Below are 62,110 nucleotides of genomic sequence, written 5' to 3'. Positions count from 1 at the left end.
ACCTCTGACACACCCACCAAACAAGAGAAAGCATACCTCAAAGCTGTTTGAGGTAAACATGCCGTTCAACCCAGAAACCGTAGCAAAACTGTGCACAACGTTTTCAGATTGAATGTGCCCCTGTTGTCAAGCTGTGCGCCGGAACCAAGAAGGAGCAATAACCACAATGGTAGACTGCATGTTTTCTCAATATCACCTGACATCATAGTTTTTAATTTACTCCGCCCTACTCTTAAAACTCCGGCAAAACCAGTATGTCAGCACGACGAAGTTTCAGTGTTAACTTAAAATGACATTAGAATCAGGATATGTTGGTCTCTAATGATTGGTTAGGGAAAATCGACACAACCTCCACCACGCAAATCGGTTGTTAGGATCGTGTCTAGATGATGGTCCTGCGCTACACTACTGCGCATATTCAGTGGGCCGCATAGGCTACCCCGGAAGTAAACCTGGAAGCTAAAAAACCTTTTGAGTATGCGCCAGGCGAGCAATTCTCAATAGAATGAATAGGCGCCATTTTGGGGTCCGGTATCCAGTTCTAATAATAGCCTACATCCATGATCTAGATGGTAACCCTGGAATTGCGGAAACTTTTGCGAGATTTAGGTTTAGGCAACAAAACTACTTTAGGTTAGGAACGTCAGGGTTACCATCTGGACATGACCCAATCAGGCAAATGGGAAACAGCTAGCTTGGGTCTGTCCAAAGTGAAAAAAACGGCTACTAATACCTCTGAAGCTGATTAACATGCTGTACCTCATTTTTGTAACTCATACAGAAACAGAAATGTTAAACAACAATTTGCAAGTTAAGAGGAGTCACTAATTGATCCTATTGCTTGACAAACAACAACGTATCTGTCTGCACACTCCAGGTCAGGATGTGTTTAGCCTAGCTTTACATTAGGATTGGAAACAGGGGGAAACAGCTAGCCTGGCTCCGTCCAAAGGTAACAAATATTCCTACCAACAACCAGCCGTTTTTTATATGGATTAAACAAAACAGGCTTAATGTGTTCATTAGAACTGAGGTGAACTGAGGCGTCCATGCAAGTTGAAAACATTTCAACTTGAGTGAAAAATCTGTGCTCAGTGCATCTACTTCATAAACGTACAGAGACTACAGGGAAAAGGAGAGAGACTGCAGGGAGATAAAGAACTGGAGTTTCTGGTGAGTTCTGAGTTCAGTCTGAGGCTGAGCTGAACACAAAAACAAAGGCACACTTACAGACATTGATGGTCCATATGTTGCTAGCTAGCTAACAGCTAACATCTGTACAGTTAGTATATTGGCTGTTTGAGGCGAATGCATATGGTCCAGAAGTCAAATTTACAGGAAGAGTGAAAATAGCTTCCCTTTTGTCTGAACACACCCTTTTTTTTGTTGCTGTTTGCTGATGTTCACCTTTGGACAGAGCCAGGCTAACTGTCCCCCCCGTTTCCAGTCTTTGTGCTAAGCGTACTGTCTCCCGCTTGAGCTTCACATTTAATGAACAGATAGGAGTGTGGTCTCAATATTTTCACCTGACTCTCGGTGAGAAAGCGAATGAGCTTATTTCCCAAATTGTCAAAATTTTCCTTATAATCATATACAGATTTCATATTCACATTTTGTTTTTCTTCCACTCTACCTTAGACTCTGCAAGATGAGAAATAATACTGCTGGGATGTGTTTTGGGGGTTATGTGATCTCTGCATATTAAAAAGGAAATGCATTCAGGTTTATAGCAAAGATAGTTTTATTCACTTGTTTCTACAGGTCAGATGAAAAAAAAACGTTCAGAAAGGGCCTGCATTTCACCACTGTGGTGTTGGTAAGAAATTTGATACACTTTGTGTCAATAGAAATATACAAACACAAAAAGGAAAACCACCTAGTTTAAAATGGGACTGTGAAACAGTGTGCTGTAAATATACCTAATGTTTTGCTGCTTTTATCCATCCTGAATCACTTGACCTTGATGCCCAGAACTCTGAGTCTTTATCCCTTATTGCCTTTTGCCTGGCTGTATCTCACTGTGCATGCTTTCATCAAACTTACATACAGTGAGACAGAGAGTTGGAGCTCCTTTTGAGGAAAGACTGTTAAATAATGCAGGTGGTTAAGTAAGCTTGTCGGAACGAATTGTAAAAAAGCCCCTGCTTCACTGAGCCAGAGCCTATTAGACAGAGGAAGGGGGGGTGTAACTGCATGACTTTCAGCCCTCCAGAGTCCTGTTCACACACACAGGTCCAATACAGAACGTGGCAAGGAACATGTGTGTTGGGCTGTGATGAGGAAGCCAGACAGGCTGTGCTCTTCCCCTGCCATCATGTCCTCTCGCTGGTGGTTTATAGGTCCGTCTGGCACAAAGCATCCATTGGTTTTTCCTCCTTATGACCTACTCTCTCAGCGCTAATAAAGTTGCATTTATTGACCTATACTGTCACTTCAAATTTAGGACAACGGAGCAGGAATAGGACAGGCTTTTTAGACAGAATTAGACATGTTATAACATCATCGTCTGGCAATGGCGAGTACAAATGACTGTCTTGGTCCAGAGCTGAAGATGTGACCAGAATCATATACTGCTAGACTCAAATAACAGTCATCTCAACCATACTGTGTGGCCTTCACTTGATTGGATAGTACAGGGCTGCCCCCTGCTGCTGGTAAAAACAAACTGCACCTTTGCCTCTTAAGGACTACATTGTCAGTCTATGGTATGAATACAGTGTGTCATTTCATACCCAAGGAGACCCAACGGTGAGGAATCACATGGAAAGGACCAAATATACAAATACAGCCATTTGTTAGTTGGCACGAGCCTATTCAGACACCACAGAAGTGGAAAACGAGCAAACTGATTACTAAACACAGTAACCATATAACTGTGACCACATGGTGGAGACAATAGAGACACTCACTGGGAAACTGACACAGACATCCAGTCATGTGCATCAAACAGCAGGTGGTCTGTCTTCATGAAACATCTGGGAAGATCCTTATAGGAAAAATAATAATTATTATTTTAAATGACAGTGAGGCCCACTATTTCTTTTTGATGCACTTCGACTCCTGTAACAATTCCAACAATAGTCAAGGAACACTCACCACACCTTGACATTGGCTTCCTCTATTTTTGAATGACAGTTTGGTTTTGTTAAAGTTTTGGGCATGCTCTACCAGGTGAGTTAACAAGGCTCTGAATGGTTTAGCACCTCCATACTCAAAGCTGCTGCCTTAGGTCATCAAAACCTACAGCCTTAAATATAAAGAAAAAGAAGAAGTATGAAGAAGCAGCCTTTTCTTATTATGAACCTCAACTGTGGGACAGCCTGCCCATACACATTCAATAAGCAGCTTCTGTAAATTCCTTGCCCATATTCTACGGACATTTTTCTATGTTTTATTCTATTTTAAATTGTTTAAGACATTTTAATCTGTTTTTATCTTTTTAATGTAATCTTTATGTAAAGCACTTTGAGGTGCATCTTACATATGAAAGGTGCTATACAAATTGTTTATTACTATCTTCATTTCCGGTTAGTTTGCCAGTTGTCATGAAATTGTAGATTTTTTAAGCACTAAGGACTTCTCTTCCATGTTGGCCTAAAAGCTGAGGTTCAAAGTTCATTCTTGACTTCAGAAATGATTAAAAGCTCCACAACAGCTACTAAATTGACCTTGTGGTAGCACTGTCAAGAATGAACTTTGAACATCAATTACAACAATACGTTCTCTTCTGCATAGAGCCAGTATGTAAATGTAGTCATTGTATTGTTAATAAATTACATTAATATACCAAAAGAGTTGATTTCTTATTCATGCATAGATTTTAATTCTGTATAATGCTGGTAGATTACAGTGTATATGAAATGGCCATAATGGAATCTGATAACCTTTAACACATCTGGGCTTCTGTCAAGAGAACACTGTTAATCTGCAGTGACAACATGTCTTGAATAAGCCACCGCTACAAAAAACAAGTTCATATAAATACAACTAGACTGATTTTCAGATTTTAGACAAAACAATCAGCACCCAAGGTGGTGGAAGGCCAAATCCTCTCATTAGCTAAATCCACTGAAACTTGAGCAATCATTAATTTTGTTAAACTTAAAGATACAGTGTGACTGATTGTCCTGCTGCTGTTAATAAGGCCTGTTGATACAGTCTATACATCGGTCCCCTCCTACTCTTGTCTTCATCCATGAAAAAAATAATTATACAAACTATAAATTATAACTAAACAAATATACAGAACACTGATTATTGCCAAAATTACTGAAACAAAAAAAAATGTAAGCAAACAGAGCTACAGATGCTGACATAAGATGACTTGGTGTAAGGATATTTGCAGTGTAATAACAGAACTCATGTAGTAAATTTTGAAAGATGATATTATTGCTTTGGTGTGTTTCCACATAGAAGGGAAGAATTGTCCATGTGAAGAGTGCAACAACAAGGTGAAGAGGCCAAACGTTATCTCACAGTTCCACGCTTATTCCCTTACGGACTTACTGTAGCCTCATCCTAAATACACAGTGATGCCTTGTTAATTCATAGGAACACCTCAAAACACCCCTCCTCCCCTCAGTTGTGTCTCTCTCGCTGCTGTGTTGTGGTGGTCAGAAGCTGAAGATATTGTCCCCGAACAGGCTGAGACCGTTAGGAGTGTTTCCATTGGCGCTGTCCCAGTCGGGTTCAGTGAGCCAGTCTTGGGGTGTCACCCCAATGTCCAAGACCTGGGGGTTAGTACGCGACACTGCCAGGCTGAAGAGAAAAAGATGAATGGATGAATAGAAAAAACAAACAAAAAAAACCCTCAAAAAAAAAAAAAAAAGAGCTCTGTTCCAGTCTAAACAATGTGAAACCATTAAAAAGTATGAGGCTGGCATTAATCTAATTCTTTCTATTTGTCACCAAATCCAATTGATAGACCAAAACCAACAAGGGTTAGTCCATCCCCCAATAATTTACAACCTCAAAACCCTGTCTGTTGCACCCAGGTTTATATGTCGCATACACATATGTGCATTGAAATGCAATGTGGCGTGCCTCTAAGGTAGTGCTAAAAAACTAGTATGAAAAATAAGGGTCCTGAAAAAAAAAAAACCCAAAACAAACAAAAAAAACCAACAAGATAAAAAATTATAAATTTACGTAAAAAAGAAAAATTTACACGTCACAAGTGCAAATTTGCAATGTGCAGGGCAGTGCAAGGGATCCGCTGAACACAACGTGCTAGGCAAGGATATACATTTAGTAAGAGGTTGTTGGCTTTGAACCATAGTGGCTGGTAGGTAGGCCTACCTTTACAGCACCAGGACGATATGTGTGGGATTAACTCCAAATTAACTACTGTGCCCACGTTCACGGTAATGAAAGAAGATAACACGTAGTGCATCCGTGCAGCTAACTGAACAACGATGGACAACAATAGAGCTCTATAGCACAGAGGAACAAGATCAGGTTTTGGATACACAGACAATACTTGTTAGTAGAATCAATTTATTGTAGTATTTTTCTGGACTTTGTTGAAAATAAGAAAAATATAGAATATCAGCAGCCTTATCCGTTAAGATAATCAAGACTTAAAACTAGCCTAAATGGTGTAAGATGAAAATGTGCTACACTGAGCAATATCAAAATCTTTCCCCTCTTCTTTTTCACTGGACTTGAGGCCTAATGTCACTGCGCCAGAATAGCTGTTTCTCCTTAGCTCCTCCCTTTAAAGTTTGGATTAAACAGCGATTTTAATGCTGCCTCCACAGCAGCTCAGCCTCCCAGACATGTTTGTATAACTAAAGCCTCAATCTCTTCTAATCAAGATCCCTCAGTTTGGCTGCAAACTGCCTTTTGTCTGTGGGATAATAATATATACAAAGTCCGGGTGGAGGTCAACAGGATTACAGCAAGACATTCAGCTGCTTCACTTTTACACCAGCGGCCATAAACGTAAGTGCACAACAAAGCCCTGTGTGTGTACTGGAGGCACATTATTTCCACTGATTCAGTCCATTCATTTAAAGACAAACACATACTATAAAAAATAAAAAAAAACAATTTTTGGTGAAGATGAGATGGGTAGAGACAATGACATCTTTTACTTTGACTGAAACTCAATACTTTGAGTTAGCTTTATTTTCTGAACCCAGTCGACAAATTTCATCTGGGGAGGAAATAAAAAGGACACAGGAAGCTATTCCACACTATTGATTAATAGTACTGACCTGTGAACAGTGGTATTGGATTTGGCGGTGATTGAATGGAATGGATTAAGGTTAGGTTAGTAATTACGACTACTACACTAAAGTAAGGCTTGTAACAGCTGACAGTGGTACTCAACTTTACCTGGAAATGAACCATAGCTATCCAGAGCACAGCTGGAGACACAAACACACAATAGATTGAGGACAGTTTAGCTATCAAATTATTTCTCATTGATTGTATCTCTTGAGATCATCCCTTCATTTCCTCGCTTTCTATATAATCAGAGACTTGAGGATTTGTATTTTGCAGTACACAGAAATCATCAGTAAGTGGCGCTGTAAAGCCAAGTAGTATGAGAATGAACTACAGTATACTGAAGGATTTGACAAGGCAGAGTTTGGTGAGGGGGTATTTTATTTTAACAAGCAGCAGAGTGAATCAACTAGGATTAATTTCACTTAATAATAAAACTATTAAGACAAATCTCTCACCTGGAGAAGGCTTCATCCAAACCATCTTCTATTTCCTGGAAGAACAGGAATCTTGGTTTAATTCACACAGTGAATATTAAACAAACAAACTAACATGTGTGGTGATGGTGTTTGAATATAACTACATGTAATACCTATTTAAGACTCAAAGAAATGTTATTTTCAAAATGTATTTAAAAAGGTTTTGAGATATTCTTAAGATATTTCAGGATAATTTTCCAGGATCTGCAGACATAAATCAATTTGAAACACAGAGACACACGGGATCCAAATCTCAAATAGAAAATGGATATCAAGACAAGTTTAAAGACAATTTAAGAGAGTAACAAATGCCTCACTTGTCCATAGGTACAACACAGAGCCAGAGGAGGAGCTTACCCAGGCAGGGTTGTTATTGGTCTCAGAGGGCCTGTGGTTATCCAGCTGATCCTCCTCTACATTCCCATTGGTCTCCACTACCACATTCACACTGTCCTCAAAGTTCAATAGGTTGTCTGTGGCAACATCTACTTGGAGGAGAGGGAAGGACAACCCATTAGTGCTGGAGTATACAAAGGTAATCTGTGTTTACTGTAAAATGTCATATTAAAGAGACAAGTCTACAGCCATGCTAGCTGGCCGTCCTGTAAGGCTATAATGCTCACTACATAACCAGAAGAAACACCTAAATCAAAAGGGTAAATTTTAGAGTAGAGGGGGGATAAGATAATAGTTTGCAATGTCATTTTATATTTTTATTTATCTATTATTTTATTCTCTCTTTTCTGCAGTCATGGGGATATAGGTATGGGTGGCGGGTGGTGATTGGCTTTGGGTCTGTATTTGTGATTATAAGTGGCTGAAATTTAAGGGTTTTTTATTTCCATATTGTAAAGAACTAAGACAGATGTTGGACATTTTGTCTGCGTTTTTGATGGCTGTGTGTGACTGATTTCATTCACTGCTGCATTCAGTGCTTTTAAGTCTTCTTTTAAATTATGTCCCTTATGTTCCTGTGCCCCCACCACACGAGATCAGAAAATGAAACAACCCCCCCCCCCCAAAAAAATAGTCACAACAAAAATAAAATACATAAAAATATTATCTACAGCGTCTGTTTCAGGACATATCGGACTCAACTTGTCAGGCTCAGTTTCAAATTGTAGGAGCTCAACTTTCACTGCTGAGCTGCACTTTGATTCAGCTTTATGTGAATGCTAACAATAGCATGGCACTGTAGCATGCGGGCATGCAAAAAAGTTAAATAAATGAAAAAATAAAAACATTAAAAAAAAAGTGTTTTTACCCGTCCCTTTCAGGCTCCCCAAGCTGTTAGATCTCTCTGAGTGGGTTCTACTGCTGGCCTCTCCAGCTGAACCAGACTTGGCTCTTTTCCCTTTCTCTAGAATAAAGAGGAGATGTAAAACGACAACAAAGCAGGTCAAAACTTGTTTACTGCAACATTACAGCAGATAAATGTCCTTGGAGCACCATGGCTGATTCAGTACAAATAGAAGAAGTCTCAGACGCCGATAAAACAACTCCTCCATAGAAAGTGCTTGTGTGTGTGTGGGGCGTTGGAGATGGTGTGTGTCATTTCCAGAAATTGAAGGAAGAGTGTGGTGTCTACCTTCTTTGGCCACTTGCCAGAGTTCAAAAGCTACTGTGAAGGCCTGGGCTACTGTCAAACCCACTGCTTGAGCCTGGAGAACAGGAGAAACAGACACTTTGTTACAGACCACGGCTGAGCAGAGGAGAGACAGAGGTCATTACCACTATCTCCATAACCATAATAAGAGAGAAGCAAGTATTAAGGAAGTAGGGTATTATCATGCTATCCTGGGAGAGAAGCAGATGAATGTGGAAGTTTTTCAACACACAGGAAGATGACAGACGGCTTGAGGAGCGAGACTTCTACGGTTTCCTCTTAAGAATGCAGGATGAGTTGAAAGGAGCACTACAGTATCAGAAAGGCACCGAAGAAGAGCAGGATAAATGATGTCTATTCCAAAAAGTGCTTCTCACCTTAGATCAAAAAGCAATTGGATGAATAAAAAGCACTCGGCAACAAACATATCATTTGCTTTTTAATGGACCAAGAGGTCACAAACTCAGGTTAAGTGTAACTAAAGCTAGATTAGATAATCCACCAAACCATAAAGAGAGCTTTACACACCCTGACACCACAGAGGAAAAAAAAAAAAGAAAAAAAGAAAAAAGTACACTTAACTCTTGGAGGAATTCATAACAAGCTGATGCCGACCAAGTTAAAAATCACTGCACTGGATTTAAATTTATCTTCATCTTAAATTAAACATTAAAACACGGATACTGTAGTCAAACAACTCACCACTTTCCTCTTGGAGCAGAGGTAGGCGTGGCACTCCAGGGTCCCATTGAGGGTGTTTTGAGCGATATAAGCAAACACTTTATCGTGCAGTTTGTCCACTGTGCAGTAGGATATTCTGCAGGCCAGAGGTGACAGGTTAGGGAAACTGCGTACGAAGAAGGGAAGGAGAGTTCACAGGGTAAGCCACATGCCAGCTCAACGACATGGCAGTGGTCTTATAAGGTTGTGAACTTGCATTTAGCAGCTTCAGAAGGGCAACAACACTGTTAATTGGACGTTCATCTGTAAAACCTGCGCTGCTCTGTACATACCTGTATATGGAGACATTTTCCAGGAGTTTATTGGTCAAGCTGTCATGCAGGGCGATTCCCTGAGGGGAAACCTTGAGAGCAACCTTCTGAGGCTTCTTCCCACTGGCTTTAGCCTGTTAAAAACAATTATCAAAAGAAGCTTGTTTAATAGAATGTGAGTGTGTTGATCTATGGGGTCAGGTGCAGTACATACAGTGGCTTTAAAACAATTTTGATTCACAGTTTACAAAATGTACTCCAAGTGGAGTGGACATTTATGAAATGTATCTGATCTTATCTGAAAATTCTTCTTTAATAAACTGTCTACATGAGATGTATAGTGCTTTTCCATACACCTGTTTTAATGCACATGATCAATTTGCACATTAAAAAGGAAAGAAAAAAAAAGTTTTGATTTGATAAAAACTGGCAAAAATATAAATATGGCTGAGGTGGAAAAGTTGCTGTATCAATAAAAGCAAAATGCGACAAAGTGCCCTAGAAACAGGCTCAGCGAATAAATCATGACGGACATGAAGCATGTCACTTAAATTTTCTGCTCCGCTGGAGAGACGAGAAATTGCGGCAGACAAAAACATCAGACAAATATTTATCTCAATGTGCCCAACTCTTAATATTCACATGACAGGAGCGGATGGAAAAGTGCATTCATTCGCATTCTCTTTTGCTAATGTTCTGGAAATTCTGTTAAAATCTGGTTGGAAACTTGACTAACGTAACAATGTCAGTAGAAAACTATATAACCTCAATTTTGAGGTTTTACTTTAACTAAAAAAAATATATAATGATCCTTCATGAGATGGGAAATTCTACAAACCTTAGGCTTATTTAACATCTGAAAACCCACTGGATGAGCTTTCGGATGTGGCAGACAAGCTGTTGCGGAAACATTCTGACTTTGTAGAGACAGTGTTCAACAATGGCAATGTTTTGTGCAAGAAATCAGAGCATGTATAGTATATTTTTAGAGTTATTAAGGAAGCAGTAATCCTGTTGACTGTATGACACAGACATCCTGAATGACACTCCCGCTCTCACCGTGGCCACAATCCTCTTTACTGCAGCAGCTGACAGGCCCTCTCCCTTGGGCTGGTCTACTAGTGTCATGCCGAGGTGACGAAGGTTAAAGGTCATGCCCTCTAAGATGGTCTCCCGTGTGTCAGTCCAGTTCTCCGGAAGCTCTACAGAGGAAAAACACATTTTCAGGGAAAAGTGGGTCAGTAAATTGATCAACAGGAAACTGTTTGGTAATCACGTTCTTGTTGAACCCATTCATCAAGTTTAAAAACATCAAATATTTGTTGGTTCCAGCTTCACAGACGCTATGACTTGCCCGCTTTTCCTCTCCATTTCGTGTTCCAAAATAAATAACATTAGTCGTGAGAACATTCAAAGAGCTTGAGGAAAACACAAATCGGAGGAAATGTAAACAGCCTATGTTGAACTTAAAGTTGAGCCATTTCATCTGCACTCTCCCTGATGTGGAAAGGCAAAACAGGGTATCTAGGTCAGAGGTACTGTCAATGTAAAGTAAATATTTCAACTCCAAAAACAACTTATAGGACTTGACAATATAAAGGCAAAGAGTTGGGAGCATGTATACATGGACTCTGACATACTGTGATAAGAGGAAAGTAACATAACAGATCGCTCCCAAACTAGGCCATAGATGTCTTCTAAAAAGTGCATTACTGTCTTGACTTTTGTGTTAACTTTCAAAGAATTAAAAAGTTAGCACACTGATCTGTTCACTGAAAAAGTGTGAAAAAGAAAAGAGTGTAAAAACTGTGACTGCTGAAGGAACAGCTGCTATCTCCATGTGGTTTCTTATCAGTTTTTGTGTGGTGCTGGCTGGCCCTGAACCTCCGGCTGTGTTTCCACAGATTTCCTCTGAGAAAGAAAGGAGGGGAGAGGGGTTAGGGACGGCAAGAGCAGGAAAAACATCACCATTACGTAGAAATTCTTCCTCCTAGTATTTACCTCCTCTGGGATGTAGTGCATACCACATACTCATGCAGACACATGTTCACGTGTACACACACACACACACAAAAAAAAAAAAAAAAAAAGGGCCAGAATTCGTTATACTGAAATATGACAATTTTCATGCCAACAACAGTCAACAATTCCAACAAAAAAAAAACAAAAACAAAAAACAACCCAGCAATTACACCGCTATGTGAAAACCCTCCATTAAAATATCTAAACTGTGTAGTGAATAATTTTAGGCTGCCACTGATTCATATTCTACATGATGACTAAATTCCAGCTTAACACATACAAGACGTCGTTATGCATGTTGTGAAAGCCTTGAGGGACAGGTACATGCTTAGACAATGGTAACACGCTGATGTTTAGCAGGTATTATGTTTACCTTCTTTGCCATCTTAGACTAGTGTGTTAGCATGCAAACATTTGCTAATTATCACTAAAACACAAAGTACAGCTGAGGCAGATGGGAATATCAGTAGTTTTGCAGGTATTTGGTCATGATCTTAAACATTTTGACCTGATGATGGCACTAGATGAAAGTTCAGGGGATCATCAAAATTGTTACAATTTTACAAATACATCCTGAAGGGAACATGAACATCTGTACCAAATTTCATGACAATCCCAATAGCTCTTAAGACATTTCACTTAAAATCCCAAATGTGAACCTCATGATGGCGCTAGAGGAAAAGTCAGGAGATCACTAAAGTCATTGCGCTTCATCCTCCGGGGACCATGAATATCAGTACAACATTTCATGACAATCCTTACAATAGTTGAGATAGAGATATTTCAGTTTGGACCGAAGTGGTGAACCAACCAATCGACCGGCATTGCCATCTATAGCACCACGCCACTAGCATGCATAAAATGATCAAAAGTTTACAACTGTCATGTGAATAAGCTTGCCATAAGTTTATATTCTTCATGAGAAATGAATTCAAGCTTAACACATACAACATGTTCTTCTGCACTCCAAAGCCCTGATGGACAGACCCGATCGTCATAGCTAGAACCATGGTGTCTTAGGAAAAGGTTTTTCCACAGGTGAACACCCCAAAAAATTTAACACTTTACAATGCTAACCCTCATGCCACTTTGAAAAATTTAAAGTTACAAATTTATGGTGAGTAGTGGAAGCAGGGAATGTTTGAGACAAACTGTGGTGATGTTTTTGGCTCTGTACTGTAATGTCTGCCTACTGGCTTTCATTATGGCTGTAAGTGGTGATTTGGCAAAGCACTTATTACTGTGAAAAATAATTACTCGTACCCATTGTTGAGTTGACATTTCCTGCCAACAACACAAACAAAGACACAAAACAAGATTTCAAATAATACAGAACATTTTTTGACCCCAAAACTGATAATTGCTGATGTTTTGTTTTTAGGCTGAACCACCATCCATAACGCAATTCCAAAAATGACAAGTACTCAATGTCAGTTCCTCTGAAACAGCACTGAACATCATTGACCATCAAAACTTTCCATTTAAACCCAAAAGAACTTCGTTCTTTTAGCATTCATTCTGAAGCCGGTTTCATTGCAGGTTTTACAGACCGTTCAGTAAAATCACACTATTCTGGACTAACTGTGGTCAGGTCAAAACCATCATAATTGAAGGACAGCACTAAATGGTCAATGACATGATGTCAGTATCAGTTTTTAAAATTTTGTCCATCCTGAGAAAAACAGCAACAGCGCAAGTACCAGGCACCGCTCAGCTAGAGAATGTGGAGGGCTTTGTGATCAGAGGTCAGCAACAGTGACGCCTGAAAGGAAACAGCTGTGTGCACGTGTAAACTGAGACCAAGTAAAACAAGCTAACCCTGCTGTAAATACAAGTCGACCTCACCATCTGTTAGTGTTAAGAGTTTATTTATTTATTATTTGGATGTATGTATGTATAATATTTTGATATTTGTATTTTGTTTTTTGTGTTTATTCCTATGAAATGTGCTATTGTGTCTGTATGTGTGTGTATACGCCTGCGTGGGTATCAATAGGTTCTTGGTCAGTAGTGGAGATGATAGGTTTCGCTCTATGTTTGTTTGTTTCCTTTCACCTGCCCAGGGACTTACAGATGGAAATTAGCTAGTTGCTAAATCTGGTACAAAGCATCTCTTTTCTTTTTGAGATTAATGTATTTTGTACATGGTCCCTGATATAAATACATTTAATAAAACTAAATTTACTGGGTGTGAAGAAAAAAAAAAGTTTTCTGATGGCAGGGGAAGTGGAAGTGTCTTAGATGACAGAGGGAGAGAATGACAGAAAGAACTTGGGAATTAGAAAGAAACATAAGACAAGACCCCAGTCCTCAGTTCCTTAGTCATCTATCAAATCCAACACTAATGGATGAGTATCCATTTCATGAATCAAAGTGCAAAAAAAGCCTCTGTAGCACCGTGACAACAAACGTGCAGATCCAAAAAGGGTCCAACTGACTGCAATTCATGTCCTGGCTGATTTGTGTGTCTACACCAAACACTGAATCACTGTGGAAACCACCAACTGCGGCCCTACAACTTTGGACTACTCCAGGACTCAGAGCCAAATAACCTTTTTTTATTTTATTTTTTTTTTTTAAACAAACAACAACAAAAAAATCCAACTTCTGTCACCATTTACTTTCTTTCAACTCCACTGATCTATAGCCACACAGGTCCAGAACCAGGTTTCAAGGAATCCAGATTAATCCGAGTTGATGTCAGGGTTTCTGCATCAGTAGAAACCTTGACATCAACTCAGATGAATTTGGCTAAAAATATGGAGACAAAGTGTTGGTCTGGAAGACTCTGCAGATGCAAAGTTAAACAAACATTTCAGAGGCATTTGGCCTCAAGCTCACTTATCAGGCTGTAGAGTTGGTGGGCCAAATAAACAGAGCAGAATTGAAAGAAGACTATTTTCCATAACTGTTAGAATGCAAAACAGACCCATCTTATCTTAAGTCACCTGACTTAGGAGAAACTAGCAGGTCCTTAAAAACAGGGGAAAATCTGTCAATCAGGTGAGAGAGTCGTCCCCCCCCCCCTTCTCCACAGTTACTTGGTTCAACTGCATTCACATTGCTACTAGAAAAGTGATGCATTTAGTGTTTATTTTATTTTACAAAAATAAAATAAACCAAGGACTTATTCCTCCAAAAAGGCAGAGTTTTTAACTGTAACTTTTCTTTGCTTTGAAAAAGGGAACATAAACATCATCTGCCCTGTCACTTCTGCCAGTCAAACCACAAAACCACAAACTGTTCTCAGTATCTCTCATATTGTGGCAGCTGCAGAGCCAGTGTGTTTGCTCCCGTATCTGTACTCACAGTGTAAAGCCAGCCTTGCTGTCTCTGAGTCTGATTGGTGGCCTTCTAATGAAAAAACCTACCAAAAAAAGGTTTCCATCCTCTGACACGGTGAGTTTGAATCTAGCCTATCATGTCACATGCCACCTGCTGCATCTGCGATTGGAGAAAAGTACATTGATACCATATGCTTCTTATTGATTCTGGGCAGACGTGATGCAGGCAAAGTTAAAGTCAACAGGTTCTCGCAGCCATAAAAAAAATACCATCTTGCCTGCGCAGTATGTGACTGATAGTAGTGGGTGACTGCAGCATGCCAGGAGTTGACTGAACACTGTTCTCATCATCACAAGGCAGCGAGGACGGGACAGTCTGACAGTAATGGCAGAGACTAACAATGGAAACCAAAGGGGAAAAAGCCTCATCCGTAAGCAGACTCCTCACACAAGTAGAAGAGCTAACTGGAGAGCAAGTTCCACGCTTTGGTGAAATAACTACTACATAATGGGGTAGAAATATTCCCATCTTGGTGGTGATTTGCCATACTGAGCATCACTGTGTGTTGGCATAATCACATGCTTTCATTTGAGGAGGCCCCTAGAAAAAAGGCTCTTTGCTGCAGACAAGCACCCTCTGGCTGGTCCTTGACACTGGCAGTGTGCCGGTGTGGGTCGTCTAGGGTGACCAAGCCAGGGCAACAAGAGCAGAGAAGTGGATAAGGACCGGGGAGGCCTTTGCCATTTAAAATCGGGGCTGTCTCCATGCCGTTGAATTGGTTTCTCCTCAATGCAAACTCACCCACATTGTGCAGATATATGAAGATAAGCGGCTAAACCTATAGAGCCCCACTAATGGCAATATCTGTTCAAGTGTAGGTAAGTCCCTGAAAAGATAAAAACGTAGGCCGATCCTGGCTTGGTCCCATAGGCCAGAGCCAGACTTGAAAGTCTGGCGTGGGCGATATGGGTCAGCGCTGGTGAGGAATGTGTGCCCTGCAGCCTAGAGAAGACCTGGTAATCTATACAACAATACACTACTTCTGTAACAAGTGGGTCACAAGCTGCATTTACAGGAAGCTTTTAATTCCTCTAATAAAAATCAGCCCAACTAAAGTAAAAATGCCTTATGCAAAACACCTGAGTCAGAATAAACTAGATCACTATGAAATAAAATTGTAAATTTAAGAAACGGACAGGTTGAGAACTTTTACAAAACTAGGGGGGGGGGGTTAGATTTTCAGACGCCTTGCCATCTGTTTTAAATACAGCAGTAGTATATTCTGATAAATATTGCTTCATAATAAAAGTGATGGTACAAACTGCTCAACACAGGTTGTGCATGTCGGAAATGTACTTACACTACAGGACACGTTATACAACTTTATGAATTTTATTTACTGTTCGTGTACTGTAAATTATATTCCAAGGAATTGTCAGTTAGATTGATTACATTTAGAAAGAAAAAAAAAAAAAAAAAAGGTTGGCCCATGTAACCACAGGCACCGATAGCTGTGCAGAAGTAACTACTTTAACATTTGACCCTCATCATTTAACACAAATGTGCTGGCAAGATATGTGTCTGCATGTAAGAGTGGATCTCAAATTCCTGAGGCATTGCTATTTTTCCAGGTGAGCTACTACGGTTACATATAATAATGGGGGATATTTATGTAATCCACCCTGTATTTTTTAAAAGATCTTATATGCTTTTTAATGACCTTTCTGATAGAAGGGGCCTGCAGTGACTGACTCGCAGCATTCCTGGCTTGTCCTCGTGGTTACAGGCAGGGGAGCTTTCAGGTTGCCTAAGCCACCCAGTCATTCCCCCAGACCTTTACAGCCAGGATCAAGTGAGATTTAGCTTACAAAGTGGCCCTTGAGTCCTACAATGTGTACCAGAGTGCCTTAAAAAGAGTTTCATGTTAATGTTGCAGTGTGGGCAAGCTGAAGGGCCCTTGCAAGATACAAAATCACGGTAAATTCTAGCACTGACCCTGACCTCTGCACTTCCTCCGGTAGAGTGGATGGAAAGAGTTGGGTGTTCAGGGAGATTGGGATTATCCACAAATCCAAAATACTGCTGTAGTGAGTAAAATAACAAGGCAGTAAAGTCAAATACTGTAGAAGCCACACAAGTAAAACCTACTGAACATCTTTTCTTAATATATGTGAATGAAGTGTCCCATTGAGAGGGAGCTCATTTCGAATATTTCAAATAAAATCATGATAATCACAGTTCTCCGCAATGAGGTTTCATTTTGTGTTGGGGCTGTGGTCTACTGTATTCTGCAGAGTTTCAAAACAACATTTATTTCCGGAAAATTCCTGAGACATTATAAACCGCAATGCAAACAAATAAGACTTACCCAATCTTTGCAGGATAAAATAGTAACGTAACGTCCCCCCCCCCAAGACAGAACCATATACAAGAAGAAAATTGCTTCTTAAAAGTAGCAATTTTTGTAGTGCACTTTAGACCCTTTGTCAAACAAAGTGAGACGTGCCTTGGTAAGCTAAAAATATGTCAAACTACATCTCTGTAACTTTGTTGTGACAGCCCAACAGCGGCAAGTAACATTTTGGTATGTCACAACCAGTAACATTTTGGTATGTCTCGCTTCTGAAACAAAACGCTAAACTTTGGTAAAGTTAGCTTACAAAAGTAATGTTGACTATCCGGCATTGTGGTAATTAAGGTAAAACGGGCAAAGCCGCAAGCAAGTCAACTTCGGCACGGTGAAACTGGAAAATGTAGCGAACATTTAATAACCTTATTTTTACGTTTTTCTCTCAAACTGACAATAATTTCTTACTTCTGTGTTTGCCGGCAGTCCAGGACTGTTTCGCCATACTTGGGCTCCGGATAATAGCCCTCCCAGCCGACTTGAGGGCATCCATGTCGGTGTATAAAAATGCAGTCTGTGAAGTTTGCTGGTGAGTCTTCACGAGAACTGTTCACCAGACTGCTGATGGGGAGGATAGACTTGTGGTGCCTTCCAGTGCTGTCAGAAATACCGCTATTTATGAGGTCAGTGCACGTGAACGAGCCCAACAGAGAAGTAATGCTGCATTTGGTCAAATGGGACATTAGAGACCGTTAAGGTTCGGGTGGTAAATACACATAAGGAAATACCAGGACAAATTCATTTGCATGATGTTGTTCAGTGATTTCGTATTCGTGTGGATGCTTTTTAATCAGAGCTGGATTTTTTTAAAAATTATTTCGTATAAATGTATTAAAGTCAGTTACCCTTTGTTGTGGAATAACGCTGCTCAGAAAGTAGTAGAAAACTTATAATTATACTGACTTGGTATCTTCATGCATGAGCACAGCTTGCGCAAACGTTTCTGCTACTGTAACCACTTTGTGGACAAGTATTTCAGAACTCTATTATTTCATTACACATGAAAGCAGCATAGTTGTTGAGATGTGACATTTAAGAAGTGGCAGTCATGAGAGCTCTATCACCAACTTAAAAGGCATTTTCTGATTTTAATTTGGATTGATGTATGTTTCTATTCTCCTCTCTTCAAGTTTCAGATGCCATACATTTTTGTTAATAGGCCTTGTGTTGCGTTATCTTCATGGAACTGGGCAGCTTAACAGCTGAAAATATTTACCTAACATTTATGTCAGCCCATTACGACACACACATACATAAAACTTGTATGACAAAGCAGCTCTGTGGCCTCAGGAATTCTATAAAAAGGCTTATTTGGTTGGTTTGTCTGCCCCAAAGCAACTGAATGCAACGTGTTCATGTATTTCTTACTAAGAAATATATATTTTGAAGGAGCACAGAAGGCAGCATCAAACCACAGGGCAACCACATTTCTTTCTGACTGTTAACCGCTGGTAGAGCAACAAGGTTTTAGATAGAGGGTGTCAACAATATTCATCTAATTGACAAGTTAAACTAAATGCTTGCTACATGTATGAATTAGTTGTTAGCTACATGGAAATACACACAACTTCTGAATTGAGAAAAGTTTGTTTGCCAATAAATGTAAATTTGTACTCTCACAAGGTTAATTTAATTTGTCCTCTGGCATTAAGTTTCTTTGTTTTGACATCCCAAACCACACTGTCACCATCTCCTGCTTGATTCTGGGTAAAAAGGTTGGCCTCTTGCTAGTGTTATGAAAAGGAAAACTAGACACACAGATCATGACACGTACACAGACTGAACAGCTTGCATTTCCACCAGCAAGACCTTCTTCAATAGTGATGGCCAAAGTGAAAAGTGTGACACAGCCACCATCACTTTTGGTAAAGAAAATAAACATGGTGGAACAATGAAAAGATAAAACAAAGCATTTTTTTTAACCTTCTCTTTCTTCTACACAAACTTATAAAAGCAACTTGAGAACTGAATTCACAACATCAGAGCGATCCACAAAAAATACTTTTTCCCCAGGTAGGCAACGTGACATCACAACATGGTCAAATGGTTCAGGGGTAACCTTTTCCCAACACAACACATTCACAGAATCCTTCCTGGTAGAAAATATAGGAAATCAACTGAATATGATGGGAAATATCAAGGAGGTGCCACTCAACAAAAGTCTAACAAATAAATAAATGTGTGAATAACACAATCAGTCCAACTGACCACCTGCTGCTTCGCTATGATCAGCCCAGAACCATGTAAACACAACACCTTCCGAATATGTTCTAATGACAAAAAAATAACAGCACTCTTTTGCAAACATTATGCTAGCTACATCGATCAAAGTATGGATGGAAACCGGACATCTACACTTGGCACTTAAGAACTGAAATGAAATAAACAAAAACATTCCTCAGTAAGTTAATGTACATTGCTGTAAACAACTAAATGCCAACTCTAGGGCATGATAATAGACAATCAGTTTGGTTGGTGTTTGGCATACCAAGACTGTGTCACTATGAAATGACATGTACCATGTCCAGTGTTACGTTTTCCCTTTAAGTCTGTAATATTGTGAATACTGTACTTTGAATACTGTACTGAAAGGATCAGAATGTGAGAAATCTTTAACACCTACGAATGAAAAGCAGGCAAATCAGAGCTAGAGAGAGAAACACAGCTTTGAGGCTTGATGCTTTTAGATCCCAGGATTGCAAAGTATGTGGTTTTTGCATCTTAAAAAGACAAACTGCAAGGCACTGTAAAATCTGCAAATGATGGTAACGACCAGTTACCTCGACATCATTAAATCCAGTGAACAATATGGCCTAACAGGTTCTAATTTGGTCCAGAGGGAGAGGAAAGGCGTCTGCAGCAAACAGGTGAACATTAATACAACATTTTGGCAGTGCCAGGTCGAATCTAGCAGTAGCATTTTTTAGGACAAAACTACATCTGCTTCGTCCACTTACTGATAATCCAGGATACTTCACTATTCCAGCATTACGAGAACAAATTGTATTGGAATATCTGAAGCACACAGCAAACGTTTATCTGTTCAATATCACTATTTTAGAAGAAATGCACATTGTCATAAATGAACTGAACTATTACAAAACAAACACTGATTTAAGTTAATGGTGATAGCAAAACATGAATAGTTTTACATTCATGTATCTCTCACAGATCTTTACTTTACAGGTGAGTTTCAGACTCAAATCTCAACTGAAAACATGTCTTCTGTCTCAATATAAACCATCATGAAAAGCCAATTATTTTTGAAATTAAAAGGCTGGGTGTCAGTTCACTATAGAAGAAAATATAGCTGGGGGGGGTTATACTGACACCAAAAGAAGACTGACATGAAGCGATGCACGATGGCTCTTCTGTAGACATTTGGCCAACAAATTGTGTGTTCCTTTCTCCCCCTTCAAACAGATCTCGCTGGCTAATGGCTAAATCCCGAAACTCAACAAAAAAGTCATATTGTACACAACTCCCTCAAAATAATAGTTCTCATAATAGAACCAAAAAAAGGAGCCAAATACACATATGTATGGAGGGGTTGTGTGCACTGTGTGTGTGTGTGTGTGTGTGTGTGTGTGTGTGTGTGTCTCATTATGTGGTACGTTAGAGTGCAAAAACTGTCAGGGGCTGGTAAACTCAAAAATAACCCAAACCAGAACTGAGAGCTTCACCAAAAACAAAGAAAGTTCAGTCTGACAAAAGTGTTGGTGTCAGAGTCACTTTTTGAGGGGCTGGTAGACTGAGGCATTGGGGTCCAGGGAGGAGGGACTATTGTCCATGAACTTGGAGGAGTAGTGAGGGGTGACGGGGCTGAGGTTGCTGCCGTCTGATGAGTAGGACAGGCTGGGCATCACTGCCATCACCTCTGCTATCTTCTGCTTCAGCTCTGCGATCTCCTGCTCCCTCTGGTGGATCTGGCCTGGATGAGACGAAGGAAAGGTTTGAATGGAAGTGTCATGTATTACAGCACTGGGTTTAAAAACAGATTTTCTTCAGCCGCTGTTGTGATATCAACATTATAAGAAAAACACTAAACATACCACACTATTATTATTAATATGGCAAAAAAATAAGAAATATAATGCATTATGAGCTAAATTTCCCATTCCCTATATGGAATCTACATTTCTGCATTTCACCGTTGTGTTTTTATTGACTATATTTTCTGAATACGTGAAGAGGGCTGTGAGAGAAATGTGTGAAAATCTATGGCTGAGACGAGAAGATGCAGTCAATATTAAAGTTTTACAACGTAATGTAATATTCATATTACAGACACAGGTGTCTGTTCTAGAGTAACAAAACAGTGTATACAAACAATAGGCAATGGTTCTACCATCATACAGGGGTCATTTATTTTTTAAAACACCAGTTGGGAGAAAATAATATGATGTTTCTATAATTAACATTTAATTTTTTTTTGTTTTAATTTTAAATAAACAAAGCAAACAAACAAGTAGATGTAATATATGCTGTAAACATTCAAACATGGTGGGTAAAAGTACTGAATAGTAATCACTTGATCCCATGGGGCCATGGCACAGAGAGCAGCCAGAACAGGGTACAAGTTTAGAAATAGTAAAATTTAGGTATGGTTTGATGTGGTTTCATTCTCTGATGACTTGAAGATGATGTTGGCATCAAGCTTAACAGCAAACTGTCTTATTGCCTTGGATGGAGGATTTTTACTTAAATATATTCATGTATTGCTAATCATTTATTGCTAATCAGTGTCTTCTTCAACAACCCTCTGGTCATTTTTCACGTAACCAAACATTTACATACTATTGATTGAGAGCACTTTTAGACAGATGTAAGGGTCAATTTTCATCTTCTGTCTTTTCGATAATTTATGGGGTGAGTTTTGACAAGTGCTCCATTCAAGAGCTTTGCACCATTGACAGATACTGTAGCATCTAAAATGATAATGACAACAAAACAGTGGCCGGTAGTAACTTCAGTAAATCACTGCATCCCCACAGTCAACAGCTACCTTGTGCAATCTCCAGCTGCCTCTTGGCGTCCCCCAGTGCAGAGAAGAGGTCCAGTTTGATCCTGGTCTCAGCACTCAGGCTGTTCTCCAGGTGCTGGGTCTTCTCCTGCATCGCTGACAATGCTGACATCAACACCTCTGTGTCCTTCTCGTTCTCTTTATACTTGCGCAGCTCCTGTATGCGACAGGACAGGAAAGAGAAATTGAATTGGAAATGAGATGAAGATGGTTACACTACAATGTTTTTTTTTCACTTGTGTATATTTAACACTAATCAAAAATTATTACAAGCAACTAAACGGTCTTATTTTTCTAAAGTTAAATGGCAGATGCAATCAAAAGGCACAGGGCGTCTATTTATTTAATTACATCAATTACTCAAACTAAAATGGCATATCATTTTAGTAAAGTGATCATCTTTGTTGTTAGAAATTCAAGTACTGCAGCAGCTTGTTAACTGCAGATGATAGCTTATTCCCAGTTACATTCACAGCATTTAGATCATGCATTTTACAGTCTCTTTAATGACCTAGGAAACACACATTCACTAACCCAAAGCATTTTCAGAAATGATCAGAAAATCAGTTGTGCTATTCCTTCTCACCTGACACTTCCCCTCCAGATCCCTAATCTGCTCCTCTTTAAGTTTCATGTCCATGCTGAGCTTCTTACACTCTGTCTCCAGTTCTCTGATCCGACCACGCAGAGAGTCAGTCGACTCCACTCTGCCGGACAGAAGAGGGAAACAGCACTTTTAAGAGTGGAAAAAGCAAATATGTCCAAGAGTCAACTGATAAAAGGAACATAGACTAAACTTCCTGTGTTGATATTTACTGATTCAATCTGTTCAATTATTTGCTTTAAATGAGGTAAGATTACATGTTCATTTTTATAACACAAAGCTGTGCTAAATACACAAAGCTAATGAGTACCTGGTGGCAGCAGCTAATGCTACAGCTCTGGCAGCAGTGGCCTCTTCTATCTTCTTCCTCTTCCTCTCCTCAGCCAGCTGTTTCTCAGCTAGGGCGCGAGCCTCCTGCTCAGCCTTTAGTCTCTTCTCCAGCTGGGAGATGGTCTGCTTATCCTTCTGCTTGGCCTGGACAGCACTGTGGAGCCTGAAGTATGGAGAAGAACATAATCAACCTGGCTGGATCATAAGATGAACACACTTTGCGCTGGGTGTGAGATGAAATGTGGAGCATTTGGGCAGTTTCCTTAGACAAGATTAAGCTTTTGTAATTCATCGAACTCTCCCACTGCTGCAGTTTCTGTCTAACCTTCTGGCTGTTGTTGTAGTCATAAAACATTATTTACCTATGTACTGTCAAATGCTGCCTACTCTATTTGTTGATGTGACTGAAATCATGTGACTTCATATTTAAAAAACCTCTCTCTCTCTGACTAAAAAGCATCCAGATACAGTACCTTTTTTCTCTGCCCCTTTAGAGGCAACTATAACTCAAACTCTAATCCTACATTGATTTTTGTAAATACACCTCAGATTTAAATGGTTGAACCTTCAAGTTTGTTCACTGATAACAGACCATTACCATGACACTAATGGAGAAAGCAATGTTTGTGTACCAAGGCTTAGCCCTTAGACCTCTGGAGAAGGAGACAGGTTCTGTTGTTACACAACCTACTAGTCAGTAAAGAGCATATACTAATGCCCTTTAAAATCCCCTATGCTTCAAACATACAGTAGTAGTTTGAGCGATGTCATTTATATAGGTACTAATGTACTCAAAGGCAGGATGGTCCTGCTGTCAGAGAGGGGCGAGATGCGATAATGACGCACACTTTAGGACAATCTTTTAGATGTACAAATTACTAATTACTTTGCTGATTCGAATCGCTTCGCTCAGTTCAGTAGTCACTGACGACGTGGATTGTTCACCTTTTTTCTAAGCGCAGTGAACGCATCTCCGTTTAAATGCAGCGCCACAGTCACCAGTGAGGGGAGCTCAACTGGTGACACCTGATACGTCAGGTGATTCAGTATAGTCAGTTGAGTTTGAAGATATCGTGTTAAAGATTTGTTCATATATGTGCTGAACACCTCTGCAGTCTTTCCTCAAAGGCATTCATAGTGTTGTACTTGTGACAAACGTAGTTGTGTGAAGAATGAAAAAAGAGAGCTTAATAGAAAACCCTGTCTATTCTCTCACCTCCAGACAACTGGCTAATCACGGCGTGAGGTGGGCATGCTTGGCACATTTTCAGTTTTGGAAAGCTACAGAAATTGTCAGACGCAGCCCCCCCTCCCAATTCTGACATTGGAAAGGTGTGTTTGTGTGTGTGTGTGTGTGTGTGGGTTCAGACACTGTTCAACCAATCAAGCGTTTCGGTCGAAGCAGACTGATCCCTTTAAGGCCATCCTAGGACCATACTAGAAATGAGTAGAAATGCCTTGGATTCAATATGCAAATAAATCAAATACTCTCATTTCAATTACAATCACTGCGATAATTTCAAATTTGAATGACTATCTAACAATTGGCCATCAGCAATAGCCAGTTCAAGCTAGCATATCGAGGAAAATACAGCCGAGTGTAAAATAAAATGCTCCACCTGTTCTAGTTCAATGCATTTGCAGAGATCATGTTTTTTTTCCAGACAAGATACACTCACAAAAATGTGTTTTGTGACTGAAACCCTATAGAGACCACCACACAGTCCTTAATTAACCAGCTTCATACCTCAACATACTGTAAAGGAAAGGATATTTATTGTGTAACAACTGAAGTATGATTGTTGTCAGAGTTTAGGAGAGTATACCATACTCTATGAGTATACTGTACATGTACCCACTTGTTCTGCAGCAGCTCATTGTCCTGACGGAGCTGGCCCAGCTCAGAGCGAAGGCTGCGGTCCTGGCTGGTCAGAGAGGAAAGCTGACTCCGCAGCTCTGACTCCAACTGCCTGTTGGCCTGAAGATCTGCCTTCAGACGCTTCACATCATGCTCCAGCCTTTCAGAGAAGAAAAAGAAAAGGGCCACGAGTCAGTCAAAAGGAAGCCAAAGGAAACCACAAGAACAACATAGGCAAACATGTCTCCTGTAACTAGTCCAGCATAGAAACAATTAGAAAAGGCACAATAAAACTGATGTTAGATGTGAATCAATGTATCAGCATAAATGATAAAATACATTTACAACTTCACACACCAGCAACAAGATGTACAATAAGAGGAAGAATGGTTATTTGAAACAGTACGACAGTGTGTGTCTTACCGTACGAGAGCGTCCGGCTTGCCCAGCTGGTTGTTGGGGATGCAGTTCTCCACTGGATCCTTCTGCCCCTTCCCTGCCCCCTTCTGCTTCTTCTCATTCTTACTGGTTGAGGAACCTGGCGGCACGCTGCCATTTGAAGAACTGTGATTCCGTGGAGATGAGCTGGAGATGTTACCCCCACCTCCGCTGGCATTTTTGTAGTTCTTCCCCGTACCCCCCATTTCCTCTTTAGAAATAGAGTGTGCGTTGGTATCGGTGTGTGTGTTTTCTCCTGCCAGGTCATTATTCAGTCTCTTTGCCCCAACGTAGTTTTCTATATACTCTGTCTCCTGTAGTTTGGAGTCCAGTGCGTGTATAATACTGTTGTTATTGATTCCAATTGTGTTTTGTTTTTTGCCCTCACGCTCTTTTGCAGTACTGTCCTTCCCTTTTTCCCGGTACTCCAGTTCTGGTAACTGGACTGGGGCACTTTTCTTTCCAGGAGGTGCTCCGTTTTGGGATATTACTGAGGGTTCTACCTCTGAGATCCCTTTAGCTAAAGCAGCTGGAAGAGAGCAAATGCAGGCAGCGTTAGAAAACATGCTGGACAGAGAGAACCAAATTCCAAAACAAAGTGGAAACATCTTTGACCATAAACAGATTGAATGATTGCAACTGATAGAAAATAGAGAAAATCCCTGAAAAAGATTCAGAAACAGCCTCATGCCAGCAGGCTGTTACAGGAATACTTTCCTGCTTTCTATTAACTACAAAATAGACAAGAGAGAGAAAATGATTGGGGTGCTTTCACACCTAACCTGTTTGGTGCGATCAAATTAACTCTAGTGCATTTGCTCGTTTGGTTCAGATTGTTTTGGCTGGTGTGAAAACTGGCAGTCAAACTCTAATGCGGACAAAACATCCGGGTCTAGACCGCCTGAAAAGGTAGGTCTAGGTCTGGATCCACGTTAGTTTGTTGTTTGAAAGCAAAGCAGACCAACCACGGGATTATGTGACAGTAGAAGCATGATTTCAAAAGATAAACTGCTATTAAATTCATCTGCTCATTGTGAACTTTTTAGGAAAGCGATCTGTATAAGCAATGTATATATTTATGCAATATCATCTGGTAATCATGGTAACGTGTGCGTGTCATCACGAGTGCTGGGATTTTTTCTCTGATCCATCAGTAAAAAGGGTGAAAAGGCATTAAAACAGGTGTGTGTTGAGCCTGTGTCGTACTTGTATTTTAGTAGTTACGCAATGTAATGTAGTGCAATGGAGCGGGGGCACAGTAACTATCCCACCCTAAATATTACAGTCCAGGACGCCTCTTTTTTCTCCCATTTCTACCTGTTCGTCACTGTTTGATATTTGAGGTTCAGTTGCAGTCTGTATTATTATTGCTCACAATCAATTATTTCTTCATGAGACATGAGAAGATAAACTAGAATTACCGCCACGCGGTTGTATTCCTCCGCCAACCAGTAAAGTTGCAGTTTACATCCATTTCTGTCCAAACTCATAATACATGTAGTGAATACTTGGAAGGAATTGAAATAAAAAAAGTATTAAGTGTATTTTTTGGCTAAATGGAAGTTATCACTATATTGATGATACATATGTATGATTCCAGTGAATATATATATTTTTGAACTGATTAATGAAGGATTATCAAAGATTAATGATCAAACAGGTACACATGTACTTGATTATGTAAAGATGGATTCTTATAGAGTACAGCTACACAAAATGTGGTGCTTTTGTTTTCTCCTGGCATTTTTGGATGTGAAGCCGCTCTGAGCTGTAGGTGAAACTCATTCACTAACAGAATCACGATTAACTAGGCGCGCTCCATTACGTTGTTTGCAGTCACGTGATTCCGGTGACGCTCAAAATTCAGAATGAGGATGTGAAAGGCAGAGTGGACGAGATGGAGGAAAGCCCGTACTGTGCTAGTTACTGTTTACTCATTGTGTTGTCCCAGTCAACATGCGTGTCAAATCTGGAATCATCCCTTCTTAAATTATGGCTCAAAACCTATTTTGAGGCCACAATGACTTTTGAGTCAAAAGTGTCACCTATTCATTGTCTGACCAACTGTGAAATATGGAGTTATGGCCAAAAACGTGTTTTATGAGGTCACAGTGACCTTGACCTTTGACCACCAAATTCTAAATCAGTTCATCCTCGTGTCCAAGTGAACGTTTGTGCCAAATTTGAAGAAATTCCATCAAGGTGTTACTGAGATATCGCGTTCACGAGAATGGGACAGACAACCTGAAAACATAATGCCTCTGGCCAAGGCTATTGCTGGCGCGGAGGCATAATAAACACATAAGGTTCAGTGAAGTGCAGCATGACCTGCTGTCAGTCACTGCAATTTGATTTTCTCCCATGCTGGTCCATGTCGCACTGTTAATGCAGGATGACATCACCAAAACTGTCTGTTGTTTGGTCTGTGCCAAATGAACGGAACTACAGGTGTGAAAGCACCCTTAAAATTATAAATCATATTGAAAAACTTTGCTATGATATAGCATATATTTTACAAGGAAAAATTAAAGTTACACAAATATATACCCTTCCTGGCTACTTTATTAGGTACACCTACTGTATACAATCTAATGCTATCCAGTACAAGCGCTCTGCCACATATTCTACCTTTACAAGGCTTTTTGTTACATTTTCCGAGAGGTGTTAAATCAACAATATGTTTATTATTTAGGTCATAGTTAGTGGTGGTGTTTGTAAATGGGGAGGGCAAAACATTAGAAACACCTCTGAATATGATACAGTCCAGTTCAACACCACTGCAAACTACAACCTCAGTGATAAACATATAGTTAAATTAATACCTCTTAATACCTTGACAGTGTCAATCAAAACTGAACATTATTATCTTTGTTTTTTTGTTTTATTATTGCTTTAGATTTCACAGGTGTACCTAATAAAGTGGCCACTGAGTGTCTTTACTGTATCACAATGTCAGACATGAGAACGTTGAGAAAACAGACTGTATGGCCCTGGATAAATGTGGCCACTGAATTGGTTAATTCAATAAATGCAAATTCCATGCATGTTACTGCACCTGGTAATACTCACATCCCATAATACTGACAGTGGACACACCTCTCATCCTTGTTCCCTGCCCATGAGTGTCTTGACAGTACAATTTTGATAGTTCAGTGCCATTTTTGCTTGTTCAGTCTATTGTGTTTTACTTTGTTAATAAGTATTGTAATAAGTTTTGTATTTCATGTATAGTGTGTCTCACCCTCCTCTGCCTCCCTCTCCTGTCTCTGCAGCATCTGTTGCTCTGGTGGTAAAGCCTGCTGTAGAAGCTGCATGTAGAATTCATTCTCCTTCTGCACTTCCTTCTGTTTCCTCAGTCGCATCTTGTAGCTGACGTAGCTCTTAAAGCCGAAGCCCAGAGTCACCACTGGATAGCCGATACTGGGAGGTGAAGAGCAACCGGAGTCAACTTTTAATACAAGAATACCCATATATATATGCTTTTTTTAAAAACAATTTATCATGGGGATTACAAAAAAATTAAATTATATTATAGGGCAAAGGACTCTATGACGTTTACCAGTGAGCAGCAAATGGTCGACACAGGTCTACATGAAAGTTCTTCAGATCTTTGAACCGTATGGCGGCTTCGATGTACACAAACAGGATCCACAGCGATACAGTGGGTAGACAGACTCCTCGCTCTGCGTGAAAGTTAGAGACGAGAACAAAATAAATAAATAAATCAGCCCTCTTGGGTCTAGCACTGAAGAAAATTGGCAGCTATGAATTTCTTGTGCACCGAGTCTTTGAGGTGAAAGTGGCTGTTTGGCTGGCAGAGTTAAAAGGAGCCCACAGAAAACTTGGACTAACCTGTGTGCCAGACATACTGGACCCATACGTAGGTGCTGGCAGCGAAAAACAGCCACTGGACGGGGATGAAGAGGAGGCAGATGATGTCTGACGTAAACGCCACACATACGAAGAAGACAGAGAACGCCTAAGTGTAGGAGAAAGACACAGACAATTAAATATGCCATAACAACTGTGCAGAAATACAGTAGTTCCTGTGCAGAATACATGTATATACACATGTGCATTAATATGGAGGCATGTGCGCACATGCATGACCCCATTACACTTACACATTAACATGTGTACTGTAGAACACACTTAAAAAACCTTGTCTTGCTGCTTCCCCCACCCACCACAACCATGTTTGACAAGTATGATGCGATCTTAGCTACCTTTATCCAACACAGCATTTAATCTTTGTTGTTTATTTATCCACATGTGCTCTAGACCACCTCCAGCTTGGGTAATAACATGCAAGTTAATGTCAGGTGGAAAGGGAGGTCAGGGTCATACAAACAAGCTCTTACCAGTCCCTGATACCTAAAGGAGTCGTAGACACTTCGAATGAAAAGCCAGAAGGGCCACAGGTACTCAAACCTGAACTCCAGCACAAAGTCGGCCAGCAGAACTAACACCCACACCACCAGGAACTTCAGGTACAGGAACGTACTGCGGGAGAAGACAAGGTAAAGAAATAAAGATGGAAAACAACACAAGGAAGAGACAGAGAGAGGAAACTAAACAAGGTTTACCATGGATTTAGATGGTATCATGACAAGCATTTGGACATCGGGTTTATACAACAGTCTAGTGTTTATAAGAATGACATCTCTAGTGTGATTGCAGACAGTGTTACCTCAACATCCTACTAGATTTGAGGGCAGATGAATGCCAATTGAACAGTGCAACAGTGAGCGTGAATACAAGTCTAGATATTCCCAAAAAGTCTTATAATGTGAAACTGAAATAGATATAATAGAATAATGGTTGAGAGACATCCAAATAGGTGAGAGAGATGGGTAGAGAGAGATAGCTAGAGAGAGCTAGTATGTATACAGAGTCATGTCTGGACATGTTAGTTAAAGCACAGCTGGTTTCCTTTTTCTGGCTTGCCATCAATCAATCAATCAATCAATAGGAAAATGCATGCTATATTGATATTACATCTGCTTAAATAATATGTGCGCTTTACATGTTCCACTTAGACCTGATTACTTTGGTGGTTATTGTTTCATTGGCGTATTCAAAAGGTAGACCTTTGCCAGACAAAGCACAGGTGAGACCCCCGCCGGCGGCGTCACCCCGGACATCAAAGCGAGCGCCTCTGACATTGCTGTTGACATTTCAAGCTAGCGCATGATTATTCTCACAAGTTCATGTTATCTTTGTTTTAGCTGAAAAGGTTTCCATGGAGCGGAATGTGTTACAATTCATGCTTAATGTCCACAGAGTCTCGCCGCCACATTTCATTTTAATTTAGCCAGAATTTGAATTTAACTAATAACGTTATAGCGTTACGTTACCTAGCCAGGGACAAATAATGAACGAGATGCCACACATGTAACGTTAACGTTAGGCCTATAATTCTGACAATACACGGGCATGTTAGCTCCTTCTCTAGCTAATAACCAAAGCATGCTTAAATATGAATGCAGCAGAGGCTGGCAGCCCTGTCTTGACATATGCACAGAGGCGCCATTGTTATACAATAACGACCCTCCAGTCCGTTTTTTGTACCTGCTATATATACCCTCGGTGATTCGGTTCCGTTTTAACGGCCGTCGGAGTTTGCTGCAGTCCGCATTGCGCCGCTTCATCCTCCCCCTGTTGATTCACTTGTGATATCGGTCTGGTAACTGGAACTGGAAATGTCATTCGCTCATCCTAATATTCACACTTCTTCAATTATCCACCATTGTTGTTGTTTTATGCACATGAAACAAAGAAATAAATAAAAACAGTCCGCGGAAGGCCCTCCCCTTTTCACGACACGCTGCGTCCTCTTGCTAACGTTTGACGTCATGCCGCCATCGGAGGCGTAGAAAACATGGCTGCTCCCTGCGAGTTGAGACGGTTCTCTCAATTTTAATTATTTAATATTCATTTCTGAACGGTAAGTGTGATAATAGCGTGTTACAGAGCTCTTATTTTACTTTATGCGTTGTAATGTAAAGTTTGTTATGTAAACGCTACGGGTACGTAAATAAGCCTATACTCATATGACGTTACATGGTAAAACTTCTCCATGCTGACTCAACCACGTTTGTTTGACAATCTTGTTCAGGCATTTAATCACAGTTTTGCTCCCTCGACAGAAATGTATTTTGTCTCAAATCTATTCAGCTGCGATATCACTTTATACAGTTTCATATTGTTTCGATAAAGCGGTCCGTAGTGTAATACTAATGTCTTTTGGAGAGTTTGGGATGGGAAAATGCAGCGGGACCCACGTCTGCAGTTATGAAAAGCCATGAAAGATGAAATATGAAAATACAGTAGTATGGATCTAAGTTTGACCTATACATCATAATGTTATAGTTGTTTAGTTGTCATAGTTGTTTTTACTATTTTATGTTAAATAATGTTATTGCCAGTGAGAACAAGTGGATTACATCCAGTTACCGATCTATGATGAGTTTATGTTTCAACAGGTGATGTATACCAAGGACAAGGTAGAAAAAATGGAACCATCTGCTGAGGTAAAAGAGAAGGAGGAAGAAGAGGAAGAAGGAGAAGCTGATGCTGGAGATGAGGAAGATGGAGATGATGAAGAACAGGAAGATAGAGGTGATAAGGAAAAGGAAGAAAAAGCAATGCCACAGGCTGCAGATAAAATTGAGAAAAATATTCCATTGCCTATTCAACCCAGAGAGAAAAAGCAGGCTGAGGGCCTGAACCTCAACAATGAGGTGGTGAAGATGAGGAAGGAGGTGAAGAGGGTGAGGGCGTTGATCATCAGGAAGCTGACACGACAGATTGGCGGTCTGAAGAAGAAGAAGGGGACAGAGACAGAAAAAGAGAGGAATCAGAGGAGAGCTGCCAGACTACTGGAGGAGATCCACGCCATGAAGGTCCTCTTACCAGACCTGGTGGGTTTTCTAATAACTTCTGTTTATTCATTATTTTTGGAAAACATTATTCCTCAATATTTTAAGTACAAAATTGATGATGCTTTTGCAAAATGGTTAGACACTGGGTGAAATGTCTAATTGGATAAACTATTTTCCCTGTTGCCAGGTGACCAAGACAGCCTTGCAGAAGAATCTCAACTTTGAACAGGAGTGTAAAAACCCAAAGTCTACTATTTCCGACCGGGCCGTAGCGCGCATCGCCACCCACCCTCAGTTCAACAAGAAGATTAAGGATATCAAAGCTGCTGTGAACGCCTTCAAACAGGAGCGGATGAAGGGTGGACAGCAGGGAGGGAATGAAAAGGTGCAAAATAAAGCTGGAAAGGTGACTCCACAGTCGCCAGACAAAAAGGGAGAAAGACAGAGTAAGAAAGAAGAGGAGGACATTAAAGTGGAGCAAAAGGAAATCATAGACAATGAGGAAAGAGATGGTATCCTGAAAGACACTAAAGACGCATCTGTTGCTAAACCTGGAAAAGAACCAGGGAAAGCAACTCATTCAGCTGATAATGCTGACGCTCGAAGGAAAGAAATGCCACAGAATGAAAGACCAGCATCAATAAAAAGTAGTGAAGTAAAGGACATTGTGAAAAATAAACCTCAAAGTAAATATGCAGAAAAGAGACCCGATCATACGTCTGCACCTGAAGTGCTTCAGAAAAAGAAAGATGAGGAAGAGAGTGATTTAGAGCTGTCGGATGATGAAGAGAAAGAGTACTTTGATGACAGCACAGAGGAGCGTTTCCACAAGCAGTCCTCCCAGTCTGAGGAGAGCGACGATGACGACTTCTTTGTTGGAAGAGTGAGCAAATTCAAGAAGAAGAAGCAGAAAAGCAAAGAAGGGGAGAGCGTCGGGAAGGGGCATGAAGTGAAAGCAGACCCAACAGACCAGGTCCAGAGTAGACTTGATGAGCTTGAGTCCAGACTGAAGTCTAAAGGGAGCTCGCTGCAGTCTGTTTTTTGTTCTTCCCTATCTGCGTCTAAGCCTGGTGGGGGCAGAGGTGCAGGCAGAGGGAGAGGTGGGGATACATTTAGGGGCCAAGGGAAACCAAAGGGCGGCAGAGGTCTAAATAGAGATTTCAGTAAACAATCCAAGTTCCAAAATCAGGAGACAGACACAGAAAGAAAGCCAGGGTCCAAGTACAGCAAGCCCCGCCCTGAGGGCAGACATCCTGAGTTGGCAGAGAAGGGCTTTCCCTCCGGTAGAGGGAGGGGGCGAGGCAGAGGTGATGCTTTTAGGCAAAAGGATCACAGGGGTGGAGGTGCATTTTCCCATCAAGCACCACAGCAGGCACTGCATCCATCCTGGGAGGCCAGTAAGAAAAGGAAGGAGCAGCAAGGGCAAATCCTGGCCTTCCAGGGGAAGAAGATCAAGTTTGACGACAATGACTGAAACGATTTTTCTGTTTGTTTATTGATGCTGAATACATACCTTTGGTTGAGTGTCTTACATGTTTGTTATCTGGCACACTAGTGAAGTGTAAAGGTTGTCACTTATTCTGTTGGATGCTCAATACCAGTAGTGGTGATCTCAGTATAGTTCAGTGACAATGTGTTTTTTCATCCTTATAGCTGGCAAAATACAACAAACAAGGAGATTTTTTTATAAAACATCAATAGAAGTATGTTTTTAAAAATATTTTTAATCCTAAATATGATTTAATTCTAAGCTGTGAAATGCATCACCTGAAGCAAGTCATTTTTCATAGAAAAGGTTTACCAGTTAACAACAGTTTGAGGAACATGTCATTTGTAAGACTGCCAGTTCTGTGAGAAATTCATAAGTGGGGGCTTTGGGAAGTAATATTGTTAGATTTTTTTATGTATTAACCTGTACACAATGTTACTGCTTTGTCTAAAATGGTAATTAGGGCCCAGTTATTGTATTGTACACATTCTCTGAAACTGATGTACGGTGATAAACATCTTTTGCAGCAAGACCTTAAGCCAAATGACTTTTCCGTTTTTGTTGCTTGTCCCTCACCAATATATGTTTAAACAATATAAAGTTTATATAATAGTTTTAATGTACTTTGCTGTCTTATCTTTAGTTCATTAAATGCATTGTAAAATGTTAATTAAATCATAAAAACAGAAATGCAGCACATAAGGTAACATTGTTACTTAGAATCTACTTTGTTGCAGGGCTCTGCAGCCATTGGTCAGCTACAGCTGCGTCAGACGTACACGGTGCTGCGTACACAGCGATGGCCAATAGTAATTTACATGCAAATGTGGTTTAAACCGGCCCCGGGGAATCTGAGTTTCGCGCGTAGAATATCTCCTCGTTCAGTATCAGCAATAACTCTCACCTAAAATTATATTTATCTGCGTTATTAATGGACATAATTTAATTAGACAGAGATGGATACGGCTCGATATATATTGTACACGCGGTAGAAATGAGAGTGACAGTAGTCAATACGGGACAAGATGAGAAAAGGGGTTTCCTCGTGCTCAGAGGGCGCTGCTGATAGTAACGCGGGGTGTTCCGAGAGTAGCTCGTGCGTACGGACCATCAGCCCTTCGTCCTGTTAGTGCAGGGCTGTGAAAGTCCGGTCCTCCGAGCCGACTGACGGTCTCAAGTGCGTCATACCCCCTCCGGACCCTCAACAACCGGGACAGAGCGGAAATGGAAGCCCGAACGAGTTCAGGTACGTAAAGTTAAATTAACCAGTTGCAACATTTGTGGGGCGCTCACGATAGATAGGACATTGAATGCCGATATGCCAGGTGGTCGCTGGGTAAAATCCCTTACCGCATTAACTCTTTATGATTAGTAGGGTTACTGTTTATTTACACATAACATCATCCATTTCATCTGGATTCTAACGGTTAATGTTACGGTAAAAAAATATATAGACACTTTGGCTTCACAACACAACTGGAAGAGTTTACTTATCCGAGTTTGTTCATCGATAGGTTCATTTTCATTATTTATTTATTTATTTATTTTTCAAATTATGTTGTGTGCTTGGTAACCTATAACTAGCTACCTGTGTGGTTTGTCGAATTAGCCTCGAGGTCACATTTGAGAGGACAATGTATTTTCTCGGTGGCGTTATCACCATTGGTAAATCGAAAACCAACTTTAGTTAGCTCCGTCAAGCACGCAAAGGTTACCGTGGTTGTTAACGGAAGCGCTACATTTGTCTTCAGAATAAAGGCAAATTGTCATTCAAAGTAAACTGACAGGTAATAAAAACAGCTACTGCTTTTGTTTCAACGATCGAAGTTTAATGCAGTGGAAAGTTAATAATACGTGTAGTCATTTTGTATTAGTGGGCTTGACACGTAGAACAGGGCATGTAAAATTAATGTGTGAAATGCAGCTCTTAATGAAAGCATAACATTTAATGTGGAAGTTGTTTTTGTTGGAAAAATGTCTCACAGATACACTTTGGGCTACTGAGAAACAACAGTGTGCTCCTTTAAAATAAAACAAAAATAAAACTGTCTTTGAGTTTTATGCTATAGATATAAATATGCCGTGTGATAAAGGACAAGTATGCTTTATGCGCATGCTTTGGGGAGAGGGAAGACTCATCCCCCCGAAAAGCACCACAGGAAGTCATTCCTGCCTGTGGCCATCAAACTCTTTAACTCCTCCCTCTACGTGTCAGTCTATATGACCCTAAGTCACTAAACTGGACATTGGATCATTAACATCACTGTAATACTTTAAATAATTGTGCAATATTCTCTGTTTAATATTCCTGTGCAATATTATCTGTTTTCAGTTTAATATATTGATATTTATTCATACTTCTATTACTGCTGTGCAATATCCACCGTCTCATAATCATCTTAATAAACTACACTTAACTTGACAGTACTCATTATTGCACTATTACTTATTACTTATATTATTACATTGTATTATATCATACATACTTATCAACCTCTAAATCCACTTTGGCACTTACACTTATTTTAGCATTTATACTTATATCCACTTTGTACTTAATTTATCTTACCTGTATTATAGTGTATTATATTTTGATTTGTTTAGAACCTATATTCCTTCTATTCCTGTGTGCACTGACGTGACAGTGAGCAGCTGTAAGGAAAGAGTTTCCCCTCCGGGATCAATAAAGTATTTCTGATTCTGATTTTAGACATCTATTGCATGTCTGTCTGTCCTGGGAGAGGGATCTCTGCCTTGTTGCTCTTCCTAAAGTTTCTTCCATTTTTTCCCCAGTTAAAGGGTTTGGGAAGTTTTTTCTTATCCGAATCGACGGTCTAAAGACAGAGGGTGTCATATGGTGTAGAGATTGTAAAGCCCCTTGAGGCAAATTTGTGATATTGGACTATATAAATAACATTTACTTGACTTTCTTTTATTTTGAAGGTGAATTTGTGAGGCTTCGGCTATGTTTGTGTATTTCCGGCGACTTTACGCTTGTTTTACCTTGGGTTGAGGTATCACACCGCGCCTTGTTGGGACGTACTTTTGCACACTTTGGTCTTCGAGTGCCGCATTAACTGACAGCGCTTCTTAACAAACGCGTTTCTGTGGGGATACATTGGTAAGGAGGTAACTGTAAACTGTAATGTGTTCATTATTGCCAGAAGCAAACTACAGTGTAGGCCTTGGGTGAGCATGGGAGGGGGATGGGGAGATGTTGCTCCAACTAGCTAAAACACACTGGTGAGGGAAGCTAGCCTCTGTTCCAACCCCCAGGTCATGACAATCCTCTATAACGATGACTAACCAGCTCCTGATGACAAGATGGACACGTATATTACACGTAGAGACACATTCATTGCTTCTAATTACATGCAGCTTAAGTCACACGTGAATGGAGTGGGGTCATGACACGTTTATACTGTATTATTGCCCAAAATGGCTGCCCTGTGAGCCACAGGATTCTATGAGATAATTGCAAACTAAAAGCCTAAGTTGCATGATATTGTACTACCAAGCATTTTAGATGTACATGGTGCTTTCTCTCACTCAGGCAAAGAGAAGGCTGGAGCTGGAAGCCAGTAACTCTCAGGACCTTCAGCATGGTGGCAGGACTGCCAAAGCCAAGAAGCCAATGGCCTCTCTATCTCACACTGGAGGAAAGAGTAAGACTTTGTACTGTGATGACGTGTAAGCTGTTTTCAACAGCCAGTGTTCCAGTGCTGGGCAAGAAAAGTGGTAGATACCAGCCTGTGCTTCTACAGTCTTTCGTGTCAAACTGTCAGACCATTATGTAACCAGTTGACACATTTTGTTCAGACAGTCTGTAAGCAAATAAACGCATAATCAAGTCAAGTGCCGTAAGTGGCGTTTGCTGGGGTCTCACACACATTCTCAAAAATGGTGGTGACGAAGTTTAATGGGCTGGTGAGCTGGTTTGTGTCCAGCAGCTCAAAATTCCCTTGGTTCTTTATATCCAGCACCACTTTTCAGGGTTGTTTTTGAAATACTTGTAGTCTGTAGTAAGATTTCCAAAGTTGCTTTTAGTCTGCTCTGCCTTTCTGGAGAACCTGGTTCTGTTCTTCACGTCACCTTCGAGAGGTTCCCCATACGCACGTTCTTCTTTCTTCCTCCTGTGAGAGCCACATTGCCAGTGAAACATTGGTCTTCTTGATGGGCTGCTGGATTATGATTCTGCTATTCATTTTCATAACTCTTCCTAAAGTCTATCCTCCAAACTCTCTGCTGCTCTGTGACACTTTGACGACACACTGTACCTGAATAGAACACACAAACTACACCATATTCTCACTCAAAGTATCCAGTTCAAAATGAAATTAGGTTATTCATGATGATGAAATAGTGTCTAATCACATTTGGCATTGAAACCGTGAGATCATTTTTATTATGTTAGATTGTATTATTGTGTAAGGTGGTGCATGTCACCCACTCCTTGTTCTGCTCAGAGGCAACAGAAGAACGGCAAATGTTTGAAGAGATAAAATCAGAATTAGCACGCTACAATGTGACATATCAGAACAGATATAGGAATCATGAAAGAATCTTTAAATGAATCCTCACAAATTCCTAAATTCTCAACCGTTTTTTCCAGCTCCCACCCCCAATCCCATAGCACACAAGATCCTGTTCGAGAAGTCGCGCTATGACACCTCGCTCGGCTTCTTGACGCAGAGGTTTGCGGAGCTGCTGAGGTGCTCCGCTGACGGGGTGTTGGACCTAAACCTAGTCGCCCAGCAGCTCAATGCCCCTAAGAGACGTGTCTACGACGTCACCAATGTCCTGGAAGGGATCCAACTCATCAAGAAGAAGTCTAAAAACTGCGTTGAGTGGTTGTAAGTATGAGTGGATGTAGCAGACTAGTGTGCGTTTCGGAAAGGAGCTTGTTGTGCAGCGCATATATGCACATTATGGCTGGTTTAGCTTTGTTGGTATGTTTTTGTTGAAAACTAATATATACAGTTCGCGTTATTGTTTTTCTCAGTTCTTATTTTTTGTCTCATTCTTAATTCCCTCATGACCAGTAAAGTGTGAGTTTTCGTTTGATGCGTTAAGGGGTGTTTGTTGTGGTGTTAATCCTGTATTGCTGCTCGGATGTGTGGGCACAGGGGCGGCCAGGTGAACGTGCACATAGATCAGCAGCTGAAGGCTCTCGTTGAGGAGGAGAGGACGCTGGACGAGATGATCCAAAGCTGTACGAGGCAGGTTCACCAGATGTGTGAGAACAGTCACAGTCGGAGATATCCTTTGATTCTAATTTCAGCTTCAGTGAAAAGCTATGTGAACAGAATGGTTGATGATTGAGTCTAACGGCCAATCCAAACCAACAACGTTTTTGTTTTAGTGTGGATTGGACAGAAGATTGTGTCGCTTATGATGTGAGTTTGGGCTTTAGTCGTTGAGTGCATCCCCATCTGTACACAAACACCAGTCTAGTTTGATTATATTTCTTAACACTGAGGATCACATTTGCGTATTTGACTTACGAGGACGTCCAAAGGATTCCCAGTTTGAAAGAACAGACTGTGATCGTGATCAAAGCCCCTGCAGAGACAAAACTGGAAGTGCCACACCCAGAAGAGGTACATTTCTCAACATAATTAGTTAATTACATCTTTTTTTTTTTGTAATGCAAGTCAATATTCTGACTTGAAACCCTAGTCAAACAACAGGATGGTTAATTGCTTTGGGTTTACCGGTGCATTTATTGGCTAAAATTTAAATCATTCTCTTGCTACATCCTCTCAAGACACTGTTTCCTGTAAGTGTCTGCTTTCAGTTCATATTCAGAGACCATTTTGTAAAAGCACTCCGTCTACTTCCCCTGTACCCAGAGCCTCCAGGTCCACCTCAGCAGCACACAGGGGCCCATTGAGGCGTTCCTCTGCTCTGATGACCCCATCCCTATGGAAGCCACAGACAGCTCTGTGGCCAATGGCGGCCACTTAAACTCATCTGCCAATGGGAACGGCTCCGCCCCCCTCTTGCCTTACCCGTCCTTCGTCCAGGTGTCTTCCAAAGGTGAGTCTTACACTTTAAAGATCCCATGGTCTTCTTGCAAAATGGTACTTTGTTGCCACAGAGAAGGAGGTAACTACCCATGGGCTTTTTCCCATACAGGAACTTTAGAACCCTGACCTTACTTGTAGATTGTTGGCTCCATTTTGCTTTTTAAACTTTCATCGCTCATCTTTTTTTCTTCTCCTTATCCACACTCCCATTGTCTTTCCAGACAATGCTAATTGTACTTCTGGAAACAATAGTATCTCCAACCCGCTGTCCGAGCAGAGACAACGCTCATCACCAGCTACCGTCACCCCCACCTCCCCCCAACCCCCCTCTGAAGATCAACAGAGCTTTGTCACCCTCTCTCCACCTCTGGCCTTCTCTCTTGATGGGGAGGAGTATGTCCTGAGCCTCGCTGAGGATGAGGGCATCACTGACCTCTTCTCCGCTGTTGACCTGGACCAATTGCCCCTGGATATGCCCCTCTAAACAGCTTTTGTTTTGGAAATACAATAATTTTGGAGGCAGTGGCCATCTTCCCACAAAAAGGATATCAAGCGGACGCAATAAAAGAAGAAAGTACTGATTTGAAAGTGAGTTGTTTTTTTTTTTTTTTTTTTTTTTTTTTTTTTTTTTTTTTTTTTTTTTTTGATGTCTGCCTATCCTGGACGATGTGACTGGGATTACCTGACACTCCATTATGTGGAGGAGGTTACCCAAAAGCATCACATTGGATTGGTCTTGGAATAGCTGTGTATTTCGAAAGAAAGTGAGATCTTTTTATGGCTTTCTTGTTGTCTTTAGGACTTACACTGACATGCATGTTGTTAGACAAAACACTTTGTCTCCGATCTTTAATCTGTTACATTTCTGTGTGTCCTTCCTAAGTGTCCTTCTCTAATCTCAGAGCCTTGCTGTCTCAACAGAGGACTTATTCTTGACCATTAATGTCACGACATCCTGTAGTGATGGTCTGGAAAGACATGGATGGCATTTTGTATCGTGATCACAAAGGAGCCTTCACAACAAAGCTTAATGATTTAGACACCTATTTCACATTAAGAGGTGTTGATTAAAAGCATTAAAAATGCAAAGAACCCACATGTCATGTGTTGGCTCTGCTATAAGGGATGCACTGATCCAACTGTTTCTCACCTGATACCGATTCCAATACCTAAACTCGGGGTATCTTATTCCTGTCTTTTTTGCAAATATAAAATCTGTATACCTCACTGTGGAATTCCTTGGAATCATTTTTAAGTAAGGTTACATGAGGCTAGGGTTTGTTGTGGCACTAAAAACTGAGTTGGCGGCCCGGCATGACTGAATGACTGTCTGAATGAACTGACATTGGATACACTGAAATTTATAATCACATTGACATTGTGATCATGCAAAACTTTAATGGAGTTTCCCAAAGTTTGACATTTAACCATTTTTTAAATTCCTCTGTTGTTGGGAGTGGTTTGTCTAGATTGTTACAATACTTGTTGATTATTAGGGAAACATCTTGCAGCTCTCCTGATCAAGTCATCATGTTCCTGTTTAAGTTGCCCAACATCTAGGCCAGTAGGTTGTGCAGGTACTGTAACGCAGCCTGTCTTCACCTGCGTCACTGTTTAGAGGCATGGAATTGTCTACTGACAACACACCGAACAACTGAAAGCACTGGCTTACCTTTTCTTCACGTTGAAAAACTTTTAGCGTTTCCATATAAAAACATGTCCTCGATCGCAAAGAAATTTACAGTGTGACAATCCGTATCAGGTGAGCACAACTCTGATAGTGTCAATTTAGGTGGGTGTATATTAAGGACATGTGCAGGTGTTTGCCATCAAACTGAAAACTTGCAATGCTCCATTGAGCTTCTTATGAGTGCAGAAGACTGAGTGCTCTCAAAAGGCAGTGTTTAGAAAACTGTAAAACTCTTAAATGAATAGCAGTGATAACTTTGTTTCTCTCACTCATTTGTTCTTATCGTTTCTTCTCAAAACCAAATGTGGGCAGTCTCAGACCTGAAATACAGCCTGACAGTTTCTGAGATTTTTGCTCTTTATAGCAAATAAAATCCACTACGAGGAACTGCTAACAACTGTTGAAATCTGAGCTGTTTTAAGAATGACCATCTACCCCAGTATGGTCCTATTGTGGTTGGAGGAGTATTGTTACTGGAAAAATGAATCTATGAAAACCGTGAGCATTTTTAAATGTGTGGTCTAAGGTCTAATCTAGACTTGAGATGGTGTTTTTAAAAAATCTCCTGTCCTTAATGTCATGGCTTTACCTGTTGTATTCAATGACCCCTCAGCTTCTTACTTACTTGACAGACCACTTGGTGTAACAAATACTATGTACCAAATTTGAGCCTTATGCACCTTTTTGTACCTTTAGGACTAAATGGCTTTTATGCAGCTCATATTCTTAGTTCTGGCGAAAGTAAGTACTTTTATCAAGCAGTAATAAATGGAAGCATTTGGTGTGGTATGGAGATGTTGGAAAGATATTTGAAAAAAAAAAATAAAGTGTGTGTTCGTTAACAGGGTTTATCTAGCATTGTTTTCATCAGATGTGATTGGCTGAGTGATAAGGTTGTGGGATTGCTTTGCTTAGTTAAAAAAAAAAAAGGAGTTTACTTGCTGAAATGGTCAGTGTTAAATCGTGATCGGCATCAAAATTAGGACTTTTCTTACTTAGCCTGGAAAGCAGCGAATAAAATAACATTATTCCACCAAGCAAAGGAAACGTTTCTTTAATGTTTTTTTTTTACGTTATACATTGAACAGGCAAATTTATTAATTGATTATTTAAAAAAAAAAACAATTGTAGAATTGGTTAATTTTGTATGAATTTATTTAACTAACTGAATACTGTTTTGAGTTATTGTAATGACTTGCAGCATCTTTGTAATAATATTGTTCGGTGGCCGATGAATGTGACTACTGAAATAAGTCAATAAGTAAGTCACTATCAAATGAGCTTTTGATGATAATGGCGACAGTTTATACATGTTGGAAAAAATTGTTTTTCATGGTCTCATGCTTGACTAATTTGAAATGATAATGATTCATTTGTTTATTAACTAGACGTTGGTTTACCTGCACATAGTAATCTTAAAGCAACTGGAAATGGGATTGACTAATCCAATGGATTATGGTACTTAATTCTAGTTACTAACCGATGAGTACTCTATTTTGTTTTTTTTAAATTAGTATAACCTTCCTGATCCATACAGGTGCAGTTGAACCACTGCTACATGAATGTGTCCAAAGCATTTGACTTGACTGGATGTTATAGCTAGAAGAGGTGAGTTGTTTTGCTTTGTTTTGCTCCTAATATGTGCTGGTGTCTGTTTGGATCCCAAACTCTTGCCAAGAAGTAGCAGCTTGACGTTTCCTCTTTCACTTCATTTGGGTATTCACTCAGTCCACTATGCAGTACTAAGTCTCACTTTGTTAATAACATTTCCAAGTGTCCTTATATAGCTTTTACTCACAGTTAAATCTAGCTGACTATTGCAATATATATGGAGACACTAGGAGGCAGTGTGATCCTACAGAATCCCTGCCATAATCAGGGCTGTGATGTTTTGAAACTATGTGACAAAGCGTAACCCATCTATTTCTGGGAATTTACTTTGATGAATTTGGCATCAAGTGGAAATGAGTTGAGATACCTAAACTCAGTGGAAATCTGGCTGCCATGTCAAAACATGGCAATGGAAATGTTTAAGAAGAAAAAAATGGGCTGCTCACATTGAACGCCCATGTGTAGGGTTTTGTTTCAGCTACAAAACATCACCTCCTAGGGCTCCAGCAGGACAGACACTTGCCGACACGGTCATGTGACAGTTTGGCCTCTTCAGTGAAGTCTGAACTTTTTACGCGATGCTGCTGATGAATTTCATTTTGTAATAGAAGATCAAGTCTACCTACTGAAGGAAAAATGCTTTTTACGAAAGTTACATTAAGAAATTGTGTCAGTACGCATGCAACCTATTAAACAGAAAAATAGAGAACCCAGGTTTGACTGACATCATTGGCTCTGCTGACCTGATTACTATTCCTTTAGGCTATTTACTGCACATAGATACATAACAAGACACTGGTGACTAGATTGACTGTCAGGTAGGTAGGATAGTTTTGACAAATTATCTTGAATATATTTTTCTATTTATATTTATGAAATAATATAATTTGAGTAAGTACATATTACTCTGATTCAAATTTCTTAACATTCCCTGCCCAGACAAAAAAAAACTTTGACACAATAGTAAAGATGAGATCTGTACCTATATTTTCCAGCAGAAGACTGGTTCTTTGAGAATGTAGTCATTAGCCCAGATGCCAGTTATTCTTAATTGACGATTGATCAAATCAGATTGTTTTTTGTTTTTGAAGTCATGTGGATGATTCTTCAGCTGTGTAAAATAAAAAGAAAAAAGCGTCTGAACTTAAAACATCTGATGTGCCCTTTACTGTATACGCCCACATGCACTCCTTTTAAACTTTCTCCGATATTTCTTTCCTGTGTAGAATACAACTGTCCCTGGTTCTCTTTGTCTGAGCCACAGCATCTTAGAAAAACACATCAGTGCCCTCAACATGATGATGTAATCTGTTGGGAGCCTGCAGCACACAGACCTGTCCAAAGATGGCAGTGTTGTACCTGAAAACCCCACTTAAACCCTGTGAACCCGTTTCCCCACAAACATCTGCGCACACACTTTGAGTTCATGGAGAGTCACTGGATCACTGCTATTATTGATTCATGTGCATCTCTGTTGTTTTTTTTTCGTCCTCTCTGTGCCACAAAGATTTGCACATGAAAAACACCCCCAAAGTGAATATTGAATTGGGTCATATTGAATTAGGCCTGACGTCAGCCCCCTCCCATCTCAAGTAGGCTGCGTTAAAGATCAGTCAATATACCTGTCAATCAGCCGATCAATCGGTCAGTTAAGTTTCATTTTTAGAGTGCTTTTCCCTGTCACCTACAAGCAAATGACGTACAGTAGGTTGTTTTAAAGCGCTGGACAAAATACACAGATGGCTGTGCTTAAAGGGCGAGATAGTACTAAGTCACCACTTAAGACTCAGCCCCTCAGGGGGTTTAGGAGTGACTCGGAGCAAGTGCAATCCACTGTGAAAGTGTAGGTTGATAGTCTTGGCCAGCTGTCCCCTTTCCCTAAAATATAGCGCTTGTTTTCTACACTGCGTTCTCTTGAGCCAGACTGTTGTTTTGACTGCTGTAATGCACTGAGGCAGGGAGTGTGAGAGAGAGAGAAAGAGAGAGAGAACAAAAAATGAGAGAGGGTTAAAGAGGGAGCATGAAAGCAAGCAAGAGAGCGTACTACTTGCCTCTCATTGGCTACTCAGAGCACGCCGTCTTATTGCGTAGCACGCTCCTAGCCAACCGGCTGCCTTAACAATATTTTGGGTTTATGAATGAAATGAATAGTGAGAGAGCAGGACAGGAGTAGTTTGATTCATCACCCATAGCTCATGGTGTGCAGAGTATACCAAAGAGATAGGTGTGCTAGTTTGCTTTGCAGGCTGACTAAGAGGGCCTCTGGATATAATGGGAGAGATAAACAGATGACGCTACATGTAAAAAGCACCTGCAGGCACACCTCCGCCTCTTTAGTATCCTATACAGAAGTAACTGCAGTCTAAACAGTAGATGTTTCAGTGCAAACCTGTGGCCTGATCAGCACTGATGGACTGGGATATACAGTAGAAGAGCAGCTTCTTCAGTTACATTTAGTTACATACTTTTTTTAGTAAACTGTATGTACAGTCATTTTATTATACCGTCAATTGATTCTGCTTCCAGTCCAGCGACAGCAGTTCTTGGCCTTTTTCCAGAAAAAGATGGCATGTTGCTGCCCTCCAGATCATGGCTGTTGGGAGCAGTGAGTGTCATTTGGGGTTCCCATGGGTGTGGGGCTTTTTGGGTTTGAATGTATTTCTGAATATGTAAAGGGGGGTGTTCAAGCTGAAATGGGGTGTTACTTAAGTTGCTCTTTAAGTGTGCCGTCCATGTGGCCTGATGGTCAAAAGTGCATGCCGCGTGGTTGCGGTTCGTTTCTGTCTTGTAACCATTGCTGCATGTCATCCCCTTTGCTCTCTCACCATGTTTCCTGTCTCTCTTTACTGTCAAACTCTCTAATTGAGGCAAAATGTCCAAAAATAATCCTTAGAAATGTTGCTCTTTAAAGGATCAGCCACTCCAGAAAGTAGCATCCATGCGTCCTTGCCTAGACAGTGCTAAAGGCTTGGTGATGTAGGGACTACTCACAGGGCTAGTTGGTGATCTATTATAGCTGGCGAGCTAATGGCTAACACATCCCCAAGCTGGGAACAGAACATGCTAGGTTTAGTCAGTCACAGTAGTTCTCCAAGCTTCTTTCTATTTTCTCTGTTCTGGGTTTTTGCATCCCCCTGGCATTTTCTTCTCAGGACTGTACTCCATTTCATTCAGAAAAGAATTACCGAAGCAGGAAAAATGCTCATGCTCATTTAGCAAGCGCTAGCTTGGTCGCTAATGAGACAATAAGTTAACACCGTTCATTCAGGAGACATATTTGTGCCATCAAATCCTGTCTCTTAACTACTTGCAAACCATTCCTCTTTTGTGGAGCAGTTTATACTCTCAACAGGAGGGTTAAATAAAAATGAATGGTGCAGCGCTAATAAGCTATGATAGCTTCCTCCATTTTGGACTCTCTGTTCCCTCAAAGGTCAGCACTGTCAAAGACGGTTTGCTATCGATCAGCGATGTGGATTGGCATGTCATAGTTCACCAAAGCTGAGCAAATTTGCAAATCCACTGATTGCAGTGATTCCATTGTAATTAGGTGATTTCACAGCTACATTTCATCATTGTAAATGCTGGTGTGAGCGAGCCTTAAGCATAGATAGCCCACAAATACAATTCTGAAAGAACCATAAAAATGTTTTTTTTGTTTTGTTTTTTCTTCAGTATTTTTTTCTCAAAGCATATCATCTTATTACTCCCTTACTCTGGCACACTCTGTGGAGATAATTGAGGTCACATGAGACCAATGTTTGTGGAGTTTTCCTTTTTAGTACACACAAACACAGTTCAGTACAAGTTATCTAAGGTAGCGTCCACATGACTCATTCTTTAGCTGTACCACTTCATGCGGTGGCCTTCAGAGAATTGACGACTAGTAGGCTGAGACAGCACCTCATCCCCAAAGGAGTTTACAGTGGATTCACTATAATGTTCCCTCCCTCAGCCTCATAGATACACTTGACCAGTGTAGGTTTACTGAAAACCTGGTTGTATCTTCCAAATTTATACAAAAGAAGACTGCATTATTCAGAGGTTCCTTTGGATTGGGACAGACTTGGCAACCTGTCATTACATATTTGCTGTTGAAATGTGGACTTCCATGGAGGTGGAACCTGCAATAGGAAGCACTCAAATTAAACGTGGAACAGTAAAACTGGAGTGGGTATAGAGCTCAAAGTATGAGGAAAGTGTAGGATTTAAATATACGAAAAAAGAAGAAAAGCCGTAGTTCCTCTGATAATGTGCTTAGCAGAAGCTGCCACTAGTTACTTTCCACCTCTGTGGATTGTTCAGAGAGAATGGAGAGGGATCAATGAACTGCTCCTGTCTGCAGGAATCCATACCGTAGGTCAGTGAATGCACTGAGCGTTAGAGAAAGTCTTTACATGGTCTTTAGGGGCTTGTCTGTACAAAGGTTTTACCTCTTCACAGGGGGCATTGGCTTTAGATACACCCTCTCTCAAGTGTTAATACGGCTCTGACCAGATTGCCATATTTATATGTGGGCTTTATGAGACTTGTTCTCAGAAGTGAATATATGAGGCATGGCTCCAGATGATGTAGGAGTTGGCTGGATCACACACAGCTGGGTCCTAGCTTTGGTAAATGTGGAGCGGTTGGAATGTAATGTCTACTTCCCTCTTGTTCTCTGGTTTGTGGTCTGTATTTTTCCTCTCTTGCACTGGGCTGCGCGGTGTGGGTGTATAATGCTTCAGCTGTTGTGATGACAGCCTCCTGACCTGTTGTGAACCTCCACCCCTGTCTCCAGTGGGTATTTACTTTCTTGAGTTCCACTTGGATACATCAAATATTTGCATAGACAAAACCAGATGTGAATGCGAACCTATAGGCTCCTACCCTTAAGCCAATAGAGAGAAAGACCATCAGTTGTCATTTGCATGTAATTTGCATTGAATGCCCCCGTGACTGTTTGCAATGTCAGGAGGCCAAATTAACCAGTGTTCCGTTTTAGCCAGATTTGCATCTCATTTGCATTAGAGTTGCTTAACGAGGGTTACTTAGCCAAGTGACCCCGTGGAAACTCCTTACCTTGCACACAGAGGAGGAAGATAGTGTGATCGGCTAATTTCATTAAGGGAAACAGCCGTTTGACTGAGAGAATGCCTTTGGATGTAATCATTAAAAGGGATGAGGGCTTGCAAGCTGTTTGTAATCAGGCTGTTTTCACGTGCATATGGACATTGTGTCATATTTACTGTAAGGATGAAAGATTAGGCATGGAAGGAATAGCGGGCAGCATCAATCTCACTCAGCATCTTAGAGCAGGCGCATTAATCATCCCATCTACGGAAAGTCATCCTCATCAGACTCCGGGCCACAGTGTGCACACATGGTGATGATCACTGGATGCAGGAATGGACAGAAGGAGAGTTAGTGGCTGACTGAGCAGAAGCACCACAGCCAATACTTCTTCATTGATCCTGGAGACTTGGACTGCATGTTAGACAGTGTTTTGTCCTGCTAATGTGTTCATATGGCGGTGCCTGGCTGCGGAAATGTCCCAGCATGCCGAGTGGCTTCATGCGCGGCAAATCGTTTAAGTTCTGCATCCTCCCAGGTTGAATGGTACCTCCTTTCCCCGAGAGGCTCCCATTTTTCCTCTTCCTTTCTCCACTCTCCACTTCCATTCCATTTTTTTTTTAAATCCCTATTTATAGAAGGCAAGAAAGCTTTATGGTCAGATGGATTCCCTCAGCGATTATGTGGTGGATTTCAATAAAGAGAATCAATTCAGGCTTTGTTTGTGGAATCAATCCACTAATACACAGACATCATCCAGGGCAATATATCATCCACAGAACTTTCATCATGTTGTTTGTTGGCTTTGAAAAGAAAAAGGCAAGGAATGGAAGTCAGAAATCATGCCCATATTCCATGAGGAATTGTTGCACCGTTGTTGCTCAGCAGTGTTTTTCTATATGCATTACCTCCAGTCTTAAATCAGTTTTTTTCATGAAAAGAATGCTACATCCAGAAAATGTGATTAAATCTTTTTTTTCTCTTTTGCTCAAGTATTTTTCCAATGCTTTCATACATATTGTATACACTCTTTGGGCATGGTTCCAACAGCATTTTCTCTCCTGTTGAGTGGTTTTATTAGGAAAATGCGACTCCTGTTTTCTATATGAGTGCTAATCCCATCTATACAGGGGAATGAAAATGCTCTTGTTGGCTAAATCTGCAATTATTCCCTCTGTAAGCAGACTAGCCTCTCATTACTAGTGTTAAAGTGTTTAGTGTTGTATGAGGTGCTTAGCCATGAACATATACTTACATGTGCTCACACATATACACACACTGAGAGGCTGATGGTAGGTCTAATGAGGAAGAAGGCCTTGAATGGTTCCTATGCTGTGACGCATTAAAGCTTAATAACCTGTCCTTTCAGCTTGCTCTTAAGAACATGCTCCAGAGCTGATAATTGGAAAGATATTTGCCTCTTTCGCTTGCTCTCTCTTGTCTCTTTTGTCTAATGGCTGCTTTCAGTTCAGTTGGGTCTATTCTTTGCCCCTTAAAGATTATTCCTCTTTTTTTCCCAAGTCAGATTTTGTATAGCTCTTTACCCCGAGCTTTGTTTATGGATTAGGTGAAAGTAGCATGTTTAGTTCTGCAAATTAATGGAAATCAGTCAATCAGAAGTTGTCAAAAGGCAGTTGTTCCATTATAATTTTGGTTTACTCACATTAAATCAGCAGTAACCAGTGCTTGAATGTAAAAAAAAATCACTATTTGCCTGTTTCATAACAAAAAAAGAATGTTATCCTCTCTGCTGGAGGTAGTGTAGATGTTTCTTATTTCCCCAAATGTTATTCAAGTTCTAATAAGCCACTGTAGGTGGGCTACAGTGATGCCACAAGAGCTGCAAAGGCTACAAAGGCTGGCTAATCAAAACTACAACTAAGCATGAAAGAATTTATTTTTATTTTTTTAAAGAACTGCCTAAACACTGGAACATGCTTCCCTGGTCTGCACGCGACTGAACGTGCACAGGTGTAGTTTGGAGACGTTCGCGGGGCAGTTCCTCTTATATTTGTATGTTCATCTCCGTTTTGAACCAACCTCCCAACAGTTAGTTGGATCAACCAGTCAACATGCTTGATGCAGAGATTTGGTAGGTGTACGCATCAATCCTCTGCGACCTACGATTACCCCTAACATCCTTCTCTGTATAAAACGGCAGAGATGTTTGTGTATCTTTAACCTAAAGCAGTTTTAAAGGGGAATTCCACCAATTATACACATCAAGATCAGTTTATTAGTCATGGATAGTGCTAGTCACTCTGTGAAAACAGTTGTATTATGTCAGTTGGATAATGCTTGGAGGAGCTTTGTCAAGTATGAGAAGTGACATCACCCGAGTATCCCGGCTTTAGACCAATATTTTTATGCAAAGCCTGCAATACTAACAGGGATCATTAGGAACTGCAGCACTGGAGCTTAACACACACTGTGGACTATGAGTCATGATATCTCGACCTCTTTCAGCTTTGATTTTGACCATTCTTTTAAAATCTGTCGTTAAAACTTAATAGTATGGCAATACTTCTAATCTCTATAATACCACTTTAAACCATCAACAGCACTTTGTTTCATGTCAAAAGAGGATGATTTGGCAAGAGCCTTCAATATGTCAGTCTTTCCTGCGTGATTGTCATCCACTGAGCATCAGTACCGTTGGGCTAAATTTTACCACCAAAGACTGAATGGCAACAATGACTGAAGTTCCAACATGCTTCTCAGACTAGTCTCAGGCTGACCAACCATAGGAACGTGACATGAAAATAAAATAATTAATGCGGTATGCCCTGCTGACAACGCGTGTCATATATTCCATACCATGTCCTGTATGTGTTACCTCCCAATGTTTACGCCTTCAGCGGTGTTCCTGGGACCATTACTGATGAGAGTTTAGGTTAACATTCGTGCCAGTCAGCGCACACACCCCACTGCTGGCTGCTGGCTTCTTAGATGTAGGTCTGTGTGTGTCCCTTTATGCTGTGGATTACAATAAAGGGCAACTTTGTGTTGACGCCCTGAGCAGTATCTGTATGGCTCGCAGTAAGTGTTTAATGTGTGGTCACATTTGGAAGAAGCCTGTCCACGTTGCTGTGGACGCGGCTGCTTGTTTAATGCGCTCTGACCCAGAAACTAACATTCTGACCTCTTTAGCTTCTACTTATAGAAAATCTCCCTCCCTCCCTTCCTCCTCTCTCCTCGCCTTCTGTCCTCTTGTGATGTGACATTACACTCTCCACCCCTCCCCTGTAAACTGTCTTTCTAAATCAGTCTTGGACTTTCCAGATTCTGTTTTTTTTTTTTATTCTTCCATTTATAACACCTTTCCTGCAACCCAAATGTGGGGGAGATTTTGAATGTCCTGTCTGTCCATCCTAGTCAATTTCTTTCACAACAGCGATGTTGTTACATGTTAGCTGCGATTTCAGCACTCCCTTCGTTACTCCACGTCTGTGAATGTTAGTTGCTTAGTGTCGTGATTCGTATCACAGAGTATCGCACAGACTGCTGAGGTTACAGGACTACCTGAGTTTTGACAGTTTGGTTCATTGCCATCACCACAAGTGGACCCATGAAAGAGAGACAGCTGACGCTAGCTAGACCCCCCTCCTTTCTGTAATGTGGGAGAAACACAACATTGTGTGTGTGTGTGTGTGTGTGTGTGTAGGAGCTAGCAGTGACTCAGTAAGTGTTGAAAAAACATAAACGAAAGGTATCATCTAGTGGGAATCTATGCTAGCAAGCGAGGCTAACTAGCCATGGTACGATTAGTCCTCCCAAATGTTGAATGTTATAAAGGGGCCGATGGCAGAAATCACCAACGGTACATAAAAAACGCTATGTGGGCTTGTTGAAAAAATGTCTCAACATTCGTAGGCTATACAGGGCTATGACGTGCTCCAGTCATTATTGCACCACAAAGGTTGACAACATGTCTCCTAGCAATGCCGGTTCTCAAATGTCATTCACCTGCTGCCATGGGAAACATACTCTTACTCATACATACTCTTCAAATATGCACAATAGCTGCAGGATCATTACAGTCTGTACTTCCTTACACAAGTGAAGAGAATTCAAAATTCAGTTTCACTTTAAACCTTATTTAGTTACATTCCCAGGAGAGTAAAGTAGAGGATATATAGGTTTAAAGTAAGTCATTTTATTTTTTGGAGATACAAAAATATGTAATGAGGATGTGGAAAAGCAACACGAGTTTCTTGGTGTAATAGTTTACTGATTTCAATGATTATTGAGACAATTATTGAAACAAACTAGCAGAAAATCAGTTGTTACTCTGAAAATCTATTTCTGCACACACAGAGGTTCACACACCCACTCCCTCTTGCCCTCTCTCCCCCCTGCTCCTGTTATTGTGACTTATATAAGCTGTGTTACTGTTTCTGTTTGACCTCTCACTGTGGTGACAGTTAGTGCTGTGAGAACGCCGCCCAGTCCCGTTCAATCAGGCTCAACAGATTTGTGTGTGTATGTTCACGTCCATAGTTGTTGGAAGGCCTCTGAAATATTCAGCTTAAACAGAGCTAAAAATCTTTTTTATATTACATAAAATATAAGTTGATCAGAGTGTTCCTATGGGAAATTATATTTGAGTAAAACCAAAATGCTGAAAAATTGAAGGGAAAGCACAGAACTGTAAACACTCCAAGCCTATAAAGTTAAATAAGAGAAACTTTGACTGTTGGTTCCACATTCTTGTGGGTGTTTGCATATGTTTGTGAGTATATATGCAATGAATGCTGTGAAATGTGTCATGTGCATGAGCAGGAAGTGTACACAAAACCCAATGAAGTTATGACTCTTCGCTAAAGGGAGAGTGTATAGAGGTCTGAGAGCTTGAATGGGAAATAGTATGTGTGTAAAAGTGGAAATTCTCCAGAATTATTATAAATACTGCAAGTTAATCGAAATGTAATCGGAGGAAGTTTACTAAAAAGTGTGGATGCTTATATGCGGTAATGTGTGAGCGAAGGCATGTGTGTGCCTGTCAACATGTGTTTGTGGCCACTCCAGACCCCCCGTCTGCCCGATACTAAATGTCATCCCCCCTTTTGTGCGGCACCGGAGATGTTATGCAACTTTATCCCGACGAACGCAGCTCTTGTGGCGTCAACAAAGCCTGCCGGCTGCAGATCTGTCCGTGACAGCCTGTTGTTTTTCTTATTTTCCTCTCTCTCTGTGATTACCGACTACATTAGCAAGTTAATTATATGACCTGACATGTACCACTTGGTGAGAATCGCGTCGGGAACGCCGACACTCGATAGCCAGAGAGCCCATCTTGCACAGCTATGATAAACAAGCTTAATCAGGCTGAGGCAGGTTAAATGACAGACGTCTGTCTGTTTGCTTGTGTGTCTGGTGTGGCCAAAAACTTGTGATTTGTCCTCATTCTAGTTGAGCTCTCACATGGCCGGGATGGGGATTGCACTGGTTGATGCCTTTCAAGGCCCACTTCTCTTACTTCTCTCTCTCTCTCTGTTTATAGCTATGTAACCAGTGGCCTGGTTGTTGGGTTCTTGTGCACTGAGTTCACCTCTCTCTCTCCCTGGATGAGTCATCCCAAGATAATCAGGCCCAGAGCTTTACGAGGATAACTTAGCCCGACAGCATAGACACGCTCTAACTACCATCACCACCCTGTCAAACAAAAAGCGATAGATCGAAAGAGCGACAAGAGAAAAGGAAAGATTGAGATTGATTAAGAAGCACGGATGAGGCTGATACATTTATTTTGTCTGTGTACACAAGATTTCCATTCTCCTCTACTGACTTTGTGTATGCATGCATGTCTTTGCATAAATAAGCCTGTGCATGGGTATATGTATGTATGTGTATGTATGTATGTGTGTGTGTGTGTGTGTGTGTGTGTGTGTGAGACAGTGTGTTCATCCCCTGCTGGTTTTGTTAGGTCACCGGGTGCAGTGAGTTGGCACATCAGGGTTTTCCCCAGGTTAGTGCCAAGGCCAGTGCCCAGGATAATTATGGTATTATTGCGTGTGTGTATGTGTGTTTATTTTACCAGAACATTCTCTTCTTCCCTCCATTCCCCTCACATTCCCGCTCTGCACTGTCTGAAGCCAGTGGTGCCATCTGTCAGTTTGTGTGTGTGTGTGTATATATATGTGTGAGTAGATTATGCAAATTAGAGAGCGAACAAGGAAAAAAAGCAGAGGGTGGCAGTGAGCGGAAGGGTGGAGAAGGGGGAGAAATGGAATGGAAATGATTCTGTGTGTGTGTGTGTGACTGCAAGTATGTATTTGTGTGTTTGAGCATCTGCCCGAGAGCTGCAAAGTCAGCCATTAATTTGACCCCTTCCTGGCAACGAGTGTGTTGTGGTTTGACACTGTGTGTGTGTGTGTGTGTGTGTGTGTGTGTGAACTGGAAAGTGGCTGGTACCACCGGTTCCTTTACTGGAAGCACACTGTGACGCTGGAGCCCTCCAAGTGTTATTTGGTGAGCAGGGGTGGAAAGAGCACCGGAAACAGTTCCACAATGTCCCACTCTTGTAAAAGTGATGCTTTATTGGCCTCAAAATGTATCAGAGTAAGATGTAGTTATTGGAAATATACTTAAATAAGTACTCCACTGATTTAGCATTGCACTCCTGTAACATCGTCGGACTCACGATGGACCGTTTAAAAAAAAAAAAAGATCAAAATCGATGCAGCAGAACCAGAGAAATCATATATTTTATTCCATGCCTTCTCCTTCCTTGTCAAAACATGACGCCTACATTAACCACAATGCAACATGAGCGCAGAAAGTCCAGTCGGAGATTCTGGTGTGTTATGCTAGTAGCGGCTAATGTAGCCTTGAGCCGCTTTTAAAAATAAATACATCCCAACTTCAATACATATCAGTATTTTACATATATATTTCCAACAAGTTCCCATTTGAATGTTCTCTTTACACAAAACAAATATTGTTTTATATCATGTTTGGCAAATGAAAACCAGTAATTCTCTTGATTTTTATGTTTTGATTCTACTTTAAGGATGATGTGCTTTTTCTGTCAGTTGAGGACACCCTAACAACCTTCAGAACACAGTCACAACTGCATTGTTATTAATCTGAAAACATGGCAGTGTAGTTTCTGAAAAGATAGCATTTTGGGAATACAAGGTCAATCTTCACCACACAATGCAACAAGGACAACAGGGCTGCGTTTCAAGTAGCTGATGTTCAGTAAAAACCACATCATAAACCGAATAAACAACCAAAACTGGAATCAGCACTATTGATTCAATATGACTGCAGCTGGTCAGTTAATGGCATTTATGAAGAGCCTGTAAGCAATTTGAAATATAGCAAAGAAAAATACTTTGGTCAAAACATACCTAGGAGCAAAATTACAAACTTAAGGTACCAAAAAAAAAAAAAAAAAGCCAGTCGGGTGCTGTTGAGGAGAGTAATTGAAATTCATTACTTCCACCCTTGGGTCGGCCTCCGGCTACATCACCGCAGCACAAGCCCTGTTTGTTGCTCCCAGTGACAACATGTGGTTTCAGCTTTGGTCATGTCAAACTGAAAACATCTTACAGTAAGAACTACTCAGAGTTTGCCACATCCGCCCCTGTGTTGTTTTGACTGAACCAATTAGGACTTTGTTGCTTCACATTCTGCTTTTAGACCCGAGGGGTAATTACATGAAATGCAAAAGCTTTCCTATTGACATGTGAAGTCAAACATCCTTCATTTGAGCATGTGGACACTGAGTAGCTGTAACTGGATGTCCGAGGGTGTTCATCCATGTGTTCGTACATTATATTGGATGTAAAGTTATCTGCTTGACACCTGACAGACAGGTGGCAAACACATTGTGCTCATGGTAAAAGCAGCATCTCAACTGCCTGCTGCTGTTTGACTATCATTCATTTAACCAGGTTTCCCCGCCCGTGCCGCTACGTACCAAGAGGCACACGGCTTAACAACTTACTAAGACACAGCCTCAACAACAACAGTAATCTGTGATTACATAGCAAATTCAGCTGCGCAATGTTTTCACAAGCAGTTGAAAATTACCTTGAAAAACCAACTGCAAAAAGTCAGTGACAGCAAGGTAGGAATGATAAAAGTAAGGAAACAGCCATGAAAGCAAGGTCAAAGATAATTAAAAAGATAATTACATGAAAGCTACTGTATAAAAATGAGTTGGAGCGATAATCTGAAATGATGGTACACATTTAACATCCTCGGCTCCTCAGATAGGTCAATCAAAATTTTTTTCTAAACAGTTACTCAGTAAGTGGAGATAAGAGTGTTGAACTACAGGCAACAAAAGTCTAATTACATTACAATGGACAGACAGACACAGATGACACCAAGCTTGAGTCTGAAGAGTCTGTTTTCCTTGTACAAAAAAACAGCTCCTGTGGTGATATAGTTTTATTTGTTTCACCTCTACCTTACTTCCATGCTGTCAAGATAATGTCACTTGATTCAAGGAAGAAAATGCTAAAAACTCAATTGTAGTATCTCAATGGCAAAATGTTTCACTTGTCTTTAAGAGAAACAAGATTTTAAGATGACACCAGACAAAGTGTGTGTGTGTGTGTGTGTGTGTGTGTGTGTGTGTGTCTCCATATCTCACATCCCAGACTGGGTTGGTGATATTCTCAACATCTCACAGGAGTGTCTCTCTCTTCCATTTTTACCCTCTGCAGGAGGTGAACCAGTGAACAGGCCTGTAATTGCGGTAAACATGGAAATGCAATATTCACACCAGGACGGCGCCACTCGCTTAATGGACAACTTCTGTCATCTGTCTCACACTCCCTCGCTTTTTCCACCTTATTTTTCCCTGATCTTTCAACACTTTCATCACCCCGGGGTACCAAATGGCAAAGTCATCACCAGCCCAAAATTCTGACACAAGAATCTTTTTTTCCTTTTAACAAGACCCTTTTCAAGATGCCTGCATCATTTCAAAAATCAATATATTATTGGCAAAATTGTAGAATTTATAGAGGTACACAAGTAAGACCATGGCTGTGGCTATTGTCTCTACTTTTCAACAATGGCTTTGTTAGTACAAGTGTTTCTTAATCTAAAGACCACATTTCCAAAAAACGTGGTCTTTAGTTGGTGTTGCTGCCTGTTGCTCAAAATACTGCTGCTTGTCACACTCTCCAGGTGTCGCACCATATTAGGTTTTCTTTTCCATTTCTCTAGAGAGGATAAATATGTTCAAAGTCAGACAAAGACAGACTTTTCACCTTTTCGTCTCACTTCCATTGCTAGACATGTTGAAAGCTTAACTTCCATGTCCCAGTGTTCTCTAAGGGGTCGTGATAATTCCACAAAGAACATCAGTTCTGTCACGCAAAATTATGTTTTCAAACTTTTCTCAAATCTTTGCTTTTTTAGCGTGGTTAAAAAAGGATGGCAATGTCAGGCTGTCGTTCCCACCACTGTGGTTCAGACTGAAATATCTCAACACCTTTTGGATGGAATTCCACAAAATTTATGCAGAGATGTTTTGTACAGATAAAACCAGCTGACTTTTCATCTATTGCCATCATTAGGACGAAATTTCAGAATTTTAATACTTTGGTTCCTTTAACAGTTTTTTTTTTTTTTTAATTTTCAATGAGCACTCCAGCATCACAGAGTCCTCTTAAAGGTACCCTGTGGAGTTTATGACCCCTAGTAACTCTATGGAGCAATGTTTTTACGAGTGGGTCCCCACTTTGTTTGTAGCGTACGCATGAAGCATGAACTCAAACGGGCGGGTGACACAATACACCGTCCTGTTGGTGGTTTCACGCTTTTCCACTGATTTTCAGTCGGCGGCAGAAATGTGCAAAGAAGCGTAGTGTCACCGCAGAGGCAGTGAGAAAGAAGACTGCTAGCAAGTTAACAACAAATGTAAACAATGCTGGCTTTAAAATATTCAAAAAATCAACTTTGCATATGTTTTCTGAGGAAGGAAATGCTTTCGACATGTTTGCTAGACCTCAAGGATGTGCACACTGAGTTTTGGCAAGAAATACTGAATGTAAACATAACTTTAGTTTGTAGGAAAATTCCACAGGGCAGCTTTAAATTTTTCAAATGTAACAAATCTGAGAAAGTAAAAACACTCTGCTTGAATTGCTTGTGCAACCTAGCTCTTACATGGAGTCATAGGTGGACATTGTTATGTTAAAGCCAACACATTTGGGAACCACTGTCATCCGGCAATCTCCTGATCCAATGCTAATTTACTGATGATAAATTAGTATGTTTACATGGACGCTAGTATCCCAGTTTCCCAGTCTTACCCTGGCTTTTAAAGCGCTTAATGGCTTCTGTTACACTGTAAATACAAGCTCATTGTTCATATGGAACATATCATGGTTACATTTACCTTAGTGTACATACTGTATATTGGTTTTGTTCATATAGCTACATTCATTTCTGTATACACTACATATTGCTTTATTGTTACTGTACACACTCCGTTTCTGTCTTTTATTGTTCATTTTGTAAATTAATTCATCTTCATCTTGCACTTTCTGCTTAGACTAAACTGCATTTCATTATATTGGTACTTAATATGTGCAGTGACAAACCTGGTTATACTGTACATCTCCCTATATACATGATTCTAACATTATCTAACATTATGTACAGGTGTGTCTTTGTCTCCTGTACATCGAGCCACTCATTTGACTCATTTAAAGAATAATCAGAGACCTGGATAAGGTGTTTACATGCTGCCTAGCATATTCAAGTCTCAAGGAAACTTAAAAACCTGATCATAACCTTGATACTAGTGTGTATATAAATTCATTGGAACATGCTTCTTTTAGCACCTTCAGCACACGATGCAGACAGATTTCATAAAACTTAACTTTCACTACTTTCTCACACCGAGGCCTCACGCCATCCCTCGCCTCTTCTCCTTTTCTTTGAGCAGTTAAAAGGGTTAGCCTTGCGAGAAGGCTGTTGAGCAGCAGTTCATTTGTATGCCTCGCCAGACAATAGCCGCTCTCAGTCACTTCGACGGAGGCGCGATGCACAGTCGGCCCCGACAAAAGAGGGATAAGACAAAGTGAGAGAAAGCACTGGAAGTTTGTATCAATAGAGAGATGAACACTGCCTGTGAAGCACTCATCATCATATCTGATGCAGACAGCATCATTCTCAAGTATGAAATGTGGAAGGAAGGTGTGTGTGTGTGTGCACATCTGCTCGCGTCTACCCCCCCTAATAACTGATTCCGATCACCGCCCTAGCATTGTCTTGTAGTTGCCTCTCGAGAAATAAAGCAGGAAAGACAAAAAATGATGGCAGAGAGATGAATCTTAATTAATTGTGATGAATATGCAGATTGGGCTGAATCCTCCGGATAGCCGACTCTTTTCACCACGATCTGCTTCAATATTTAGACAGAGCTTAGGGACAAAGACAAGTCTACGCCGAGAATACAATCAGCCTCAATTTAACTTCATTGCTAGTCCTCGGACTTGTGTGTGTCAGAATGTGTGTGTGTGTGTGTGTGTGTGTGTGTGTGTGTGTATGCCTTCAGTCTTTTTGCTAGTCTTCCGTCTGCCTCCTCTGCTTTTATATCCAGTGCAAAAATTTCCATCAGTGTTCCCATTTTCAATTTTAGTCTTGTATTGCTTCTGTTTAAACCAGAGCAACATCTCTGTTTTGAGGTATTTATTAGTGAAACACAGTCTTATGCATGACTTCCTACAGGTGTGATTTGGCAGAAATCAAGATACTTGAGAGTCATACTCGGGGACAGATATATTTGAATGAATCTTTCTATCAAAAACTGAGTTGGGATCATTTCATTACTGTCCAAAACAAATCAATTTGTCTCCAGATGTTTCTTGAATCAAGTGAAAGTTTTGTGATCATAGTGAAGGACTGCTTCTGCCCTATTTCAAGATACCGATAACATACAGACAAGAGACAGTTTCTTGAAAAGAATCCTTTTTCTGATCAAACTGCACTCAAAATTGGGCTGCCCCTGTGGCACAGAGGTTAAGACACCAACCGTGAACTGCAACATCCCCGGTTCAAGTCTTTTCATGAACCCAGCTGCACAGTGCAATTTGCAGTCAAGTTTCTGTGTGATCAGCTGGTTGAAGAACGTTGAATGAAAATGGAGAGATGAGAAAAACATGAATAAAGATGTGCTGAGCTGTCAGCGCCTGCTCCGAGCAGGCAGGCAGCAGACTGTGTAAGACACAGTTATCCTGGGCACCAAGATTGCAGCTGGATTGGCAATGGCACACCCACTACTGTGCCTCTTCTCCCACTGGGGTGCAAGGGGAGTCTGCAAGATACCAAACTGCTGCAAGCAAGTAAATAACCTCAGAAAAAAATGCCGGTTTGCCAGTTTGTGTGCCAGAACCAAAATAGATGCTAACATCAGCATGCTAACATGTGTGGCACATATTATGTTTACCATGTTCACCATCTTAGGTTGGCGTGTTAGCATGCTAGCATTTGCTAAGTAGCACTAAACACAAATTACAGTTTGTGGAGCCTTACTGGTTCACTTTCTAATTTACATTTACAGTAAGCACAGAAAAAAACTCTTTGAGTCAAGTCAGTAACAACAATGTGTTAATCAGAAACCAAAATGTACACTGCAAAGCTGCATCATAAAATTAAGACACAGTTTGTTTTTTACACTCAGACAGCATTTCCAGTCAGCGTTTCATGTTGATGCAAACATTGTGAACGATTCTGAGCTGAAATGAGACAGCATCTGGTTTCTGCTGAAGGTTCAGGTTCACTGCATGTTCGCTTTCTTTTTTTTTTTTTGCCAAAGGAAATCTTTCAACCAATACCTCACATTCACTTTGATTACATCTGTGAATCAAAACCTAGTCTAGCCAACAGACAAACTAAAGGCAGAACACTTCTGGCAGCTGTGATCCATAAAAGGAAATGGAAATTAAAGCTATATTTTGTTTGTTTTTACGAGAATAGGTCCTAGTATTTACACAGCATTAGTCTGTTTGTTATTTCTTGTATCAAAAACAGCTATAGATATAGCTATAATGTGATTAAAGCACAGGAAGACAATTTAAAGTAATGTAAAGGAATGCCAAAAATGAACAAAAATCTTCTGTCATGCTGGAAAGGTCCTTCAGCACTGACCATTATAGAGGAATGGAAAGTTGAGAAAAGGAGATGAGGTAACAGAAAAACTCTCTGAGGTCAGTAGGATCCAGACTCAACCTTTACTCCTTTCATCATCTACTTCCCATTTTTCTCTCTTTTACTTCAATTATTTCCATTTTCCCTTTATCTTTCCAACTCCAGCCAGCAAAGACTGACCTCATTCCTGCAAACGTGATGAGATGTGTGTGTGTGTACGGATGTACTCAGTGTGCGCTTGCACATGCACGTGACTGCAGTGAAAGTTGAGTCATGTTAATGTCTGGAAGCTGTGTTGTGATCTCTGAACCACAGGCTGGCCGGTAAGAGGCAGCCAGTTGGTCATCTGGTGTGGGCTGAGATATCGCAGCCTGGGTGTAAAACTGTGTGTGCGAGCCTGTGTGAGTGAGAGACATGCAGAGACACAAGTGAGACTACTTGCACCGGCCACCTGTGTACAGAAAGCAATGGGAGCTTTGGGTCACATTCCCAGGGAGGATGCTAATGTTAAATAGAATCTGGCACAACTATGGACACAATGCACTCATTTTTCACTTTTGAGCAAGGTGATTGTTTAATGGTAAAGTAAGTGATACAATCAGGAATGCAGCAGTGTGTAAAATCCCTTAAAGTAAAAAGTATAAAGTCAACAACTTTAACATATAAATGCCCATTTTGCTGCTCTCTATTGCTGATTGATACTGCCTGTATGCAGCTGCTGAAAGGACACGGAAAGACTTTGCTGCACTCAAAGATGCGATGTGGCTCTTCAGGTCTTTTAGATTTCACTGTTGACTCAGTCTGCACAGAGTTTCTTAGATCTATTGCCAGCTAATGTTAACTTGCCCAAAATGGCAGCATTTGATTTGAATTTTTCCTCCGTTTTAGCCAAATCATTATCTAATGTAGCTTATCTAACATTATAAAGAACATTGGTTGGATAATGAATGGTAGCAAT

The 62,110-nt window shown here is 40.6% G+C and overlaps 4 protein-coding genes across 12 annotated transcripts; 2 read left to right on the top strand and 2 right to left on the bottom strand.

Moving 5' to 3' along the window:
* Positions 1–3,799: 3,799 nt before the first annotated feature.
* On the bottom strand, positions 3,800–20,713 carry ldlrap1a (low density lipoprotein receptor adaptor protein 1a). 3 transcript variants are annotated; one of them, XM_044172507.1, is made up of 10 exons: positions 17,431–18,148; positions 10,368–10,510; positions 9,330–9,442; positions 9,019–9,163; positions 8,299–8,371; positions 7,975–8,070; positions 7,068–7,195; positions 6,690–6,724; positions 6,340–6,371; positions 3,800–4,758 (listed from the first exon to the last, which is right to left on the bottom strand). In XM_044172507.1, the coding sequence occupies exons 1-10, from the start codon at positions 17,513–17,515 to the stop codon at positions 4,712–4,714; spliced, it is 897 nt and encodes a 298-aa protein (XP_044028442.1). In that variant the 5' UTR covers positions 17,516–18,148; the 3' UTR covers positions 3,800–4,711. The 3 variants fall into 3 exon arrangements, with proteins under 3 accessions (XP_044028442.1, XP_044028440.1, XP_044028441.1); XM_044172505.1 differs by lacking the exon at positions 6,340–6,371 and having other exon boundaries at positions 17,431–20,713; XM_044172506.1 differs by lacking the exon at positions 6,340–6,371 and having other exon boundaries at positions 9,019–9,133; positions 17,431–20,713.
* On the bottom strand, positions 18,803–31,070 carry maco1a (macoilin 1a). The gene is made up of 11 exons (XM_044172497.1): positions 30,847–31,070; positions 29,637–29,778; positions 29,128–29,254; positions 28,835–28,958; positions 28,517–28,695; positions 25,261–25,804; positions 24,839–24,997; positions 22,960–23,142; positions 22,632–22,752; positions 22,028–22,202; positions 18,803–20,953 (listed from the first exon to the last, which is right to left on the bottom strand). Exons 1-11 carry the CDS (start codon positions 30,924–30,926, stop codon positions 20,751–20,753), a joined length of 2,037 nt encoding a protein of 678 aa, XP_044028432.1. The 5' UTR covers positions 30,927–31,070; the 3' UTR covers positions 18,803–20,750.
* srfbp1 (serum response factor binding protein 1) lies at positions 29,681–34,186 on the top strand. 2 transcript variants are annotated; one of them, XM_044172499.1, is made up of 3 exons: positions 29,681–29,795; positions 31,761–32,198; positions 32,347–34,186. In XM_044172499.1, the coding sequence occupies exons 2-3, from the start codon at positions 31,764–31,766 to the stop codon at positions 33,631–33,633; spliced, it is 1,722 nt and encodes a 573-aa protein (XP_044028434.1). In that variant the 5' UTR covers positions 29,681–29,795; positions 31,761–31,763; the 3' UTR covers positions 33,634–34,186. The 2 variants fall into 2 exon arrangements, with proteins under 2 accessions (XP_044028434.1, XP_044028433.1); XM_044172498.1 differs by lacking the exon at positions 29,681–29,795 and adding an exon at positions 31,079–31,222.
* Positions 34,187–34,496: 310 nt separating this feature from the next.
* Positions 34,497–57,649, top strand: e2f3 (E2F transcription factor 3). Of its 6 annotated transcripts, XR_006375305.1 has the most exons (9): positions 36,883–36,991; positions 37,202–37,313; positions 38,261–38,501; positions 38,775–38,906; positions 39,134–39,248; positions 39,501–39,687; positions 39,899–40,265; positions 42,905–42,975; positions 56,712–57,649. XR_006375305.1 is itself a non-coding variant. In XM_044172503.1 (7 exons), the coding sequence occupies exons 2-7, from the start codon at positions 37,283–37,285 to the stop codon at positions 40,159–40,161; spliced, it is 969 nt and encodes a 322-aa protein (XP_044028438.1). In that variant the 5' UTR covers positions 34,497–34,894; positions 37,202–37,282; the 3' UTR covers positions 40,162–42,209. The 6 variants fall into 6 exon arrangements, 4 of the variants coding, with proteins under 4 accessions (XP_044028438.1, XP_044028439.1, XP_044028437.1 ...); XR_006375306.1 differs by lacking the exon at positions 42,905–42,975; XM_044172503.1 differs by lacking the exons at positions 36,883–36,991; positions 42,905–42,975; positions 56,712–57,649 and adding an exon at positions 34,497–34,894 and having other exon boundaries at positions 39,899–42,209.
* Positions 57,650–62,110: the final 4,461 nt, after the last annotated feature.

The sequence above is a fragment of the Siniperca chuatsi genome, linkage group LG17 (genome assembly GCF_020085105.1).
Source record: "Siniperca chuatsi isolate FFG_IHB_CAS linkage group LG17, ASM2008510v1, whole genome shotgun sequence".
Classification (NCBI taxonomy): domain Eukaryota; kingdom Metazoa; phylum Chordata; class Actinopteri; order Centrarchiformes; family Sinipercidae; genus Siniperca; species Siniperca chuatsi.
The sequence above is the reverse complement of the archived record's forward strand: the minus strand, read 5'-3'. Positions and strand labels throughout refer to the sequence as shown.

Coding starts and splice junctions, on each gene's coding strand:
- srfbp1 (XM_044172499.1), top strand. CDS start 31,764: ATGTATACCAAGGACAAGGTAGAAAAAATGGAACCATCTGCTGAGGTA. Junction 32,199..32,346: donor AGGTCCTCTTACCAGACCTG/GTGGGTTTTCTA, acceptor CCCTGTTGCCAG/GTGACCAAGACAGCCTTGCA.
- e2f3 (XM_044172501.1), top strand. CDS start 36,947: ATGACTAACCAGCTCCTGATGACAAGATGGACACGTATATTACAC. Junction 37,314..38,260: donor ATCTCACACTGGAGGAAAGA/GTAAGACTTTGT, acceptor CGTTTTTTCCAG/CTCCCACCCCCAATCCCATA. Junction 38,907..39,133: donor GAGAACAGTCACAGTCGGAG/ATATCCTTTGAT, acceptor ACTGAGGATCAC/ATTTGCGTATTTGACTTACG.
- ldlrap1a (XM_044172505.1), bottom strand. CDS start 17,515: ATGGATGCCCTCAAGTCGGCTGGGAGGGCTATTATCCGGAGCCCAAGT. Junction 8,372..9,018: donor TCTGCTCCAAGAGGAAAGTG/GTGAGTTGTTTG, acceptor CCTGTTCTCCAG/GCTCAAGCAGTGGGTTTGAC. Junction 7,196..7,974: donor GGGGAGCCTGAAAGGGACGG/GTAAAAACACTT, acceptor TCCTCCAAGTAG/ATGTTGCCACAGACAACCTA.
- maco1a (XM_044172497.1), bottom strand. CDS start 30,926: ATGAAGCGGCGCAATGCGGACTGCAGCAAACTCCGACGGCCGTTAAAA. Junction 28,696..28,834: donor CGACCATTTGCTGCTCACTG/GTAAACGTCATA, acceptor TTCACCTCCCAG/TATCGGCTATCCAGTGGTGA. Junction 20,954..22,027: donor GCAGCTGGAGATTGCACAAG/GTAGCTGTTGAC, acceptor CGTCTCATCCAG/GCCAGATCCACCAGAGGGAG.